This window comes from Sinocyclocheilus rhinocerous, unplaced genomic scaffold (genome assembly GCF_001515625.1).
Source record: "Sinocyclocheilus rhinocerous isolate Xijiao unplaced genomic scaffold, SAMN03320098_v1.1 scaffold1243, whole genome shotgun sequence".
Classification (NCBI taxonomy): domain Eukaryota; kingdom Metazoa; phylum Chordata; class Actinopteri; order Cypriniformes; family Cyprinidae; genus Sinocyclocheilus; species Sinocyclocheilus rhinocerous.
In genome coordinates this window covers 136233-207065 of record NW_015626033.1, presented here as the reverse complement: position 1 = coordinate 207065, position 70833 = coordinate 136233, and the positions used below count along the sequence as shown (strand labels likewise).

General features: G+C 36.9%; 6 protein-coding genes across 15 annotated transcripts in view; 1 reads left to right on the top strand and 5 right to left on the bottom strand.

Moving 5' to 3' along the window:
- Positions 1-19716: 19716 nt before the first annotated feature.
- Positions 19717-21330, bottom strand: LOC107708176 (potassium voltage-gated channel subfamily S member 3-like). Its single transcript, XM_016512349.1, has one exon. It carries the CDS (start codon positions 21255-21257, stop codon positions 19749-19751), a length of 1509 nt encoding a protein of 502 aa, XP_016367835.1. The 5' UTR covers positions 21258-21330; the 3' UTR covers positions 19717-19748.
- A 3761-nt stretch (positions 21331-25091) lies between these two features.
- Positions 25092-42604, bottom strand: wdr35 (WD repeat domain 35). The gene is made up of 28 exons (XM_016512108.1): positions 42359-42604; positions 42014-42131; positions 41798-41869; positions 41608-41700; positions 41363-41491; positions 40287-40420; positions 39948-40113; positions 39703-39851; positions 38518-38643; positions 38255-38440; positions 38098-38130; positions 37704-37760; positions 37538-37598; positions 36589-36733; positions 34892-34961; positions 34534-34587; positions 34343-34452; positions 33978-34194; positions 33421-33501; positions 31446-31720; positions 30076-30222; positions 29706-29838; positions 29471-29581; positions 28337-28501; positions 28046-28186; positions 27620-27776; positions 26532-26772; positions 25092-25390 (listed from the first exon to the last, which is right to left on the bottom strand). Exons 1-28 carry the CDS (start codon positions 42380-42382, stop codon positions 25240-25242), a joined length of 3546 nt encoding a protein of 1181 aa, XP_016367594.1. The 5' UTR covers positions 42383-42604; the 3' UTR covers positions 25092-25239.
- An 810-nt stretch (positions 42605-43414) lies between these two features.
- LOC107706968 (matrilin-3-like) lies at positions 43415-48301 on the bottom strand. 5 transcript variants are annotated; one of them, XM_016510854.1, is made up of 7 exons: positions 48229-48301; positions 47971-48085; positions 46508-46897; positions 44677-45252; positions 44253-44396; positions 43763-43864; positions 43415-43518 (listed from the first exon to the last, which is right to left on the bottom strand). In XM_016510854.1, exons 2-7 carry the CDS (start codon positions 48008-48010, stop codon positions 43469-43471), a joined length of 1302 nt encoding a protein of 433 aa, XP_016366340.1. In that variant the 5' UTR covers positions 48011-48085; positions 48229-48301; the 3' UTR covers positions 43415-43468. The 5 variants fall into 5 exon arrangements, with proteins under 5 accessions (XP_016366340.1, XP_016366309.1, XP_016366316.1 ...); XM_016510823.1 differs by lacking the exon at positions 48229-48301 and having other exon boundaries at positions 47971-48216; XM_016510830.1 differs by lacking the exon at positions 48229-48301 and having other exon boundaries at positions 44253-44384; positions 47971-48216.
- Positions 48302-48561: 260 nt separating this feature from the next.
- On the top strand, positions 48562-50692 carry LOC107706999 (uncharacterized protein C6orf203 homolog). Of its 4 annotated transcripts, none has more exons than XM_016510887.1 (4): positions 48562-48662; positions 49059-49487; positions 49728-49800; positions 49993-50692. In XM_016510887.1, exons 2-4 carry the CDS (start codon positions 49060-49062, stop codon positions 50173-50175), a joined length of 684 nt encoding a protein of 227 aa, XP_016366373.1. In that variant the 5' UTR covers positions 48562-48662; position 49059; the 3' UTR covers positions 50176-50692. The 4 variants fall into 4 exon arrangements, with proteins under 4 accessions (XP_016366373.1, XP_016366366.1, XP_016366351.1 ...); XM_016510880.1 differs by having other exon boundaries at positions 49051-49487; XM_016510865.1 differs by having other exon boundaries at positions 48563-48667.
- On the bottom strand, positions 50396-57410 carry LOC107706947 (BEN domain-containing protein 3-like). 3 transcript variants are annotated; one of them, XM_016510807.1, is made up of 4 exons: positions 57323-57410; positions 55016-55070; positions 53893-54047; positions 50396-53720 (listed from the first exon to the last, which is right to left on the bottom strand). In XM_016510807.1, exons 2-4 carry the CDS (start codon positions 55065-55067, stop codon positions 51468-51470), a joined length of 2460 nt encoding a protein of 819 aa, XP_016366293.1. In that variant the 5' UTR covers positions 55068-55070; positions 57323-57410; the 3' UTR covers positions 50396-51467. The 3 variants fall into 3 exon arrangements, with proteins under 3 accessions (XP_016366293.1, XP_016366287.1, XP_016366300.1); XM_016510801.1 differs by lacking the exon at positions 57323-57410 and adding an exon at positions 55800-56184; XM_016510814.1 differs by lacking the exons at positions 55016-55070; positions 57323-57410 and adding an exon at positions 55800-56184.
- Positions 57411-63408: 5998 nt separating this feature from the next.
- The window catches only part of LOC107706935 (decaprenyl-diphosphate synthase subunit 2-like), a 33755-nt gene continuing 26330 nt past the window's right edge, over positions 63409-70833 (bottom strand). The window contains exons 5-9 of the mRNA XM_016510793.1: positions 68735-68809; positions 67133-67294; positions 66873-67001; positions 66234-66269; positions 63409-63837 (exon numbers count right to left, since the gene is read on the bottom strand). Coding sequence (XP_016366279.1) covers positions 63682-63837; positions 66234-66269; positions 66873-67001; positions 67133-67294; positions 68735-68809 — 558 coding nt within the window. The 3' untranslated portion in view covers positions 63409-63681. The remainder of the gene's footprint in view (positions 63838-66233; positions 66270-66872; positions 67002-67132; positions 67295-68734; positions 68810-70833) is intronic.

The following is a 70833-nucleotide window of genomic DNA, read 5'->3' as shown; positions in this document are numbered from 1 at the left end:
GTAGCCGACTAATCTCTCTTTCTGTCTCTCTCACACATTTTTAACAACTCTAGTAAAAGCTTAATCTCAATTTCAAACAATTGTTCACCGTAGCTCTTCATCAGTGCACACCTGTGTAAGATTAATCATTAGACAACTGCAATCTCTCTTGCTCATCATGATCAGCGAGCCAGAAAAGAGGTTTTTATAGAGGCTTTTTACCCCAAATATCTGTATCTGTAAATCAAACAGTAATTTTTAAAGACCGTGTAGAGAGTGTTTTCATGGTCAAACCTGAATGTGCTCTTTGCAGTCCAGACTTAAAACTGTAATATGTATGGTCTCAGAGAACTTTTCTAAAATCTTCTACAGAGATATATTTAATGTCCATTTTGTACCACATTGTCCATTTTAGGACTACTTCAAGCATTAAAATCTTCAGTAGAAGTTGTACTTGATTGTCAAAGTAATTTAATACAAGATGTGATGAATTATGCTGATGCTGTCACCATATTCATCAGCATCACTGGCAAAGAGAAGCTTCTTCTGAATAATGAATTACAGTCTCTATTCATACTGCTGTTTACACTCTAAGTAATGAGGAAAGCAGGAGGAGATATTAGGACATGACTGCTGAGCTGTATTTCTACTTCACTTACTGACAGAATTTATGATTCATATTTCCAGAAAAAAAGCTAATGCAATCTAATCTCTTGCTCCTGTCCTAATTTAACACAATCAGCCAAGAAGCATTTAAAGTTGACAATGTCTAATTATTTCCATGTTAAAATACTTTAACCCCTTGAACCTGACACGGGAACACTGGATGAACCAGTGGTGTGAGTTTGGGCCTGAACTGTTTGAACAATTTATTCTATGTAGAACATGCTTTTATCTGATTTTGCTTATATGTTTATGCTTTTATCTCTGTGTAATCGTTCAACCCTGGTATTATCAAGTTCTCCAGCATTTATTGTGATCCAGGACCTTTTCATTAATGTCTACAGCAGCCATACTACTGCTGCATTATCATTCATGTACTGTAAAATATGCTTTAAGAATCTCTAGTGCAAATCAATCTGAAACATAAATCTCGTCTCTTCAGTATAAATCTGACAGACAGAACCGTAACGGCCAATTAATCCAACTAATTAGTGTTTGTTTTGGTGATTCACAGATTTTGCTCATAAATTAGATCCATACCTCTGATCAAACAAGCCTTTTTATCAGCCCTCAGGGACAGAATGAATATGTCTTGTATTTCCTAATCTTGCCACTCTGAGGCCCTAAAAGCAAATATGAACCTCTCTTTATCAAAATATGGTGTTTGATTCACTGAACTCCGGATGACTCGGGCCGCAGTGCTCTACAGTTTTACAGGGTTTGTTTACAGCGCATTGTTTCAATATTATGGAGTCTTTCATGCAACCCAGACTACTCTCCATCTGACCAATCCCACCGCCCCAGGCTCTCATTTTCTTTATATGGTCCTGCTGTTCTGCATTACAGCAAGAAGACAGTCACTTTAAATTCACACCAGACACACATCAGGCTTTTAACAGAAACCATGTCACATAAAATGATCTCCTAAATAAGCATAATATGTTAATATGCAAGCATTTACTTTAAGGGTCCAGAAGTCTGGGATTTTTTAATTAAAAATCTGTGAATATATATATAATTATTATTATTATTAATTTATTTTTGAAGTAAATGAAAAACTGAAAATACATTTTATTAAAATGTAGTTATTTTATTATTATTATTTTAAGTTTTAGGATTTAAAAAAAATTGAAGCAAATAAATATAAATATTATGATGTAAGGGAAACAGGTCAATTTAGCTCAAAGGGAATCATTTAGGATTGTATAGGGAATTTGGACAGAATCACTGTTTTACGGCTGATCACTGAGTCGGCCAGCGATTCATTGAACGAGCCGTACAACATCAACTCTGCATGGATATTAATATCCAAAATATAGTGAAAACACGATTTATTAACACAGTAACAAGATCGGCAGTTTAAGACGTTAACTTATAAGCACAAAACACAAGACACTTCTCTTTTCAATATAATGAGTTTCTCAATGAGGCTATTGAGCTTTATATTAAATGCACCAGTTCAGCTAGAATCTGGAGGTACTTGCATTGCTTGTTTAGGGGGTTCCCTTGTTGTCATCCTTGCAGAAAGGGGTTTCCCAAAGTTGCTGATTGGCTGGAAGTTCAGTAGTTGTTGAAGTGATGTCCCCTGCGCTTGCGTCACTTCTGAGCGGCACATCCGCAATGCTGAACTCATACGTCATCCACCCAGATCTGCTTCCGTGTACAACAGTGAGCGCAAGCTACATTATGCGAGTGATTTACTCGCAATGTAGAGGGTTGAGTGGGCTTAAATAGATCACCCTTTACAGCAGATTTAGTTCACAAACAACTGACAGTTTTGACCTACATATGATTTTCAGTTACAATAATTAATCCTAAAATTCGACATTAGTAACTTACTTTTAGCAGCATCAGTCGCGCGCGCGCTCACAAGATCTCCCGGTTCTTACTTGTGAATTCAGTTCACTGGAGACTTGCACTAAACGGTTCATTTGAATCAGTGAGTTGTCGACTTGACAACAGCTGCAATCGGATCGTTCTAATTTGTGAATGAATCGTTTGGTGCAATTTGCAAACAGATTTAAAAGGTTAATTGAAAATAATTAGTTCGTTCTTGAATCAGACACCGCTTCTGCGTGTCGGAGCACGTGATATATTATAAGGAGTAACGATATGTTTTATGAAATGTAGTGAAGTAAAAAGTACGATCTTATGCTTTGGAATGTAGTGAAGTAAAAGTAAAAGTTACTCCAAAATAAAACTACTCCAGTAAAGTACAGATTCTTGATGTACTTAAGTACAGTAACGAAGTAAAACTACTCCGTTACTGTCCACCACTGAGAAAAAGCATAATTTGATGATGTCCTGAGTATTTAAACATGGCTGTTGGACACATCCCAAATGGTGTCTTGACCAATTAGACATTGTCTTAGCTTGGGGTGTTGCTATGTTTCTCCTCCCAATACATAAATCAACATGTTATCTTATCAGAGTATTGATTGATAGAAACGTTTAAAGCATGAATTTTTTAAACTCATACATACCCAACATGAATATAAACCTATAAACTATTCAATGGTTATGCAAAATACATACACAATGAGTGATTAGAACATGATAGTCAAATGTGCGGGTTACATACATGATATGGAGTTAAGCAATGGACTGATATTTATTTATAAGTTATCATTTTGATGCATCTACATCTGTAAAAGACAGTCTCTCTGTCATTCTGTGAACGTGAGGGTGTGCTTTGTGAGGAACAAAACGGTTAAAAGGTCTCATAAGGAATCTCAGTCTGGTTCTTGTCCTGGGTGGGGGAAACCATTTCGAGGAAGTCTTCAGCTAATGATTTTCCTCATGTGATGGTCATGATATGCTGTGTCTTTGACCATTAATCTTGGTTACTTGCCACAAATTTGACAAACTCCTTCCTGAGTCGGGATTATCAATAAGTGTTCTTTTGTGTTAATGCTGCAGCTGTTCAAACTGTGGAGTTGGTTGGTTAGGCTTGCTTCAGACTGGCTGGTGCTAGGATCTGGACAGATTTATGACGTCTTGTTATCCTGGGCCTCTTTAATTTGGCTCTTTGGGTTGTTCAACACCAATCTGATCAAATCTTAAATTGTCTGATTCACTCTGATACCCTACAATGACATCAAATTAATTTAATATTCTACACTATTTAAGGCCATTAATCAAATAATTGTCATATAAACAATACCGTACAGACCACCAATGTTTTTGCTTCCACTGAAGCACAAGATGAATGATTTTGGATGATTTTCAAATCATGCTGGAGAACGCGATCACCAGGTTTAACACAAATTTGTGGAGTTCATGCATTTTAAGTGCTGTTGTCATTAAAGCAAAAGGAGGACACACTGAAAACTAAGAACTAAGATTTTAGCATCATTCCCAAAAAGAAGTCTTACGGCCTGTTGGGACAGGACTTTTTGACTTAAATCCCACCGGAATCCACACATAGAGGTTTACACACATCCTCTATTAATGACTAAGTAAAATAAAAAACATGTCATTTTAGAAAACGAATCCCATCTGAATAGTTCTATGATATTGTTCAGTAGTGTGATACAAGGTCCTGGTTTTTACATTAGTTTTACACATACTCTTGTTCTCAGCTCATTACACAGTCAACCAAGAGCAAACACAATTATAGGACAATACTGGTGAGATTAAAGCAGAGACCAATTTTTGGACGTCCTAATTCAAAATCCACAATCTTAATTTAAGCACTCTATATCAAGTAGAAGGTCACTGATGTTCAATTATGTGCCTGGTGCTTCATGGTTAAGAATTGACTTGGCCATTCTTGGTCAAATGAAGAAGAAATGGGAATAAATTTGGGACTGCAATTGTTTTAAAACATAAGAAGCTTCCTTTAGAGCTGCATTATGATAGCTTACAACATTTATACTTTGCTAAAATGCAATAACATTGCTCTTGATTGAATACAGCAACTCTTAGGACAATACATTATGGATAAATCCAATACACCAATCTATGATGAAACCACTAAACCACATCTAAAAGTTATCTGTGGCTTCAGAATGGATTCTTTCATCATTACAAAGCAGCCAGAGGCTCAGAGACATCTATGAACATAAAAGTGATCACTCTGAGAGAATAGTGAGCGTGCGTGCGTGCATGCGTGCGTGTGTATGTGTGTGTGTGTGTGTGTGTTTGCTGTTACTACTACTGCATTGCAGCAATGCCTGTACCCGAATGACCAATCACGATCTAAAGCTTTTACTGAGAAAGTGCAGCCCATCTGTACAGCTGATACGCTGAGTAACATCATTAAACTTCATGGGAGTACATTATATGAGTAGCTGCTAATTACACTGGGCAGTGTCTCTCTACCACCTCGCTGACTCAGAACCAGGCTCATTCCCCAACGGGCAAATAACCGTATTTCAGCACTGATTGCTGATCCGAGATCAATTTATTCAGCAAACCATTTTCTGCTAACACCATCAAATTAAACATTGTAACTTTTACAGTCTATTCTATTCTGCACTTCTTTGACCCGACCAGTATGGAGCAGAATTTGTGTGATGCTTAAATGATCACTGTAAACCTGTGTGGACATCACAATAAAAAGCAATGCTTTCATAAACGGCATTAAAAAATTATATCTTGTCAGTGACTAACAATGTGCAGGTTTTGCTTTTATACAATCCAATGCTGAATTCATGCCAAATGAAATGCAATGCATCTTGAAACGTAAAGCACTCAGCTATATTGCACTCTACTGTGTGATGCTTTGCACTTGGCATGCTAAATATTAAGTACAAATTATTTTTTTGAGTGATGACCTCCTTTGCATTACATTTCAGTCTAAACAGAAATTGTGCCACAATGAACTGAATTCACTATCCAATCACCAGCCTGTGCAGAACTGGGAGGCATGACAGGCATGAAGTAATCAAATCATTTCCACTGAAAATTTTCAACTTGTACTTTATTGGATGTCACTTGTGACCGACCTGTCAGATATGATAGATCTATTATTCAATCAAAAATATGTTTAAGAAATTATATCAGCAGTTCTTAACTTAAAATCTACTTGGTAATGGCAGATTAGAAATACGTTTTTCAAGACTTTATTCAGCAAGGACATAAAAATGGATTAAAATTGACAGTAAAGACACTGTTTTTTTTACAAAAACAAAACTAAAAATTATGAAAAATAAAATTTAATATTTTTTTAAAATGTATGACAGTTTCCACAAAGGTATTAAGCAGCACAACTGCTTTCAAACTTATAATAAGAAATGTTTCTTGAGCACCAAATCAGAATGATTTCTGAAGGATCATGTGACACTGAAGACTGGAGTAATGGCTGCTGACAATTCAGCTTTGCCATCACAGGAAAAATTATATTTGAAAATTCAAAATGTGGGATAATTATTTACATTTTAAATGTAAATATTTCACAATATTACAGTTTTTAATGTATTATTGATCAATAAAATGCAGCCTTGGTGAATATAAGACACTTAAAGGGTCTTAAACGTCATGCCCCTCACCTCAGAATGTGCTCCGGTTGTATTGTAAACAGTGACGTCGTCAATATTGCTTATTAATTTGAGCCCGAATGAGACCCAGAGAATATTAGTGAAGAGGATCGCACAGAACCTGTGCAAGAACGGCTCTTACAGGATGTTTCAGAATGGTATGTTTTTTTGTTTGTTGTTGTCTCATACTTTTAGATACACTGTTATTTGTAAATGCTACTGCTTATGTTATCTTCTATTATAACTATTATGTTTTATCCTGATTAAAGCTTTAATACAGCAGAATACATGATTGCGTTGTAGCATTTTTGTAACAGTAAGAAGTGTTTGCCAGCAAGTATTGCTCGCTACCATGGCAACAGCATGCGCATCCATGTTTAACGCTTCTCGTAGCTATGTGAAAAATATCTGTCTGTCTATACACATAAAGTGTGGTCTCATCCGCGTCCAGCTATTTTTAGCTGTACAAAACAGTTCGTTTTGCTGCTTGATATTGAAAATTGGTGTGTCATACCATATTATTTTAATGTAATATCTTAATTATGAACACACTGATTTGTAGTGCAAACAGTTTTACAGTTTACTGCACGTTGTTATTCGTTGTTAATAAACCGGAAGTCTCGCCCATAGGCTTACTTCCGCGTTGAAGAAAAAGGTGGATAATGACAGCTGTCAGTGTGAAAACCTTGTCCCAAGATGTTTTTGATCAGTTTTGGACACAGAAGGACCATCGTTCAAGTGGGACTTAAATATACCATGGAGGGATATATAAAATATTTCAAAATAAATATGTAAAAATACAGATCACAATGCAAACAGGAGAAGTCTCATGTTACGGTCGTTACGATCACAATGACAACATCCCGCATCAATACGGTTCATGTACCGCAGGGTAAGATTAAATTAATTTACATTTAATCAGTTTAATATGGAGATGCACTAAAATGTAGACCTTTGTTTATGTGTTTTTGACTTACACTGTACATGATGTGAGAACAGGTCGCTATTTATGCTTGTACGTTAGTATTAACTCACTAACTTTAACATTAGTTTTAGCCAGAGATACCTTGCTGAAGCACAAGATGACATTAATGTTCTGTTTGAGCAGATGAAAATTGTAACTTAATGAGCATGGCAACCAGAAAATGAACGTTTAACACAAACAGTGCAAAAATGCGTTTTAATTTTAGAAACATTTTTTTTGAGTCTCCCCCTCCCTTGCCTCACAGTGCTTTGGTCCAAATGCCTGCTTTCCTATTTTACATCACCTACACACACACAAGTCCGGTGAGAGAGAACAAAACCAAAAAAGAGGAACAAAACCAAAAAAAGAGGAAATTTAAGCCCCTGCCCCAGGCACATAATTTTTCCATTTTTGTAGCATAAACACCATCAAACTGATGAAAGCTTCGGATCTTCCAGTGTTTCTCTATGGCGCTGAAACCTAAAGATGTCCGAGTTCTGGTCCCCATGCAAATCGACTGCCATTGGCTCATTTGCGTTCGAGGGGAGGGGCTTACTGATCGGTCAATTGGAACACAGTTCATTGATGGAGTTGACAAGCTAATGATCTGAATGAGAGAGAGAGAGAGAGAGAGAGAGAGAGAGAGAGAAAGCAAGAGAGAGCAAAGCAGAGCGTGTGCAGAGCAGGGGGACGCAAGGAACAGGATTAAGAACATTGATTTTGAAACTTGTGAATCCATTAGAATCGTTAGAAGACAGAATCGTGATTCAAGTATGAATACATTTTTGGTGCACCCCTAGTTTTGACGGCAAGGCAATAACTCTTCCTCTTCTCTAAAGCAGCGCAACATGGCCTCGCCCCCTTTGTTGTGTCACATGTTCCCGGGGGCGGGGTATATGTAAATTTCAGGGTTTGTGATGTCACCAACCCGGGAAGTAGCTCGTTGGAGTCCCTACAAACTGTTAATAATTTTAAAAGACAATATCTCCGTTTGCATTGCACTTTCAGCATTGTAACTTTGCAGACATTGTTTATGCTCAAACAGCAACATTACACACTAACTACAGTTAAAAAAGTTAAATCACAATCAACCACCCCTTTAAAATATATATTTCTATTATATATAATATGGTATCTAGATAGATCATTTATATGGTATCAGTTATGACACTGATCTACAGCAGTGAGAGGAAGTGACAATAATGTGTGTATAAAGCACTGAGGAGACACTGGCACCTGGCCAATGGCATTATAACAATATACTCTATACTTGGAGAGAGGGAGAGAGGGGGGGTTGAACATGGGCCTTTTTTCCTTTTCAGCAGTACAATTGGTTTAGAAGGAATGAAGCAATCACTTTTGTTTGATTACAGGATACAGCATTTTATTTAATAATTTTCTTGAGGGGCAAATCACCATTTGTATCTCAAGTTTCAGTAATTTGAATTAATAGATTAAAATAAGCATACTTTTTGTGTATAAATGTTTCCAATGAGACAAATTTGCAGCCAAAAGAATAACTGCACCCCCTTGAGGAAGATTCATAGGAAGCTGACAACATTTGCTGTGCAATGATTTGGCAGGGCCTTCATTCAGCTGATAAAGCAGAAATCGATTACTCTGTCCTTATGGTACATATTTGACATCGCTCACTGGCTAACTATCAAAACACTAAATTTTGATAAATTCAGGCATTCATATATCTTCAAACAAACTTAAAACTTAAAACTTAAAAAAAAAAAAAAAGTCCTATTGTATCCAGTGGTAATCCAGTCCCTTAAAGTCCGGTCATGTTTTAGATGGTATGCACAGGCAGGTCTATTTGTCAGGCCGCGAATGCACATGCAGTGTATGTTAATGAGGTTGACAGTTTGACGCTGAGTGTTTCAGAGACAGAATCCTAATGGCACTGAGTGAGTGCTGTGTTAGTGTGTAAGACAGAAAATGCTCATTTCAGAGGGTGTTTTCGGATCTCTTGAGGGTTTAGAATTGAATTCCTGATGACCATCTCACCCGTGCTCATCAGAACAAACACAACAGAACAGCAAATAATTACATCAGTCACCCTCACGTAAGAAAGCGTGCGTGAGAGAGATTCTGCCACAGCTCCTTGAGATGAATCTTGTTATGTTTTATCTGAACATCACACTGGACAGACAACAGATTACAACACACACTAACCATCCAGTACAGCCAACACTACTCTTCCCTAAACACATTCAAAGCAAGCCTCAATTTTAAAAGCACAAAGCAATTTTTTTGGTGATTAAAAAATATTGTACACAAAGAAAATGGACAAATTAAATACGATTATAAAATTTTATTGCCAAAAGTTACAACTGGTACTGCTACTAGTAATAATATTTTACATTATTTTCCAACTACTACTATTTTAGTACAGTATATACTAGTATAAGTAATATAGAATAATATAATATAATGTAAAATATAAGTACTAATAGTAATAATAATAATAATAATTATTATTATTATTATTATTATTATTAATGATACTACTACTACTAATAATAATAATAATAATAATAATACCACTAATAATAATAATACTTGCCTTATAGACTATAGTGCTTCTCCAGAGCACTCTATAAAACATATATACTTAATAATAATAATAATAATGAAAATAATAATAATTATTATTATTATTATTATAACTAAAAAACTACAAAAAAAACCCTAATAAAAATGAAAGAAAAAAAACAAGCAGTTCTTATTGGAGCACTGAAACTACATCAATCAATAAAGAAAGAAAGAAAGAAAGAAAGATTAAGTTGCTACTGTCATAGTGATGGGTGTATCGACTGCTATGTTAACTCAGTAAATTTTTATTGATTGTGTCCTCTGACCCTGAACTATATGGTTATGACTACATTCGACAGCTTCAGCAGCCTCCAATATTCAGAATTATTGATCAGAATAATTCACATCTAATGAAAACAAACTGCCGATAGTGCCATGTCATCCACACAAACAGCAGCAAAACACACATACAGCTAATGCACACCATAGCCATCTAAATAGCACATGTATCTCTATCAGGGCTGCTTTATGCAGATAACATGCAAAGAGCAAGTGCAGAGCAGCTGTTTTGTGTGCCGTCAGCATTTATTTGCTCCTGAAGGTGGAAGACTGATTTATAGAGCTGCTGGACCACCAGAAAGCATCAGTCAGGCAGGAGGTCATTTAACTTCATGTCCAATTTAGTTAGAGACGTACAGTATATCAACTTTTCTTGAGTGTGTTTGTATGCATGCGTAAGACCTAAAGTCCAGCTGGATTTGTGCACAGTGAAAAAACTCTCAACTAACCTTCTCATATCCTCATCATAGTAGTGCAAGATGGAACTCAACGCTGCAAGGAATGCATCTGGATTGACCTGGTCATCATTTGACGGTGACTCCTCCTCACTACCATTGAAGACAGAGACAAAACACGCTGACAAAGTGATGTCACGCTTCTGTGAGATTTAAGTGGCACAGCCTTCGATTCATCCTGCAGTGAGTCGTGCTGAACGCTGTTTCACTCACCTGCCTGCCTAAACAGTTTCTGCAAAGTAATGCAAAGTTTGCCTGCCAAATGCTGTATCCTCATGGGACAAGAGGAAGACGGTGTCCTTCTGCAAATGTGCACCTGAAACATAGAAGTGAAAATTTCAGTTCAGATCAAATTTGTAAAACAGAATTCAATCGGACAGTTTGATATTTCTGTGGAATATGACTACTGACCTAGAGATTTTTTTTCTTGAGGCATCATTTACTCACCTTTATGCTGTTCCAAGAAGATAGTCTGAACTTTTTTTTGTTCATGTAATGTGTTTTTTATGGAAAGAAATTAATGCTTTTATTTAGCAAGGACACATGAAATTGATCAAAAGTGACAGTAAAGACATTTAGAATGTCGTACAAAAGACTTCTATTTTAAATATTTCAAATTATTTTGACCTTTCTGGAAATATATACTTCCAAATATATGTTTATATATATACAGTATATATATATATATATATATATGTTTCCAAGAAAAAAAAACTACTCAAATAAAATATTAAGCAGCACAACTGTTTTAAACATTGATAATAAGAAATGTTTCTTAAACACCAAATCAGCATATTATTATGATTTCTGAAGGATCATTTGACATTGAATAATACAGTAATGGCTGCAGAAAATTGGTCCTTACCATCACAGGAAGACATTACATTTTAAAATATACTAAAATAGAAAATAATAATAAATAGTAATAGTAAAATAGTAATAAATTATATTTCACAAAATGTCTGTTCTTAGTGTTTTTACTTTACTGTTACTTTTTTTCTCCTCAAATAAATGCAGCCTTGGTGAACATAAAACACTTTTTTCAATAACTTTAAAATATCTAACATTTGAACAGTATACTTATTAAATGATTTTGGGAAAACTCCTCTGCATTGAATGAAAGACTGAATGAGAGCTTTTCTGACTAAAACAATTTGTCCATTATCATTGTTACAATTTCATTAGATTTTCCATTTGATTGTGTTGCTGCTGTCCTAAAAACACAATCAAGAGGATAAAACCAAAAGGCCTTCTCTGATTTCTCCATCAAAGCAAGAAACATTCCATTAATGCATCTCTCTCTTTCTCTTTCTCTTTCTCTCTGACTTTGCAGAAAGCAAGCATTTAAATACAGAGCACTCAGAAAGACAAAAAAAAACATTTAAAAATAATGTTTGCGGCATTCATCACTAAAGATTCGAAGCCAGGGTTAAAACCCTGTCAGAAGTCTGTCAAAGAGAAGATCAATACTTACACTGCAAATTTTACTGGATTCAATGCTTAGAAATCTTCAGCAAGGAAACTTCTTAGACCATAAGTGGAGATACTGTTTTTAACTCGTTTGCTATTAGAAAATTGCACCGTCCTTAAGTCTTTTTTCACTGGTAATCTAAATGAAACTCTGGACGATTATTCATGTCCACATTCAGAGTCAAAAACCGCAAGTTAATGCATCACACCACACTTGAAATCACAGCAAAATAATATTGGTTCTTGCTTTTGTTGTAACCAAAAATGGCAGTTTAACATGTGGAATGGAGAATGAGATTTAAGAGCTGCAGTGCAAGGGAAGATTTTCAAAGCTATCTTATATGTCATCCAAAATATATAGGCCTACTACTTTCTAAGGTTCCTGGTATTTTGTTGCTTTTGGAGCTCCACAGTGTGATTTCACACAACAAATAATATTCAATGTTATTACAGAAGGACAAACATCTATCCTGAAACATTCACATGTGTATAAAGCAACACAAGCAAAGATCTTCAAAAGCCATAGAGTGTTTCCCCTCTAGAGACATGATTTGTGCTCTTAATTAGAGTCAAGTCATCCGAGCAGTGTAGCATTATGAAACACCTCGCACACACTGCAGATCACGCAGTCTGCAATAATGCCAGCAGCTGCAGAAGTGACGCGGCCGTAAAGAAAGAGAAAGTGTTAGTCATCAGTAACCATTTCACATATGTGTGCACTTCACAGTGAGCGTTAACAACTTCCAGACCCTAATTAAAAGGGAATTGATCTCAGGAGTGCAGGGGGAAGAGGAAGAGAGCTGCATACTGTATGCGCCAAAATGGGACAGTGTGTGTTTGAGCTTAACATTCACAAGAACCAATGACCTTTTGTCCTAACTCAAATACAGTACATACTCATACACATACTAGTATGATTACATCAAACATGACATTTAATGTTCACCTTTAAAACCATACATAATTTTCAGGCCGTACTGTGAGTGTGTGAAAGACTAAAGGTGAATATCCACCTTTTTCGTACGCCCCATGACGCTGTGCGTGAATTATGGGGGTAACTTTTGTTAAACTGTAAACAATTAGCAAAATGTTTGCATTATGAATGCAATAATAAGCCTTTTCAAAATCTGGGTACAATGAGGTTATACATTATTCTACTCATACCTTCAATCATCAAACATTTAAAGGAAATGTGGAGTAGCATTAACAAATTACTTTCTACATACTATGAATAACCCAAAAGATTGAGTATTTTCATAGCAATATTACGGACATGATATCACTGTCGTAATATATGTCTTTTTTCATATTGTTACAGCTGAATACAAAGGAAAGCTCCTTCAGTCAAACTGACCGATAAGGATTATTTGTAGCGCAATTTTATGATTTGAAATGATTTGACTTTTTGAGTTGAAGTTTCCCAAACCGGAAATGCCTCCTATAGTTTAAATCGCAGTAGGCTCATTAGGAAAATGACAGATAATTAATAATACAGCTCACCTGATCCTTGCCTGGTTTCCTGGATTTATCCCTTTAGTCTCGCCCTTTTGATTCTGTTCGCCGTTCGTTGACCTTCGCTAGCCCTAGGATTATTCTTGTGTCTTGTCCTCCATAATCCTGTTTGCCGTTGTCTGACCCATGCCTGTTTCTGACCACGCCTATGAATAAAGCTTGCACATGGATCCGCACGTCTCACGTCTCGTCAGCCCCGTTACACACGTACACCGACAGATGCAAGAGAAACCAGCAAGCATGCACACTAATTTCCATGTCCATATGTTGAATGAAACTGTCGTCACATTGAAGAAAGATGCTTACTGTGTATGCATTTCACAGCCCATTACCTGTTTGAAATGGAATAAACTGGAGAGCCCTAACCCCCTTTCCCTCCCTCTTTCTCTTTCTGGACAGACCCCGACATCATTCCTGATCATTCTCTGAAGGTTATGAAGGAAACTCCGGGATATTTCTCTGAAGGAGACTGAAAGTTAACGTGTGAGCATGTGCAACCTGGTGTCTCGCAGACACACATTTCCTAATTCTCACTTTGTAAAACAAGGTGCGGATAGCACAGTTACCCAGGTCTCACTTTTCAGAGTGTGAATCTCTTCAGGAACTCCTGTTCTGCACGCCATTGATTTGATACACACACACCTACGCCTGCTTTTGGGTGTTTGTGTCAGTAAGCTCTTTGCTGTGTCCTCTGCCATGTTCTTCTTTTCAGATATTGGCTGACATTGTTGATGTTTGGCTGTGATCGGCCGTTCTCTGATCTTTGACTCAGATAAACAAGCACAAGCTGCTGATAAAGCAAATATTGGATTCTGACGCCATCATCTTCCTCACCTTCACTAAAAAAGCAGCAAAGGCACAGTGTGAGCATTAACCAATGACCCAGAGTTTGTACACTCTTAAAAATAAAGGTGCTTAAAAGGTTCTTCACAGCAATGCCATAGAAGAACCATTTTTGGTTCCACAAAGAACCATTCAGTCAAAGGTTCTTTAAAGAACCACCTTTTTATAATCTGAAGAACCTTCTTTTGCCACAAAGAACCTTTTGAGAAACAGAAAGGTTCTTCAGATGTTAAAGGTTCTTTATGGAACCATTTAGACAAAAAAGGTTCTTCTATGGCATTGTGAAACACCTTTATTATTAAGAGTGTAATTTATTCAGAATTAGGACACTGTTTAAAGTTTTCAAAAGTGGCATTAAAGACATTTTCAAAACAATTATTTGAAATAAATGTTGTTCTGAAGGATCATGTGACACTGAAGACTGGAATCATGGCTAATGAAAATTCAGCTTTGCATCACAGGAATAAATTACATATTAAAGTATATTAAAATGGAAAACAGTTTTGAAGTTGTAATAATATTTTACAATATTATTGTTTTACTGTATATTTATCAAATAAATGCAGCCTTGGTAAGCATAAGAGACTTATGTAAAAAAAAAAAAAAAAAAACATTTCATAAACCTTGCTGTCAACTTTTTAATATTATATAAAACTGGCAAAATCAAACTTTTCTTTGGCTTTTTCCTATTAAAGGAAAACAGTGCCCCAAAATGAATATTTGTATAATCAATTACTTGACTTCAGACTTGCTTGGCAGTACAAACTACCATCCACTTGTGTTATATGGAGAAAAAAAAATCTTTAAAATTTTGCGTAACAAAAGAAAATGATAAAGGTTGGAATGACACTACAGGTTGAGTAAATGATGAATAACTTCTGAGTGAATTATTTTGTTAAGCATTCAAACAAGGAAATAAGATCAATACATATCCATACTATGTGGACAGGTGACCTCCGGTTGATGAGAACATTGTGAAGTGTAGATCCAGTGTAGACCCAGCTGAAGGCCAAAGGGGGAGATGGAACACTGGCCGAGCATGTGACCTCTTCAACATTCCAAATTCAATTCTAGAACTCCAGATGATTGAACATGACATCACACCGGCCTAGCCAGAGATCCATAACATCCATATCAGCCCTGCGGAACAGATGGGTCTGGCTTTAGTAAAGTGGTCTGACGGCTGACAGGCAATCTTCAGATTGTGAGAAACATGACTGTTCTGAGCTGTAAGTACAGCTTCAGCAGAAGTTGGAATGCCGTCACTGGATCAGTTTCACTGATCAACAAAAAGATTGGGAATGTCGCTTTCAAGGTAGCTGTATTGATTTTGTCATGTCACAGATTGTATTGAATCATTCAGTTTAGCTTATCAGTGTAATAGATAGCATGAACCACTTGTTTATAAATCTATTATATATACACGTTTTTTATCAGTATTATTATGCTGGTGTCTAAATACACATGCTGTCTTCTGGTAATCATTGTAAAAGTGACATTACTTTTCCAAATGGTTAGTGAGTCATTGTAGGGTGGTTGTGTCCACACACTGCTAAGACACATTTATATGCAAAGTAAGAAACTTTGCATCCAATGTCTCCTTTAAAATTAAAATATTATAATCTTAATTTATTTCGAAAGTCTGACAGTTATCAGTGTTGAGCACATATTGTAAGTTTAACCCTGCCGGGTTTACATGTTTAAAAATTATTAATAGTTGAAAACATTGGAAATTTAGAAAAGTAATCAAAAAGTAATCAAATGTAATCAGTTACATTACTTTAATAAAGTAATTGAAAAGTTACACTACTTATTATATTTTAAGTAGGGTAACTTGTAATCTGTAACCTATTACATTTCCAAAGTAACCTTCCCAACACTGGAGTCGAGTCACCATGTTGGTTTGTTCACTGTGATACTTATTGTACCTCAAAACTTTTTTAAAAATCACCTCTCTGTTTTCCCCAAAGCTTCAGACACCTCTTTTCACAGCCTTTTTACTCTATTTTCAGCTACTGACAAATGATTCCATCCAATTTTCTATGTGTGAGGTAAGAAAGAAAAGAAGAGAATGCAAGAGACGAGAGAAATGGAGAGAGAGAGAGAGAGAGAGAGCAGGATGTGAACTGACCCATGAAGAGGAGTTGGTAAATTGCTTGAGACAGGACTTTATTTAGCATTGAAGATGTTATGCTTCCAAACTCACCTGTTACACTGTCATTCGGCTGGAGATTTATGCACCAGTTGGATTAATCATATATTAAAAAGCAATTTAACTGGACATTTATAGGTGCTGTTAAGCCGGTTTATCACCCAAACAAACAAATAATAAGTTTTATGACCAGCCATCAACATAAGCAGCTTAAAGGTAAAATGTGTAAATTCTGCGGTCTGTTTGAGCAGAGGCGCTTTGGCGTGTTAATCTTGTCAACTAAATTACTGACAAAAATGTTCATTGACGTAGGGTTTTCTGATGAAATAAAGACGAAAGGAAAAACTTCATGATGATACATAAAATTTTGAATTAAATATGTCAAGGAGAAAATAGCACTGCTAGATTATTGTATTAACAGTACACTAACAACGTTTTTGAAGAAGAAAAGTCTAGAAACAATATTACTGTTTCAAATAATCTAATCATGTCGTTGTCCTGCTTACGACTGTTTTCATCAAACTAAAATTAAATGCAGATTCAAATTGACTAAAATATTGACCAAATGTACATTTACATGTTCAAATGTTTGGGGTCAGTAAGATTTTTAATGTCTCTTATTCTCGTTAAGGCTGCATTACTTTAAAAAAAAAATTATATATATTTTTAAATGTAATATATTCCTGTGATGGTAAAGCAGAATTTTCATCCGTCATGACTCCAGTCTTCAGTTTCACATGATCTTTCAGAAATCATTCTAATATGCTGATTTGGTGCTCAAGAAACATATATTTTTATTATAAATGCTGCTTAATATTTTTGTGCCATTATAATTTTTTTATACAAATTAAAATAAGTTCTGAAGAATATTTGTTTGAAATAGATTTATTTGAAAAAATTTTTGTAACATTATAAATGTCTTTCCTGTCACTTTTAATCAATTAAATTAATTTTTGCTGAATAAAAAATATTAATTAATTTTTAAAAAATCGTACTCATCCCAAACTTTTGAACGGTAGTGTATTTCTGGCACAAGACAAAAAACAAATATCTTTCTCCAAATAACAGAAAATGGGGAGTCTTGAGAATTTGTTTTTGCAATTGTGTTTGGTGCCAGTAGTGATGCAGAAATTGCACAGCTCACTTCTGAAGTAATTCAGGCTTAAGTGCCATATTCATAGAGATGTGGGAACTCGCTGGTTTGTGGGTTTTGCTTCCCCATGGGTGAAAACCCACATCCTAAACCACCAGCTCATATTGTAACAGAACAGAACAAAGATAACGTCAGAGGAACTGCTGTGATTGCATATATATTTTTGCAAACAACATGCTCAGGTTTGTGTGAGTTGTCCAAACCAATGGTTTGAACAAGAAATGTGACTCTTTGCGGTGGCCTCATATTTCTGGCTTGGAGGAGGGAGAGGAGTCACCCTGCCACAGTACACGGCATGTAATCAATCTCTAAAAGGAATTTATTTCTTGAAACCTTTTCCTATATACTAACAAACAATAACCACATTTCACTCTGTATTTTTCAAGCATTTTCAACTGCAAAATCGCTAAGGATACTGCAAAGCCCCAGTATAAATATAAGAGTGTGTATGAGAAGTGTATTGAAGGACATTTTTCTATTTCCAGTAACGTTCCCCTTGAAACTTGACCAAATCTCTGAGTTTGCTGAAGCTGAAAAGGGTCAGTTGCACCATTCGTGTAACTCATGAGACATTCAGGTCTGCCCTTAAACACTTGAGCACACAAGTGTGACATATTGATCAATGGGCACGTCTCAAACAGAGACCGATCTATCCAAGTTAAAGCCACTTGCCAAACGGATGCCGTTTCAGCAGTAATACATCCCCTGTGGCAGACAGCCCTAACATTTGGACCTCTCTTCCTGCTGCTAATACAGCCTACTGACATAAGTCACTCCAAAAAAATGAGAGAGACAGCAAGATGGAGAGAGAATGTGTTCCCTCCGTGCAGAGGACAGAGGATAGCTGAACCTGATGCTCAACAAGGCATTATTGATAATACACTAATGCGATAATGCATAAGGCATTACTCTTGAGACATATGAGAAGGTGGGACAAACTCACTGTAAAGAAACACTTGATTAACAAGATTACAATTTAAAAGATTTAAGCGAAAGTGCACTTAAAAAATTTTTAATCTTTTACTTACTTTTACTCATGTCATTCCAAAGCCGCATTACTTTCATTCTTCTGTGGAACAAAAAAAAAAAAAAAAGATATTTTGAAAAAAATTCATGCAGGTCTTTTCAGAATCGTTGAGTCAGTGAACTGAACTCGAGAGTTGGAGCAATAAACGAATCGTTCCTTTGAGTCAGCTCTTTCCATTGAACTTGTATACAAATCATGCCGATTCTTTCACAAATCAGAATTCAACTTACTGACGTCAATTATGGTACTCAAATTAATAGTCCACTTTCAAAAAATAATAACAAAAATTTTAGTCTGCTGACATTGTACAGCTTCAGAAGATTTAGAGAATAATGCACAACTCCTATGAACTACTCTCACGTTGTTTATTTACTTGTGTTTAAGCCCCTTATGGAGCCAGGCGTTTTTATAGTGGTCACTATAAACTGCATTATACTGAAAAGAGCTGTATCTTTTGTGTTTCACATCAAAATAACAGACTATAAGTTTCAAACGACATGAGGTTTTGTAGATAATAACATAATTTTCATTTTGGGGTCAACCATTTCTTTTAAGACCCTTCATCTCTCTACAGACCCATGCAGTGATTTCAGAACAAAGAGCAGAGACTTAAATCTACTGTACATCAACACTTTATTCAACTGTAACATCTCTTTCCTGCTTTCTTCTCTCCTTTCTCTTGTGGCCTCTCCTCTCTCTTGTTGAAATATGCATGCACTCTTTCCGTCCTTCCCTCTCTGATGGACACATTAGGGAGGATGGTGTACACCAACATGCCATCTGAAGTCCAGCATTTTAGATGCTGTCATTGCCTATAAAACATTTAAGCATAGTTCTTTTCCCACATGCACTGCAGAACGGCTTGTAATTAAATGAACAGCTTGTCCGAAGAATAAAAAAAAAAACAGTTGTCAATCAGTGCTGTTAATTGGGTATAGAGCATCAATGTTACTGCTAGCCTGTTGTATAGTTTCCAATAACAGGTTCTGATCCATAAATAATGGAAAGCTTGAGATATTTTCACCCTGAGAACTAAAGAGAAAAAGTGCTTTTGATTGAAGGTCCAGGAGTAGCTCAGTAAGAAACAAAAGCCTTGAGTCTTAGGGTCCTGTAGTGTTTCCTCAACATGTGCTGCAGATCTAATCAAGGATGTTTATCAGGAACCCTGATTTATGTTGCATTGTCAGCCTGTGGCATCCCAGTAGGGCAAACAATTTCAACATCCTGAATGCTGGAAGCATCAGTGACGTCTCCCTCGCTCCCTGCGCTACTCTTGGAGGACGTGCTGCAAACCAGAGAAGTCATCTTTTGTCCGTAGAGGTCTCCTATGTAAAGAAAAGGCATGCTGAGATTTGGCAGTTTTTCGTCCTCTGGTTGGAGCTGGTCGGACTCCACCAGGGCTTTCTGTCTCTGGTAGTACTTGGAGAACTTGTTGAAGATGATAGTGATGGGAAGGGCGACTACAAGCAGGCCGCAAATGATGCACAAGGTGCCGATGAGTTTCCCAGCCAGCGTGATGGGATACGTGTCGCCGTATCCCACCGTGGTCATGCTGATCGTCGCCCACCACCAGCCCACCGGTATGGTCTGCAGTTCTGACTCATCGTCCTCCCTCTCCACAAAATAGATGAGCACTGAGAAAATGGAGATTCCCACGGAAAGGAAGAGGATGAGGAGTCCGACCTCATGGTAGCTGTGACGGAGCGTCGCCCCAAGCGAACGCAGCCCGACCGAATGCCGCGCCAGTTTGAGGATGCGAAAGATACGCATGAGGCGCAGGATCTGCACGACCCTTCCCACGTTCGCAAGCTCCTCGCTTTCCGCAGCATCCATGGTTTCGAACGCCAACGTGGCGTAAAATGGAACAATAGAGGCGAAATCAATGATGTTTAGCACATTGCTTAGGAATTTGCGCAAACATGGTGTGACAGCTAATCGTAGGATGAACTCGATAGAAAACCAGAGGACGCAAATGTTCTCGAACACAGCCAACACCGGGTTCTCCACTTCTTTGTCATTAACGTCCACCTGCTGGAACTCAGGCATGCTATGAACGCACATGGCCACGATACTCATCAGTACCACACACAGTGAAAGCACCGCTATTATTTTCGCTGAGCACGAATATCCCGGGTTTTCCAGTCGCAGCCAGAGTTCCTTACGCTTCTCGGAGCACCAGGTGCCCTCAAACTTTTCCAGGTCTTTGTCAAACGCCGACAGCTCCTCCATAGATGAATCTAAGCTGTCCTGCAGCTGGTTCTGCAGGTCATCGTCGTATCCCCAGTCGTGATCTCCTGCGTACTCTTTCTGTTCTTGAAATCTGTTGCTGCAGCAAGCGTCCAGGTGAAGCTCCTTGATGCCCCAGTATTCCAACTCCTGGCTGAAGCTAAACACACACAACTCTTCCATCAGGTGGATCTTTCCGGTATGATAGAAATTGAGCACGTAGCGGAAAAAACATGGATTTCGGTCGAAATAATACTCGCATTCGGCTGCTGCATAGTCGTCGCAAAGCTGGAGAATAGCAGCCTCTGAGCTGCAGTAGAGAAGTTGGGCCAGTCGCGTGTGGGGGAAGCGTTGGAGGACCACTCGTTCCACTTGCTGCTTAAAGCCGCCGACGTTGAGGTTGATGAAGCTCTCCTCGGGGCCTTGGCGGTGCAGGACCTGCCCATACACCATGATGGATGCCAGAACATGAAGGAGTAAGTGGGACTGTTGGGCTAAGCAGTTTTGGAGAGACTCAGCTATGACTGCATGCCTATAATGGAGGAAAAGAAAAGCCTGATTAGCACTGACCTGTTGCTATCGAAATAACATAAATTCCTGCTCATCAAAAATATGTAATCTTTTTTTTTTTCAGTACTCCTTGCCATTATTCACTGTACTGTACTCAACTGTATGACAAGACAAAAACTTAATCAGATTTAAATATGCAGACAGAAAGACAGACAGCTAATCTATTATATACTGGGATAAAAGCATTCTGGAGCCCAAATCAGCCTTTATAGCTGCAAATGGATATTGATTTTGTACAGTGTCGTAAACAAAACATCAGTGATCATTATGAGCATTTTAACACTAACTCTGCCTTTCTTTCCCAGCAGTACTGCAGGGCACAAAGTCATGTCAAGATTTCAGGACATTCAGTGAACACTTGACAGTCCTGATGTGCAGTGCTTTTATAAAGTTTGAAAAATTGATATTTTTATTCTGAGATGATGAAACATTTACAATGGGGTCTAAAAGTCTGATACCACTAGTGAAAATAATTGTAGTTTGCTTTTTTTATTAAATAAGTAAAATAAAAAGAAATAAAAACTATCTTCAAAATCAAGTGAGAGGTTGAATTGAAAATGTAGAATTGTTTTGCATTAAAAAATATTAAATATTATAATAAAGTCAGCATATGTGTTTGATTTTCAGAAAGTATTTGGTGTCCCTCTTTTGCCTTAATGGCAGCAGCATGAACTCCACAAGTTTGTGTAAAACCCGATGATCACGTTCTCCAGCATGATTTGAGAAACATCCAAAGAGCATCTTGTAATTTAATGGAAACTGTCTGTACATAGTGACATACTTATTTGACTGGTGACCTATAAGTGGTGCAAAAACTTAAATATTTCTTCTTAAATGTCATATAATTTCCTTTTTCTTTTTTCATGTATTATTTCAAGCTTTGATTAAGATTTTCAACCCCAGATTTTCAATACGGTTCAGACTTTTACACCTGTGTATGTAATAATTCAATTTGCAATACATAAAACGTAAATAAGATTTGATAGCAACAAAAGTAACTATAGAAAAACGACATTCCCACTAGACCTCAAAACGCCAAACTGTTAAATTTGGGTACATCAAATTTCTATATGACATATTTGAGTTTCTGCAAGGTGTGTGTAAGTCCGCGCGTTCTGCCTGATGGAACTCCAGCACCAAGGACAGCACCGAAGTTAAATTCAAAAGCAACACTGCGTAACTCAAACTACACAGAAGCAAAATGTCACAGTTTACCTGTTTTCCTTTCTTTTCTGACGGCATCAGTGCACTACAAAAACGTTCGGTGTGGATATTGCCATCTTCCAGCGCCTTCCTTGGTAGAGTCGAGCCCGGCGTGCGCTCGTTCGCAGTGTTTGCCCCATGTCCCGCAGCAGACTGTGTCGGGTGGGACACTTGGCAGACTGTGTGCCGCTAACGCACTCGCGGTGCCTCGGGGCAGCTGTGCGTCCGTGCGTCACTGGCCCGTGGCAACTGAAACGCGCTTGCGCTTTGCGTTACAGGACGCGCCTCCACATGCTCCACGGAGGAACAATGATTGAGTGAAAAAGAATCGGAGGACAGAGAGGTGAAATCAGGGCTAGACACCGACACTTTGACCACCCGTGAAGGCCAGTTAAAGGATTAGAAAACTAATAAAAGAGTGAGATTACAGATCCCTCGAGTTACGAGGTCGGATGGATTTTGTGAAAAAGAAAAAGAAATGAAAAGAAAAGAAAAGGCATATAAGCCTACTTAAAAGTTTGAGGGAAAAGAATCGTCGCTGCTTTTATGAGCATCAAGTGTGTAATTTTAATAAATTGTTTCAGGACGGGCGTATATCAAGCATCGACGTAGGCTACTGCAGTTACGTTAAGGAGTGTCAAGTTATTATACCAAGTAAACAGCGAGTGGTTTGTCAACACGTTCACTTTCTTGAGTGAAAGTATTTCTCCCTGGCGCAGCACCTGTCGCACGTGCAGAGAGGAATTGACAGATGATGCCCTCTAGAGGCCGTCAAGAGTACGCCGTTTTAATGTTACTCTTTAAAGCAGTGGTCGCCAACCCGTCAATCGCGATAACAGTAAAATAACGAAAATAACAGTAAAATAAGTACAAAAATGCATTACATTTCTGGGGTTATATTAATGTATCACTGAAGGGAACTGTCTTGAGAAAAGTTTCGATGGCAATGGCATTTTCTTCTCTTCCGTATAAAGCGCGGCTCTGCTTTGTTTACAGCGGTAACCAAGGAAACGCTATTGCGGTCGGTTCATAAGCAGTGTTGCCAGGTCCGCGGTTTTCCTGCGGGATTGGGCTAACGTTACTTTTAACGCTGTTGCCGCGGGCTGTTGTTCATGTCCGCGGGTTGAAGCGACCCCAATAACGTGATATTTAGTCCCTTGGAATGCGAATTTTGCTGAAAGATCCTGTCTAGAGAGTGCGTCTCATTCAGACCTGATGTTTTTGTTTCGCGCAGATGTTTTATGTAGCAAATAAATAAATAACACCTAAAGTCAGACCATTCTTTTTTTGTTTTAAATCCTGAAATTAATCTAAATCAAATCAAAAACAACTGCCCGTGCAGATCGTGATTAAAATGCAGTGGTTGCCTCTAATTTCAAATGGCTAGATATTTTTGTTTGAAGCCAGTTTGTTTGTTATAAAGCAAATAGCCAATAAATAAATTTGCTTAAATATCAGTAGAAGAATCAGCCAATTTGCTAGTTAAAAAAAAAAAAAGAAAGAAAGCAAAGAAAATCTAAATTCTGAATCAGCTATGATCGGCGCATCACTAATTAAAATACTATGTAAAAGGCCTCAAATTTGAAGTACAATCTGGGATGTCTTTTTCTATCAATTCTTCAATAGGTAGATCTTGTCTTTCATAAAGGCCGAGGTCAGGGATCTTGGGCCTAAAAAGGTCGGTGACCACTGCTTTAAAGTATGTATTTTTAAATATGTTGTTCACCCTAAAAAAGAAAACCGTAAAGAAAAAACTATTCTACTCTTGTCCAATAAAGAACAATGCTGTCACTTATGCTCAGCGAAAACACTATAAATGTATTTTGAGATAGTGAATTGGTGGGTTTTTGTTAAATATGAGCCAAAATCATCACAATTAAAAGAACCAAAGACTTAAACTACTTCAGTCTGTGTGCATTGAAATTTAATACACAAGTTTCACAATTTGAGTTGAATTACTGAAATAAATGAACTTTTCCACGACATTCTAATTTATTGAGATGCACCTGTATGCAACAAGTAACTAATACATTCTGTCAGAAGCGTCAGTTCTCCAGAGCGACTGTAGAGAGCAGCATTGCGTGACATACGACAGATACTTTCTCTAAAGTTTCACTGGACAGGTGCCTAAAATTAAATATGTAAATTCTCAATTCAAATCAGAACTGACAAAAGTGAACAGCAACGTCTGAGAGATTTGAGACATTTTTTAGTCTTTTTGTGAATATAGGAACATTTATTTTAAAATAACAGAATACACTGAAACCATTTCTTTCTTTTTTTACTAAAAAACGTCACAAATACACACATACAGTTATTAGCCAGATGATTTATTCCTAATTTTGCGAAGAGTTAAACAATGTTTAACTAATTTTTATTTAAATTGTCAAATTGAGTGGAATGTGATGATTCACATAAGAATGTCTTCACTGTTTTGTGCAGAATTTTCTTAGATAAAGTAAAATAATGTAATTATATACATAAGTACATGAAAATGCCATATATATAAAAAATGTATATATATATGATCATTTGTTTGAACATCCAAATTACATATATTTTAAGCCTTCTACTCTTGTGGCAGAGTTTGTGTCCCACAGTACATCGAAAAGACTGACATTTGATGGAGCAAGAGCTGAGCTTGGGAAAGAGATGGGAAAATCTATCCCACTGAGGAGTGACAGAGAGGACAGAAGTTGTGTTGTGTGATCTCCTGCTCCACAGCACAGTGCTTACACACACTGCACATCCAGAACTGGTACTCCGATATCACTCTTCCTGTCACTATACAGGTGGGCAACTTGCCCTCCGGCCTGAGAAAGAAAGGAAATAATAAAAAGAGAGAAAAAAAAGACAAAGAGAAAGAGATTCATTCATCAAGTCAGAATGCATCATCACACATGCTGTTTTACAAACATAATTGGGACAGTTATTTCACTGACTCACATTTAAGTTTTGTGCTGATTACTAATTACCTTATTACTGGTGTAAATATTGTGGTATAATGGTAAATTATCTGGCCCTTAAAATAACTTAACTCTGTTATTAAAATAACTTTACTCTGGAAAATGTTTCCCTGTAAATGTGTGTGATGTGTATATGTCCTTTCTGGGGTTTGCAGAGAATGAATGATAATAGACAGCTTCAATGAGGGAAAAAAAGATAAAATATTGTTCAAAATTTTAGGGTCAGTAAGATTTTTATTTTTTATTTTTTATTCAGCAATGATGCAGCAAGTGACAGTAAAGGCATTTATAATGTTACAATTTTTTTTTTTAAATAAATGCTGTTCTTATGATTTTTCTACTCCTCAAGGAATCCTGAAAAGCTAAAATATCACAGTTTGCACTAAAATACTTTGATAACATAATAAGAAATGTTACTTGAGCACCAAATCAGCATATTAGAATGATTTCTGAAGGATCATGTGACACTGAAGACTGGAGTAATGATTCTGAAAATCAGCTTTGCCATCACAGGAATAAATTACATTTTAAAATAAATTCTAATAGAAAACGGATATTTTAAATTGAAATAATATTTCACAACAATACTGTAATAAATGTAGCCTTGGTAAGCATAAGAAACTTCTTTCAAAAACAAAAAAATCTTACTGTCTCCAAACTTTTCAATGGTAGTGTATTCAATAATCTTCCCACTGTTTTACTACAGTTTACAGGAGGAACTGTGCTGATGTAATATTTTGAATGGTCTGGAAATTTCCAGTCACCCGGCACCCTGCAGTGATACGGGCCTACGTCATGCATGCTGACCCTTACGCCACTCATCTCACACTACTTTACACTTGCGTCAATGTGACCTCACAGCTCTGTCTACCAGCCGTAACGAAGGATCCACCTCAGTTATCGGTTAAACGGGGCCTGAGAATGTTTCCAGTGGTTGTTCACTCAGTGAGCTTGTAAAGTACATCTGGCTATTAGGTTCCTGTCTTACCCATCAGTGAGACTGTCTCGCTGGCTTTGCCGGGTGTCTCGAGGGCTGTGTTTGGTGAAGATCTCCAGGGCCAGGTCTTCATAAAGCTGCCTCTGATCTGGAGTCAGTGTTTCCAGAGACTCCAGCTTAATAAAGGCACGTGAGCAAGTACCAAACGCACAGTTGGCAGATGAGCAGATGGCTAGCAGAGAGTAAATCTCCACAGCAGGGATAATATCCTCATAGTCACGGAGATGGAGAGCTGGAAATAGAGAATAAAGCAATTATTGCATTTCTTCACATTTGAAGAACAAGAGATTTTAATAAGAGACACCTTTGCTGCTCACTGAATGTTGATTTTCATACTGAACAATATAGTTGTGATGCCTAAATTCACTTGTAGCACTTTAAACAACTGTGATATGTGTTTTTACGGTTTTATTTGAACTTACTAAGCCAAAATTATATAGATTTTTAATATTGGCCATTTATTGGTTATCTGTCATGACATGAAAATAATGATCAATTTATTAATATATATTTTCAGAATTTTAATATCAGCGCATCCCTAACTTAAATAGCTTTCATTAGATCGTTTTAAGATTTTAGTATTTTAATATTAGTATGCAATGAAAACACTGCTAACTCAAAGACAGAAACATTAACCCACACACATACATGCATGCACGCCTCTTGTCCAGGTGGTCCTGGATATGATGTAATCTGTGGTTTAAACATCTTGTCTAGACCTTCATGTAAGCAAACGTTTTTTGCGAGTGTGTATGTGTGGACTGAATGCTATAAAGACTTCACTTTGAGTTTGTTTTCTCAGTTCAGGTAAGCGATTTAACACTTTATGTTCGCAGACAAGGCCAGACATACCATGCATGCATTCACACACACACACACACACACACACACAAACACACAGAATCCTCTGAATAATTATTATATTATGGCGATAATTTTGGGTAAACCTCAACAGATTGCACCCGAAAAATACAGACAGGAAATCATTTTAAAATTCAAACCTCTTTGATTGACTAAATAATGTAGTAATATTCCAATAGTAAGTGTGTATATGCTATTGCATGGGTTTTAAGTGTTACCTGTCCTCATGGCTGCGTCCACCTTGCCTTCGTATAGCTGTCTCTGCGCAAGCAGGAAGAAATGATAGGCCTCTGCCCCACGCCAGGCGTCATCCAGGATACGGCTGTCTGAAGACGACTCATCTTCCTCTAACAGCCCTGCTAATGCACTGGTAGCCTGAAATAAATCACACACACAAATTACCCACCACTAGGCTGTAAATGAGCCCTTCATCACAACTGATTTCCTGCCCCTCCGATGCTGTCGGACTCTGAGTCAGGCTGCAGCTGCAGACCACAGCACCGAGAGTTACCAACTACCACAGCTCTGTGCAAAGATCACAAATGATAATAAGCCTGTATTTGGTTAGACCTGTACTAAATCTAAACTACATCCAGCACCTGGAAACAGGTAACAAGAGTTTAGAACATGTACTTTTAGAGTACCTCTGATTTCTTGCCCTTGATTTTGCTTTGCTGTGAACTTTTGATCTGGGTGTGGAAGTTCTCCACCAGCAGGGCAGCAAGCACATACAACTTCTTCACTCGCAATGGCCGTGTTCTCTTTTTTGCCTCTTCTTCTGCGATCTGAGGTGAAATAAAAAATATTTTACAGTTACAAAATATCCTGACTTTAAATGTGAAGAGTGTACATTTTTGCAATTCCATCATCACTGGTTTCATAACTTGAGGATCCCCACTGACAATGTTTTCTTACACAAGCTGATACTAACATACCTTAAACATGAGCTTGGCAGCATCCAGGAAGTGATGGGCTTTTCTGTAGAGCTCTACAGCCTCTAGAGTTTTGTTTTTCTCCAGCAGATGCGAGGCGTATTTGGACAGCAGAGGCCCAATTTCCTTCATACTGTGGTCTTTGGCAAGTTCAACAGCTTTGTTCCACTGAAATGTGCACACAATTAAAATCATCATCAAACATCTAAACATTCATCACAGACAGGTTTCATGAGCAGATGAGAGTGATGACGTTACAGCTGCATCTGGATCTTTGAGTAGAACTGATGATGAGCACTGTGATCTCTCTGAACCTCTCATTTAAACTAATGACAGAAGCATCATTATCTCTAAATGGCCCAAAAAAAAAAGCCAAAGAAAAGGCAGTGAGTCAGAATGTATTCAGTGAAGAAAGGGAGAAAGAGGTCTTTTGAGAAATGCATATTAAATAGGGCTGTCAAAGTCTTTAACGCAGATAACGGATAATAATTATTTAATTCATTGTGTGATTTCTAAAGATTGATCAGAAATGTTGCAAAAGAAACAGCACAAGTGTGTGTCTGTGTGTGTTGTTTTTCAGATCAGTACTTGTTAGAGAAAATACCTTCTTTACTGAATCATTTATTTAGAAATGATATCCAGAGAAGTTTAACAAATGTAAAGCTTTATGCAGACTTTGTACAGTCTAATTAATTTATGAGACTAAAAAATATATATTAAATATCACCTGCAAGTAAAGGACAGCATCATTTGTACAAGCGTGGCTCTTAGATAAACCTCTTAGATGAAATATATGTATGAATTAATTCATAACAGTATCCAGAAAGTTAATATATTATTTAATATTACTTTATTATTTTGCGCTTAGGTGTGAGAAATATATATTCTGAGTTGTCTATCAAATGAGACAAGAAAAGAGTACTGTTGTTCTTTGTCTTTATCTTTGCTCTGTGTGATCCAGATGCTTTAACTACAATGAACAGATTAATCAGAATTACTTTTTTTAAATCAACTGACAGCCCTAATATACTGTAATATTAATATAATTCATACAATTAATATATTATTAACACATGTTATACCTATAACATTCATAACATATCAAAACCATACAACAAGCTGAGTATAAACACTCGCCTGGTTTAGATGCACACAGGCATCCACAGCTGCTTTGGGCTGGTTACATTTCAGAAATGCACTGACGGCCTGCTCACACATTCCCACGGTAACAAACATCTGACCAATGTCCTACATACACAAAGCACAGTTCAAGCCATTAAGACAACCTGAACCAAACAGTACTGCTTGGTCTGTTTCGAAAGAATTGGAAAGAGGGAGAGAGAGAGAGAGAGAAAAAAGAGAAAGCACCCACTGGTAGCAGTTTATGGTTTTCTGGTAGGGAGTTTGCAAGTCTCTCCAGACCATCGTAGTCCTCCAGCATATAATAACATTCAGCCAGACGCTCCTGATTACGACCCTGAAGGTAATACTGCACTGCATTCAACCTGTGGAACACACACACTTCAAGTCTCTGTCAACACGCAAATAATAAAATTTTTCAAGTAAAAGAAAATATTTGGACACACTTAAATTAATTTACTTATCTTAAAGACCTTATTTGGCTTATGCCTAAATAAGTGTATGACACTGAAATTCAGCTGTGTGGCTTTGGACACACACACACACAAATCATATACATATATTTATAAACACATATGCACACCCGCATTTAAACAGCCTACCATTTCTGTCTGTCTGCAAAATAGTCTCCAATGGCGTTGTAGGCCTGCTCCAGAAGAGCATCATCAGCGTCACCTGATCCGGTCTTCAACAACTGCAGAACCCTGAACCAATCACCGAGCTTTATACGCAAACCTATCGCCAAATCCCTAGAGACCAGAGGGAGAAAGATGAAAGATGAGCATTCAAAAAAAAATTTGATTTCTGTTGCTTTTTCAATTTAGTTAATTAAAATGTTGGCCATAACCGCATAAACAAAAATACAGATCCAAACCATCAGAGACACATTTGGAAATTGATTTGAGTGTTTTTTTCAATCTAAAAATCATCCATCCATGTAGTTTATTTAATTTAGTACTCCATTAAATTAAAATATGGTAATTTCTTGTTGTATGCCAGAAGAAATATGAATGGCTTTGTTTGGTAAAAAGCCAAAAAAAACAGAAGGAAAAAACAAGTATATAATGTAGAATAAAGCAATAAGCCCCAAGAAGCCGTGGTTTACAGTGAATTTATAACAGCCAAGCATGACACGAAGCGGAGTGCCTAAAACCCCCTTAGCTGTTATAAATTCAGTGTAAACCATGGCTTCACGGGGCTTATTGCTTTCATAAAACGGTTATTCCATATATGCAGCAAGGTTTCACAAAATAAAACAAAGCAAATAAAATGTAATGATATTAATAAAAACACTATTATTCCGCCAAACAATGTAGTTCCTCAGAAACGGTTGTGGTTGCAAAAAAGTGGTTGCCGAGCAACACACAGACGTAAACAAAGGTGTATGCTTATAGAGTAATTTACAACAGCTTCGAACACGGCTCAACCAATCAGAATCAAGGACATTTGTAACATTTGTAAAACAGTGTTAGAGACTTTTAGACAAAGTAGAGACTTTCACAAGCAAAGCATGTAGTTGTAGTGAGGTGAACACTGTATGTGTTGCACGGTGGTGCATGTGAGTTTGAATCCTGCTCAGTCCTATATTTTCAGTGTTATTATTTATATACTATTATATTTCTGAATATTTTAAATTAGCCTTTCATTTTTATTTTAGTTTTAGCAATGTCGTTATGTGCTTTTTTCATTTTTATTAGTTTTTTTATATTTTATTATTTATCTTCAATTTATTTTTCAGTTTTAGCTTGAGTAATTTTAAAATGAAGCTTTTAATTTTATACTTATGTATTCTTTTTATTTTAGCTTCATTTAAATTCCTGAAACAGTAGTTTTAGTTAACAACACAATTTAATCAAATTAATTTAACAATACTATTTTTTTTAAGTGAAGTGTTCTTGTCCACAGAGATTTCACACAGGATATGAAGCTCTTCTAGGTTTGTGTATGACAGCATGCATATATGTCTGTGTACCTGCGATCCATGTCCAGGTACATCCTCTCTGCCTCCTCAAACCTGCTGAAGTAAGCAGCTACCTCGGCTTGTTTCATGGCTTCACTTTGTAGGTTGCTCAGTCTCTTCACAAATTCAATGCCCTGGTAGTCTCTACAGCGCACAAACGCCTGTTCAGCCATCTTCAAATCCAGCTTCTGCAGCGCTGCTTCTGCCAACAGACGCCTGGAAGTGCATGCACAGATACAACTGACTGAATTTTCAACCGTCAAATACCAGAGGTCTGAAACTTCACACTAAATCCCATATTTGAGATTACATGACACCTAGTATATGATACATTAGTTCTGATGAAATTATTTGTTTGGAGTATTTGTATCATGTTTGATCTTTACAAAGAGCAAACAGCATCATAAATCTGGATATAAACAAAATTACACTGATAATCTTTCAGCTGCATATAGCTAAATCTGTTTGACTGATGACACCCTGGACAGTTTTAGAGAACTAAAAAGTGGCCAAGGATAGTGAAGTGACTGTGTCCGGGATCTTTTCATGCACTCATGGAAAGCTAAGAAAACCTTTGACCTCTGACATGTTGGCATGTTAAGGATGAGTAAAATCAAACAACAGAGCCTTTGAGCTCTCACGCTGGTATTAAAGCAAACACACACAGACTGAAAGAGAGAGCTGACACAGCTCTTGTTTTCTTTACACCATATTCCTGTAGGATTCCTTCTCCAGTTCCCATCTGACAGTATTAACAGCAACTCACTTGATAATGCACTAAAAGGTGAATCTCCATTTCCTGTTTCACCCCAAAATCAAAGAAAGAAAAAAGAAACCTACATTTAAAAATGCAGATTAAAGACAACATAGCAAATACTGATATAAAATACTTAAATATAATTAATATGATTTAGCAAGATATAGTAATTTATAGATATTTTTCTAGATTATGGGGTTAAACGTGATCTGGATGTGGTCTTAACTGGTTTTGAGAGATTCACTTCTAAATTATTCAACAAATGGTGAAACTGTAAAGAGTCCTGTCAATGTATGTTAGATCTCTGGGTTTACCTCCCTGCTTCTGTAGCAAGAGTCCAATCTGAAATTCCTCCTTGTGCTGTGAGAACTGACAGAGTCACTAAAACTCCAGTGGTTCGTTAAATCAATAGAGCCACTCCAAGACTGCCATGCTTTACGACTACAGGTAACATCGTTCTCTCTTTCATCTCTGTCTTAGATGAAGATTTATTTTTTTTAAATGAACACAACCATAAATACTTGCACAGTAAAGTGCCTGTCAACATTACAGTTTATTTTATTCCAGTTTATCCAGGTTTCCCTTTCTTAAATGGTCAGACAGGTACTGAAGGACAAAGCTCTCCAGAAGCCAGAAGTGTGCTGTCTTATTGGTTATCTTGTCCTGCCAGTGCCAGGATCATCATTCAGATCATAAAACTGTAGCTCACACTTCATTCAGACTATAAAACTGGACCTCATACTTTCCACTTCCAGGAAACGCACACATTGCCATGTTGTACACTCTTAAATCTCTAAAATGTATAACAAACACAGTCCTGCTAAACACATACACAAATACACAAACCCACACAGTATGTTTTAACACACTGTTCTGTAATGCCTATGCCTATGCTTTCATTCATGTATTCCTCTTTCCGTGTGCAGGTATGCTTGAATAAATAAATATATATATATATATATATATATATTCAGGGTTCACAAAACTTGACAAATTAAGATAACATTTAAAATAATAATAATAATAATACTTTTACAGAAATTATAACAATTTAGCAGAGCACAGCTAATATATAGGCTTTTTTTTTAGGAATTTGTTCATTTCCATTATACGATTATGTTAATTTTTCAGCCCTGGAAATCTCAATTTTAAAATTCAATGAGATTCACAAGTTAAAAATAAATTCATATTCAACTACGAATTGATTCAATCCAATATATTCCAACCAACCCTCATAATCTCATCCAAAAGAACAGATTTGATCTCCAGATCCTCAAAGTGGCAGATGAAGCCAGACGTTTGAATTGGTTCCTGTGTTCGAAACACAACACAAATAAGAGCTTGTCAGGAGAATACTCACACTAATACTGCTGCAAATGCAACTGAAGTTTTTTTAAATTAAAGTTCAAACTGATTAATTATGAATGTACATATATATATAACATTTGTGTGACTATTGCTTATAAATTATAATGTGTGAACTGGACCTGTAAACTACCTGCTGTCTTTCTGTGCATGAAGAAAAAAGCTCTGCTGAATCTCTACAGTGGGTGGTCTAATCTACAGGCCATGTGCTCTGTGATTTACTGAAGCTGGCATGTGTGTGTGCATGTGTGTTTGTTTGAAAACGGCAGCACTTCCTGAACCCTGTATACTTAAGAGGGGATTAGCTCTGACAAAACTTTCATCCTTTCTTTCCATTTATGTGCTTTTTCAGTCATTTTCTCATGCCACAACACTCAACATATATGTACATATGAATACGTAACTCTTTCTCTATGCCTCACCTCAGGGTCCAGGTTTCTAAAGACATACATTCTGGTTTTCTCCATCATGGAGAACAGATCTGGGTTGTCATTAGCCCATTTCATATCCCAGACATCCTTGCGCTCAAATTTAGATGGGTCTCCAGTTGTGGAACCGCCCTCTGCATCCCCTGACGAAGCCCGTGTCTCTACGTCCAAAAACGTCAACACGCCCGTAATGTCTATAATAGCCAGCCGGCTAGAAAAATACAATTATTTTAAAACAATCTCTCACTATACAAGCAGGAAAAATTTGTGATTAGTCTAACACTGATAGTGCCAAAATGGCATAAAATTACAATTGGACAAGAACAGAGAGAAAAAAAGGAGAGAGAGAAAAATCAGACCTGGAGTTACAATTGAGGGACAACTGATACGGTCTGGAGGTAAGGGAATATTTCTGCAGGAGGGTGATGTTGGGCAGGCTGTATCTCTGTAGGATACCAGACTCACGGCCCTGCGGACATCACAACCACATATCAATAACGCAGAAACTTTGAGATGAAAAAGCATGTGTCCTTGTGTAAATCAGACGTACCACTATAAGCATTCTGTCTGATGCTGTAATGCAGCAGATCTGATCTCTGGTGGCCTGAAAAAAGAAAAAAGAAACATCTCACTGTCATGACCCTTTTCTCAGGGCTGTCATATGAAAAAGTGAACTGCAGCCTTCATACTTCTTGTAAATACAAGTTTAGATGACATTTGGATCACTTTGAAGCATCTTATGTGACCGATGTCACATAAAGATGTGTGGATCAAGGAAAACATACCACAAATATAAAATAATTCATAAACAGACTAGCTGAGCTGTGTTCTATGACAGCTTTTCCCACTAATCCTCTCACGAGAGGCTGAGAGAGCCACAGGTAAGTGTCTGTGCTGAGTGTACTCACTGTGAAGGCTTTGGCAAAGTTCAGTGTCCCATCTGATGTTCCGCTTGGACTGTCATCGATGTGATAAACCCTAGAGAAAATAGTCAGCAAGACAAGAGTGAAAAGAGACAGTGTGCAGGTAAAGTGAGCAAGAATAAGCAAGAGAGGCAATGCCTTAGTGTATTTCTATCATGTGGAAGGCAAACAGAACACTGGGTCCCGTTCCAGTGTGTGGGTCGCAGGATTTCATCACACAGCCATGAACAGAACTTTTCCAAAGTGCTGCCGTCAGCGAGCACACCCTCACACTATCCCGATAGACAGACCGGCAGACAGGCCTGCCCACAGACTGTACGCCTCAATAAGGAACATCACTTCATCTGATGAAAGCTTACATATTACACAGAGCTGCTTCTTTCATTTAGCCACTGAGTCTGAGACATGGGACAAAGCATGTACAACAAATTCAAATGCAGTTAGTTTTTGAAGAAGCTATATTTCCACTCCGAAATAAATCTTAATGTTAATTAATATGTTCTTAAAACAAAAGTACCATTTTATTCATTTTTTTTTTCAAAATTAAAATTATGACATGATCACTATGTCCTCTTTTTATATTTAGCAGAAAATGAAATGATTACTGCATTTAATACTTGTGTATTTGTTAAATTTTAGAAAAAATTTAAAGAAATTAATACATTCATTGAGCAAGCATTTTTTCAAAAGTGAAAAAACATGTATAATTATATGTTTTTATAGAGCCATTATATGTTTATAGCAATATTTACATCTATTCACCAAAAATTCCTAGAAAAAATGAATCACAGTCTCCACAAAAATACTGTATTAAGCAGCACAAGAAACATTTCTTATTATTATCAATGTTAAAAACAATCTAACATTGATAATAATAAGAAATGTTCCGTGAGCACCAATTCCGCACACAAGAATGATTTCTGAAGAATCATGTGAGTCAAGACTAGGGTAATGGTGCAGAAAATTCACAGGAATAAAAAAGATATATTTATATATAAGATATATAAGAGTTATTATAAATTGCAATAATACATCACAATATTACTGTATTTCTGATCAAATAAATGCAGTCTTTGTGAGCATAAGAGATTCAAATGCATGAAAAATCTTACAGACACCAAACTTTTAAATGGTAAAAGATGGTAAAAGAGCTCTCGGATTTCATCAAAAATATCTTAACTTAGGTCTTAAGGATAAAAATATCTTAACTTAAGGTCTTACAGGTTTGGAACGACATGAGGGTGAGTAACAAGAATGATTTCTGAAGAATCATGTGAGTCAAGACTAGGGTAATGGTGCAGAAAATTCACAGGAATAAAAAAGATATATTTATATATAAGATATATAAGAGTTATTATAAATTGCAATAATACATCACAATATTACTGTATTTCTGATCAAATAAATGCAGTCTTTGTGAGCATAAGAGATTCAAATGCATGAAAAATCTTACAGACACCAAACTTTTAAATGGTAAAAGATGGTAAAAGAGCTCTCGGATTTCATCAAAAATATCTTAACTTAGGTCTTAAGGATAAAAATATCTTAACTTAAGGTCTTACAGGTTTGGAACGACATGAGGGTGAGTAATTAATGACAGAATTTTTATTTTTGGGTGAACTATCCCTTTAAATCCCTCTTTAAGCACTGGTGACCCACTACTGGTGACCTTTGACCCTCACCTCTCTCGACCTTCCTTTCTTGTCTTGGCGACCTGGTTGATTTCAAGAGCAGTAAGTTTCTTAGCCACACGATACTGCCAAACATAAAACGCTTCCTTAGATGCAGCAATCACGTGAGTCTTCGTCATAGTGACAAACAGGGGGTCTGTGGCAGCAAACAGAGAGCAAAAAGAGAGCTTTGTGGAAAGTGAAGGATGAGAAATTCCTTTAACCAGTTACATCATTATTTAAAAAAAATCAGGTGGCATTAGCTTATCTATACATCAAAGCTATCTGTTGAAGGTTTGTGTGATTTCAAAGGCTGTTGAAAATCACACAAACCTTTATTCAGAGCAGGATTCAAGGACAGATTTCACCTAAAAATATGTTTTTCTATGAGTAACTACAGATTCTCTTGTGTGTTGCTGTTCCGACTCTGAAATCTGTCCAGAGAGATCAGGCTGAATGTCTGGAACAGATCTGCTCTCCCAACCAGCGGAGGAATTTAGCAGGATGCCTATGGGAGTGACAGGACAGGAGCCGGGATTCCCACCGCAGCTTTCACACTGTGTATGTTGGTGTTACATCATTACAAAAACAAGCAGTCTGCTTGCTTATCATCAAAGAAACTGTTCTAAATTACATATATGTCAAATAAGCCTCAAGCCTAGGGCTAATAAGACCATTCACGCCTAATTTAAACCAAAAATGACAAAATGAGAAATAATCTAAAAAATGTATGGCTCTTGTTACTAATACACATCTCTCTGGAATGCTTGATTCTATAACATACTGTTGTCCCAGGAAACATTAGTTCAAATAATAAAATAATTTCAACAAAAATGTGCATTTATTTATTTATTTGCTTCTGGGTCTTCATAAACCTTGCTTAGAGTTTATTTTGCAATAATGACCTGCTGAATCTGCATGATCCCTTACATATAGAAACAGTGAAAAATGTTTTACCCACCGATGTCAATATATTTAGAGTCCTGTGGGGTTCCAATGGAGTTACACAACACCAGAGCATACTGTGGACAAAGGACAGACAGACATCTCTTTACTGCATGGATACACTTCACAAAACAGCATTACGGAAATATCGGAGAGGCTTTTTTTTCTGATGTTCATAATACCTTTCTCCTCTTAGACCGATCCTTTGAGGTGTTCTGATTGGACAGCTCATTAAATGCCTGTGGTAAAGTGGTTGCATCTGGTGCTTAAGAACAGCTTTCTCAGTTTTAACATAATTAAATTCTACATTACATTGTCTTTCCACTGTCCTCTGTCCTACTGAACGTAGACCTGGTTCAGAGTTGCTATTAGTTGTTTAGTTCTTACTTTGTAAAATGTCATGATACAGTCACATCTGTATGTTTGATCAGGTTTCTCATGGTCAATGAAAACAGCTACAGTCATGTATTATGGTTAAATCTCTCCTGTCTGTAACTTTCTGGTGTCTGTGATCAGAGTGCATATGGAAATATTTCATAGCTTTTTACTACATTGGGATATAAGAGGTGTCTTTACCATAGCTGATCCAGCCTCAGTGTCAGTGTCCTCCTGAAAAAAAAACAGAATTTGATCAAATCACAGATATGACTTTTGATTTGATTTAAAACAATATTCTAACTTACAATATCCCTCTTCATCAGAAAAAAAGCTGAACAGATCCCTGTTTTAGTACCTGTGGATGTGTGTCGTCCGCTTTGGTGGCCAAAATGCAAAAATCTCCACAGGTGGTGATGGACATGAGACTCTTGACGTATTTCACAAACTTCTCATTATTCTTAGTGTCCCAGAACACCACACTGTACTCCAGCCTATCAGGCCGTGTGTAAGCATACACCACTGTGTTACAGCAGTAACCCCACTACAGAGGCAGAGTAAGATGTTATCTCAGAGAGGGAAAAAAATATCTTTTATAGCTATTATTTACAGCTAAATTACCTTGTAATCTGGCCGAATGTTAGCAAAATAAATGTAAGAATCTACAGCTAGGCCAATTCGGAGTCCTCCACCTTCCCATGATACAGCAGTCATCTGCTTGCCCGGAACCTTCAGAGTCCGCAAGTGCTAAGACACGTGATGACATCAGACATAAGTGCATCAACAGTACGTTTACATGGACATCAGTAATCTAATTATTTACCTTATTCTGAATAAGACAATATTACGATTAAGGTGTTTACATGAGTTGCTTTTAGAATATTCCTTTCATGTTCCCGTTTTACATGTTATAGTACATAGTTCGATTAATGGCACACGTCATTACGTCACCACACGACGCCATCCGACGTCCCCTCCAGAATTTCACGTATAAACATATAGTTCGTCTTCGTTATGATGCCATATACAGTTTTGGGTGTTTCATTTTTAATTTACTGAAAGCTTCAAGTGCAGTTCATTATTTGTCATGCTATATGTGCAAACAGATGATGGCGGTGTTGAAGCCATGCTCTTTTGTTTGCCGTCAAACGGTTTACCCCTGATGTGTGTGTATCCTCCTGTCGCAAAATGTGTCAAAAAGTCCTACATGACAGGTAATAATGTGATTAAGGTGTGTACATGTCTATACTGCACTTCAATAATGCGACTAAAATAGGAATACTCCACATGTCTTAATTCGATTTGTGTTTAGTTCGAATATGACTTTAGCTGGATTAAGGTAATCAAAAATCTCTGTTTACATGGTGGATTCTTAATCAGAGTATTGTCTTAATCGTGTTAAAATCAGAATATTGATGTCCATGTAAATGTACTCAGCAAAAATATTGTGGAAATTGTTTTAACATTGCTAATAATAAAAAATGTTTCTTGAGCAACAAATCAGCATATTAAAAAGATTTCTGAAGGATCATGTGACACTGAAGACGGGAGCAACGGCTTCCGAAAATTCAGCTTTGCCACGACAGGAATAAATTTCATTGTAAAATAAATTAAAATAGAAAACAGGTTATTCATATTTGTAATAATCTTTCAAAATATTGCTGTTTTTACTGTACTTTTAAGAGACTTTTTCAAAAATATTACAAAAGTCTTACCAACCCCAAACTTGCGAACAATTGTGTATGACAAGATATATTATCTTTGTAGAACCTGAAATGTGTCTGTATGAAGCATGTGTGTACTCACCTCTCCAAACGGTGTGTAGAATTGAACAACATTTACGTCTTTCTCTGCTCCGCTGTTTCTGAGTGACCCTGCTATAGCTAGAACACTGCCACAGTGATTCCATTGGATACTGGCCACATGCCACATACCCGTCTCGATGATCACAGGACCTGCACACATACGCACACACAATCTTACTCAGATTTGTACTAGAATGTATGTCACTTAGCATGCACAAAGAGAGATAAAGAAATGCATAAACTCACTGTCATCACTCTCGTGCCTCATCACTTGGCAGTGCCCGTTAGTGAAGCAAACAGCTAGGCAGGGGCAATCTGGCTCCAGATACCCCTCTGTTCCGGGGTACCAGTGAATACCTGATATACTGAGGGAACCTGCTGCATTCGCCAAACCACTCATGGTCATCTTCATCTGGGCATAAACACACACAATAAGAGCAAATTTGTGTTTTTAATAGCAGTACTACTCAAACTGACTGGATAAAAGTGAAAAACGTCCTCAGGACCCCAGAGGAAAACTAGTAGAAGTAGCTGACTAAAGACACAATGATGAACAGAGAGTGTTTCCAGCGTCTCAGCACTCACAATGAAGTTTCCCTGGTTGTCGTAGATGTGGACCTCTCCATTGGCCATCCCAAACAGCAGGATCTTACTATCTGGAGACCAGGCCACATGTGCCAACTGGGTCCCCTTAAGTTCTTTACCCCAGATCCTGTTCCCTGCAAGATCACAAAACAAACACACACATTTATATTCACACAAATAAAATGTACAAGATGAAAAGTCAAAACTATATAATAAAAAACCAAACACCTATGTCTTGATGGATTTGTTGCTTTTTAATAAATAATAAAATAATTTAATATTATAACAAAATACTTACAAAAATGTAAAACACACCAGGTGAATAGGGTAAAAAAATGAATAGATATCACCACACTTCACCAGTTGATTGATTACATTAATAATAGCAAATTTTGTATTACAAGTTTTCTTAACTGTTATGTTTATATATGCAAATGATAAATTGTCTATTTAAATATGTTCTAATTTGTATGCATTTCCAGAACAGAAATCTTAGCATTGGACAAGCCAGGTTTAAAATTCTTGTTTGATTTTGTTGACATGTTAGAGTTTAATTTTTTTTTTTTTTTACAGATGGGATTTTGTATATCTCTTTTTATCATTCCTCAATTAAAAAAATACTGTTACAGCCAGAAAAATAATTCAGGAATAAATGTCTTTAGGAATACAATGTTGCATAAAAAAATAAAAATTATATATGAACAAACTTCTCTTTAAAAAACTTCAGAATATAATCTAGTGTATGTGAGTGCTGCTGAAGTGGAGATTTCTGGCTCAGTGCAGGAGAAAAAAAACTCATTTTGAGACAATGGCCTTTAAAGATATGTAGTGTAATTGAAATCTACAGACACAAATGAATAAAGTGCATGTAAATCTAATTTAACTAAAAACTCTTTTATTGTGCTAAGTGTATTTTGGACGTTTTCTTTCCACAAGTCTTAAAACAACGTTATGAAACCCAAAAAACCCAAAATCACAAATTTGTCCAGTGTATAAAAAAAGGGTTTGCCTGTAGTGTTTTAACTTAAAAATAAGAAAATAAATAATAATTATAATAAAAACAGTCCTGTGCACACCATCCACCGAGCCCACAATCACAGCACCGTCCTCGTACACAATACAGATCTTCAGACCATCAGCATTCCAGCTCATGCTCCTCACCACAGATTTATTCCTGTTATTAATCATTTCTTCATACCATGAACCTGTTTGACGACACACAAAATCACAAAAAAAAGTGTCACACATGGTTGCACATGCACACATAAAAACAGTGCATAATCAGTGTATTTTCTATATGGTTTGTTAAGGGATTGTGTACCTTTGTAAAGCATCCAGACAATAATGAGCCCATTCTGGTCACTGGTGGTCAGTTTCTGGTATTGTTCATTCCAAGTCACAACCTGCACTGCACCTGCATAGCAAAATTAAAACTCAGAGAGTCAGAACACACAAACACTAAAACAAAACGCATAGACACTGAGCTGACACATCTCCTCTATCGTTCTTACCACTGTGTCCTTCCAGTGTCTGATTCATAGAGAGGTTGCTGGGAGCTGCCAAGCCTTTCAGTTTGGCATCATCTAAGAAAAATAAATGTACTTAACTATTGGTTGATTGATGGATTTCGTTCAAAGTCCTATGTTGAATATATAGAAGTAAACCATTCACATTGGTGTTCATATTTTGTCTGTCCATATAGAAATACTGGCAGTTCAGGTTCCCACCTGTATAAGTCTCAAGTTTGAGAACTTTTAAAAGCCCATCCTCTCCTCCACAGGCGATGAACCCTTGGTCTTTATTCCAAGACACACACTTTAAAACGGTATTGTTTGGAATCGCAATCTGAGGGCACACAACAAAGCCAACGGCCCTGATAAACAAGTTGTATACGAAGAAACAGCTGTCATTATCATTAAAACGACTTTTTAAGAAAAGCAATTTTAAATTACTAACAGCAAACCTGATAAACAAACCCGCGTTCAATCAGAGAAAAATATTCATATAAGTTAGCAGTAATATTGTTATAATGCTAGCAGTAATACAGTTATAATGCAATATTTCACGATTACCTTCTTACTGAGATAAATAAACATCTTTGCTTTAGCTTAGCTTGCTAGCCTGCCTCAGCGTTATGAACCAATTTTCTCTCGGTTTTTAGAGGGGGGGGTGCTAAACGTTTTTTAGTCCTGATGACTTTTTTGGATTTCAGCGTTGTCTTCTTTTAAATGAAATGTTTAATAAATCCGTTCTTCAAGGCACTTGATTTTTCGGTGTACGTCCCATGCATGTACGCTGCTGTAAAACGGTTTGCTTGGTTTCTAGGTAACCAAAACCCGGAAATGATGTTTGATTAAGGCGTTCATGGTATTTGTAGTTCTAATTCTCTACTCATCACTTTATAGGATACTTTTTTTTTTACTGAATCCTTTGCAATAATTTCATTTCAAATGAATTCCTAATTAATTGTAAAATTATCTGAATGAATTTTTAGGCATAATTATGATTGTGGGTAGCTGACATAAAATAGATTATGGAAAGTTGCTATTTCCTGCACAGTGACATGTTAAACTCCATCTCAAAGTAATTTAAACAGCATTTTGGTATTTATTCAATAGTATTCATTAGCTAGTTACAGAGAGCTGGCTAAGGCAAAAAACCTTTGCAATAGTTTACAGTCACTGTCACACCAAGCACTACTATTATATTGTATAGCCTTTAGCTAACCCATTACATAATACAAAGATAACACAAAACAGAAAATAACATCAAAGAATATTTTTATTTGTTAGAATTTGTTCATATATTTATATGTGTGTGTGTGTGTGTGTACAAGTATTTAAAATAGACAACAACATAAAATGATGTGCGTATTCTTTACATTTTACTATTACATTTACTATTTTTTCCCAAAATAAAAGGAAATGTACTTAAAAACATGTAACACTTTGTGTCAACAAAGTTAATTTGATATATGATGATAACTCAAAGATCATACTCAGAACATAAGGACATCTAAAATAATTATAAGCACAATATGAAGTAGCCTATAAGGTTAAACAAAAACAAAATGAGGAATGCATGGGATATATTGTAGGCAGCTAATGAGAGATTAAATTGTTTTTTTAATTCTTCTTCCTTTTTCTTTTTAGAACAAGCTGTTTAGAGTCCCATCCTCCACTCTAGGCACGACGGAGATCAAACTGCTGCACTCTGTTTGAGATGTCATCCAGTAAGTAACAGTTAAGAAAAACCATCACCCGTCATGATCATCAGGATTGCTATAGGATTGATTTCCTGATTAACACAAGCTTTGGAGAGAAACCAATATGACTATTAAAAGACATCATAAACCCTGTCCGCTATGTGACTGCTGCAAAAAAATCTCTCTCAGGACATGGAAAGTTTATCAGACTGAGAGAGTTATTCAATCAGGATAGGTGACAAACAAATGCTGTATTAATCTGAAAGGATATGTCTGCTGGTGAGAGACTGTATACTGTTGTGAACCTTCCTCTGAAATGCGATCTGAGCTTCACACATGCAGGCATTCTCAGTCAGGTCTCCTCTTGCCTCTTCTGTAAAAGAAACAGACGTGTTTTACTGTGTACTGAAAATGCTACAAATCTTTCCTTCGCTCCTCAATTTATAGCCTACATCATTGACATAAATATTATCACTGCATATATAATGACAATTTTAAAATCAAACTATTAGAGCACATAAACATAAACATTCCAGAGCACACTTTATCTCATTAAACACATACTTATTTAAATGATTTATAATTCAGATAAAATGTCTGATTTCAATGGCATTTTTATATGGCATTTATAGTTTGAGCCAAAAAGCATTTCTGTGCACAAAAGTTACTGGATGCATTTCTTCAGAATGCATCAAAAAAAATATTCTTTACGATATGCATCAAATTTTTCAAATGATTTGATGCATATTTTTATGACAAACCATTGGTCTGCTTAGAGCACGTTTTCTTGTCAGAGTTGATAACATATCCCTCTCTGCACTCGCAGAAATAAGAGGCATTGTTGTTGACACAAATATGTTGGCAGTTGTGCCCAAGCGCACAAGCATCGAAACCTGCAAAATCAGCTGAATGAGCAAAAATCATTTCACTAATGATCAACCAAAACCAAAAAAAATTAATATTATATATGAAATAATAATATTAATTATATGAAACATTATTGATGAGTCAGTGAGGCATTCATTTAATTCCAAATTAAATGTATTTATAGAAATATAATTTATATATTTTTTAATAATTACATTTGAGATATTTATATAATACAATTTTTTTTATTAAATTAAAATATGACCCAATTGATCATAAACTGTTTTCCCCAACACAATAGGATCTTTATTCTCTTACCACAGAGTGTCTCCCTGAACTTAGATGCTAGTTTCTCGATCACTCCGTATGTCTCCACATAGAACACATGGTCATCCAGAGGCTGACTGGCCATCTGTTTGAGAGACCGCATATCTGCTCTGTCCACTCCGACAGCATATATTTCAATTCCAGAAGCCCTTGCTGCTGCTGCCACCTCTTCAACTTTATCTTGCGGCCTTCCATCAGTCACAATGATGGCCACCTTACCGATGTTCTTTTTTAGTGGCCGGGCCCCAGCGCTCTCTGTAAAAACCTGCTCCATGGCGGTTTTGATAGCCAGGCCAGTCATAGTTCCTGTTGAGAGCGGATCAATACGGGAAAAGGCCTGCTTGACCTCGGCCTTACTGAAGTACTTTTTCAGAAGGAACTCAATGTTGACGGTGCTGGCGTAGTTGACCAGGGCGACTCGTGTGGCATCGGATCCGATATCAAGAGAATCAACCATTTCAGAGAGGAAGATTTTGACCTTTTCGAACTCTGCAGGACGGACGCTACGAGAACTGTCAATGATAAAAACCAGGTCTAGAGGACGACTCTTGCAGAGCTCTGCTGGAGCTGTAAGACATAAATAATTCATTGAAAATTAGGGTCACATTATCATTAAAATGATTAAAAAGTGCAAAGTGTGATGCTGAAAGAGATTAATATGTAAAAAAAAGTGTTTATGAAAAAAGAGGCTCCTCAGTTAGCAGTGCAGAGCTGTGACTAAAAAAAAAAGAAAGAAACTTGAGTCAGTTAATCCCATTTGTGCTAAACAATTGCATTTCTGTAGACAATAAGCTTGGCATTAGCAAAAATGGCCTCATTAATGCTATTTGTCCTGCTTGATTAATGCTAAATGACCAGAGGTATAACAATATTTTGTGTCACAATATATCGCAATACAAAAGCGCAACAATATGTATGATGGATAGTGACAATATTGTGTATAATAAAGAAAAATTACGCAATAGAAGACTCACATTCTGATGGCACCCATTCATTGCGGTGGATCCATTGGTGCGCAAGTAATGTAATGATAAATTTCTCCCAATATGTGACCCTGGACCACAAAACCAGTCATAAGGGTCAATTTTTCGAAAATTAGATTAAATAAGCTTTCCATTGATGTGTGGTTTGTTAGGATAGGACAATATTTGGCCGAGATACAACTATTTGAAAATCTGGAATCTGAGGGTGCAAAAAAAAAAAAATATTGAGAAAATCATCTTTAAAGTTGTCCAAATGAAGTTCTTAGCAATGCATATTACTAATCAAAAATAAAGTTTTGATATATATTTACGGTAGGAAATTTACAAAATATCTTCATGGAACATGATCTTTACTTAATATCTTAATGATTTTTGGCATAAAAGAAAAATCAATAATTTTGACCCATACAATGTATTTTTGGCTTCAAAGATACCCCAGCGACTTAAGACTGGTTTTGTGGTCCAGGGTCACATATGTTCTGTTGAAAAAACAAACTCATCTACATCTTGGATGGTCTGAGGATGAGTAATTTTTAGCAATTTTTAGAGTAATGTTTATCATACGTCTTAGAAGTAATAATTAAAAACTGTAAAATTTGATCTGATTGTGATACTACAAGTATTGAGAGAGCATCGTATTGTAAAATCAGTATTGTGTATCAAACCGAATTGTGGCATGAATATATTGTTATACCCCTATAAATGACAATTCAGTTTTTTATGATTTCTCCTTGAAAAGAGAGAGAGAGAGAGAGAAAGAAAAGAAGAGAACGATTATTAAGAGGGACTTAAGAGGACCAGACTGGTCGTCTGCACCCGGTGGGGTGGGATTGGTCTACCTGGGTCAGTGGAAGGTTCGGCAGGGGCAGGTGTGCCATGAGGGGTACTGACCGGCTCTGGAGTGGTTGTCGTGGTTGTTGTGGTTGTTGTGATTGCTGTGGTTGTTGTGGTTGCTGTGGTTGTAGTGGTTGTAGTCTGTGTTGGAGGTGGCGGGGGTAGGGTGGCTACCTTGGTGAGTGGCATGGGCACTGTAGGGACAGGTAGCACCACCGGAATTTTGGGAGGTGTGGGCACAACTGACCAGACAGGATGGACAGGTGAGATGGGCCGGACAGGTAAGGCAGGACGGTGGTAGATAAAGGGAGGCCCTTTCCAGGGCGGCCGCTGGTGATGGTGCTGATGAGGGTTGCGATGATGATAGCTGTAAAACCTGTGATTAAAGCCATGAGCTTTGTTTGGTTATAGAGAGAGAGAGAAAGAGAGGGTAAACAGAAACATAGAAATACAAAGACAGAAAGAGAGGAAAAATGCCAAGAATCCATAGACAGATGAAAAGGAAAAAACAAAGGAGAAAGACAAGGTGGGAGCATGAAAAAGAGATTTAGAACAAGAAAAGGAGGGAGAGAAGCATTAAAGTAAGCCATTACTCGATTGGTTTAAAGCAATATTATATTGATGTGGGTTTAAGGTGACACTTTTTGGTTGTTAGCAAAAGCATGATGAGCTAAAGGTCTCCATTTTCAAGCAGTGAGGCAAAGTCAATTGCCTGTTCAGAGGTTCTCTGTGAATGACTGCAACATTTAACATGTCAACCTGAAGGAAAAACATGTTGTAGCCCCAGATCCACTTCTCATAAAAAAAATTAAATAAAAAAAAAGATCATTTAGGGGACGGAAGTATATAGCATTGCTACATTAATGATTTCAATTAAAAGATATGACACAAATTTCCTTTAAAAAAGGACAAATTTAATGTAGTACAATTTTGAAAGATATGTTTTAAAGCTCACAAATCATGTAGAGCCTTCATTTTGCGAATGTAATATAAATAAGTAACAAAAATAAGATTTTTAATGAACAATAGAAAAAAGATTTTTATGCTTTAATTATTCCTGTAATGTAGAAGCTACTAGAACCACTGCTCCCAAGGTTTTAGAAGTCTAAAGGTCTCTGATCCATCACTAAGCACTTGCTGAGAAAGACAAAAAAACTGCTAATAATAAGCCTACTGTAAAATAGAAAGTCCAGCTGTGTGTAGATTACATAATTTTACGGGACTATAGGCTAGGTTAGTTTTTGTTCCTGAAGAGCACTAATGCCATTTTAAAAACAAACAAAAATAACTTCTGTATTTCACTCAAGTAGTTTAAAAAAATAATAATACTCAGTGTTAGCATATTTTAAATATTCATTTCAATCAAGGCTTGAAAAGAATTACAAGTGTAGATTTCACAGGATTTTAATAATAATAATAATAAAGTTACAAATAACCGTATAAAAAAATAATAATAATAAAGTATTACCTCCAAAGTTGATGGAGTTGCCGTGTCCAGGACCAGGCATATTGGGGGTGAAGTGAGATCTCTGCCGGTCTCCATAGAGCTGGTTATGGTTCTGTAAGTAGGGGCCATACGTACCCTGCGCCTCCATTAAAAATGCAGACAAACAAAAGACAGAAATGCAAATAAAGCATGTCATGTTGATGAAGATGGATGCAGGAATCTCTGTTCTTGTGTTTATTCCGACCCACTGTGAGAGTTTCGACAGGAGGAGGCGCTCACATGCTGTTTTAAAGCCGCTGGCCCCCAGACGTCCAACGCGAGCCACCAATCCACAGAAACAAGTGCGTTTGACTGGGCGGGCGTTTAGTCTTCTATAGATGTAGTGCAGAATACCACTAGAACTGCAATGCATAGATAGTAGCCTACACAGTGCCCAAAGCATTCTGGAAATTCTGGGGAAAATAGTAATGTTTATTAACTTATATATAATCAACTTTATGATATCTCTAAAACCCTAATGATAAAATATAATTAAATATATATTACAACGCAGAAACATAATTCTGCATTGTGTATAATAATTCATCCCGACTCTAGAGGGCGCTGTAAAATTGCACTACTACTACTACAGCAGCAGCAGCGACTGCTGGTTTGTTTTTACTGTGCTCGTTGGTCAGCTCGAGATTAGAGTCAAGGGGAGATCTCTCAACTCAGTTAGGTAACATTATCTTTTTAAGTCGTTGTTAAACAAACAAGTGTTGTTTTTGCATTTGTTGATGGTGAAGCATCCTGACGTTTTATCGTGAGCAGTGGTTTGTGGTACAAACACATTATGAGTTGCTGTCTATGCAAATTCGGATGATATTATCGTCATGAGAATATGTCAGATTTTCACAAATTATATCATGCTTTTCCTTATGTCTGTACTTAAATATCATTTACATTTCCCTCCTCAAATCAGTTATTTGGAAAAGGATACACACTGTTGGTTTAGAAGATTTCCAGAGCATTTAGAGCTGAATCTAGGCACTTTTAAGAATGTAAAGTGTGCATGCATGTTACCTCTTTTCTCTGATCTCTTTCTCTTGTGTCTGTGTTCAGTGTTACAGTATGCAGAGTCTGTCAGTGCAGGCGCTGGCCCTGCGGCAGCTAGGCCGACTGAACTCCCTGCAGCTGCTCACACCGTGCCATGCCTCTGGTCTCAGCATGTGGTGCCCGCGAACATTACACGCGCGTCAGTTGTGGGGTTCAGGCACACCCCAGACACACCGGACAGCTATGTGGCCGAAATCATGGGACACTCGGCAGAGCTGGTTGCGCCATCAGACCCGGCTCAAGAGCACGAGAAAGAAAGGGAAGCAAAAAGCAGTGCAGCAGGAAGAGGAGGAGGAGGAACGGGAAGATGCAGAGGCTAGTGATTATGAGGATGAGCTTCCAGATGACCCAGGCCTGCCAAAAGACTATAAAGACCACGAGAAAACTGTCCAGTCTCTACGTTTCGATCTGGTTTTGAAGACCGGATTGGACATTGCACGAAAGTAAGTCGGAGAAACTGTCCATCATGTTCAGAGATTAATTCTGCCTGCCACACTGGTGAGTTCCAAACTAGTGTTTTCAGTTCCATTTGCAGATGTAACTCCTAGTTTTTACCTAGAATCCGATCAGAGAATGGACTGATGACGTTCATATTTAATCTTTGCTCATATTGCTCTCCTTGTACATTTAGTTTGTGGTGTTTTGGCCAGTGGCAGTTACTAACACATGTATCTCATTTACAGTGGTGTGGAGGATGCTTTCTATAACCTCAAATTGAGACTGAATGGTCAGAAACTCACCAAGAAGAGCAAAATGGTGAGTCAGCACCCTCTAGTGGAATAATCAGAAAGAACTTTCCTCAAAAATATCTAAGACTAGCTGAAAACATTATGGATGTAATAACAAAAAAAAACTACTCTGCTTGTGGTAGTCTTCCCAATACTGAATTAATCTGAGTACTGATTAGTATAAGCACCTTAATTTAACATTCAATTTTGCCTCCTACAGGTTAAAGTGGGGGATACACTGGATCTGATCCTAAATGAGGACAAGGAAATGGACACAGTCTTGCTGAAGAGAGTGATTTTAAAAAAGGTGGTCGGAGAGACAAAAGATGCAGAAAAGCAGAGAGTCATTCTAAGAACCTGGAAACACCTACAACTTCCCAGAAAGGATGTGCACAAGCAGTAAAGACTAATTCTGTGATGTGTTTTGAGAGGTGAAAGATCAGAAAATAGGACAAAACTGCTATTTCTTATTCCACTCCCCAACCATTTGATTCTGAAACTGCAGATTGAGGATTTAATGAGATGTTTTCTATGCCCAACAAAAACTGAAGGTCTTTCTCACATCTATTCACTTAACAGTAGTTCTCATAACTGTTTCTTACTACTTAAAGGTGTGTTTTTTAACTTTACAGGTCACAAATGGAACACAAACGCATCCTATTATTTAGCGGTGGTTTTGGTTGTATGCATTTTTTTTTTTTTTCTAATATTTACTAGATTCACAAAATAACATTGTGGGATGAATCAGATAGTGTTTGGGATATCGGTTGTTTTCTGATCCCTTGTTTCTGATACCTTATTTAGTTTTGACAGATTTTCAGTGAGCAGTTTTCAGAAAGGGTACAGAGGGTACGACTGCACTAAGATTACCAGACAAAAAAAAGGAAATATTAAAAGGTTTTTGCAGAGCATTTATGCAGAATTTTTTTTTTCAAAACCCAAACAAATACAGTTTCCAAACTGTATTTCTTTCTTTTTTCTTCATTATAATGGTCAGTGGTGGATTATACAAAGAACACAAATGTATTCTTGAAAAACATCAAAGATAAAATCTTCCCTTAGGTATTTTTATGATTTTCTCTGACTGTAAAGGCTCCTATTGACCCTCACTTGTGTATCTGAAGTAAAATAAAAAAGGAACATGAAACACATCTTGGCTAGGAAGTGAATTTTTATTTAAAAATATATAACATATAACCTGGTGCTATAGTTAAGTACAGATGAATAAGATTTACTTCCTGGAAGGCAGGACATACTTCAATATGTTGATAATTAGAAAAAGCCAGTGCTGCAACATTGCTACAACTTAAAACAATATATATATATTTATATATCGTCTCTGCCCTCACCTGAAACTAAAGTGACCTATTGTTTTTAAAAACTAAATGTTTACATTTAAATTGATTAAGGCTAACTTTATCTTATCTATTAATTAGACATTAGAGTAACATCAATAATATTTTGGCATATAAATAGTAACACTAATATTTCACTGTCATGTGATAGTGGCTTCAATCACCAACTTTGTCACCTATGAAACCATCCTGTTTAAGGCCATGGATGTGAACTCGACCAGCCGAACTAGACCTTAAACAAGAACAAGTTTCAATATGCTTCAGCTTATAGACTTGTGCAAATAACAGGTATGTTGTGTAAAATATAGGAAAACAGGTCTGCGCTTTGCAGGAACATTGTCTAAGAATAAGTCACAGTGTTGTTTGATCTCTTTGCCTTCTTTAGAATGTCACATTTCTTGCGATTGGGGCGCCTGCAGCGCTCGTCAATGCTTGGCACGCATTCATAGTGCCACACTTCCTCCATTTTGTCAACTGGATAGACAGCCTCCACGTAATGACGAATAAGTCGGAGACGCACAGGGTCCAGCTGTTTCTTGTTGCAGGCCCCAGAGTGGTTGTACTGCAGCCGTAAATTTTCCTGCGTGAAAAGTTCCGGGAAGAGACGGACGAGAAGGCGAGCAGCAAAATTTCCCACAGACAGACTCTGTTGGACAATTTCCCTCACTTCAGCATCCGTGAGCAGGTACTCAGAAGGCACTGGGAAGTCTGGGGTGGACACTGAAAGGTCCTCGAGAGGAATTTTGCAGAAGTCCTTGCTGCTTTTCTCCAGGGGTGAAGACAGGACTTCAAAGTCCTCTTTCAGACGATCCGAACTGAGAACATTGATTTGCCCAGCAGTTAGCAGCGAGTCTTTTGGGTCAGGCTCTTGGTCAGGTGAACAGACCTTCTGTTGTTGCTGGTATGAACGTCGTTGGTCGGTATCCCGTCGCCTACAGCGCTCATCAAGTTTGCCGACAAACTCAAGGGTCCACACACGGTCGTTCTTAGCTTGTGGGTAAAGCAGCTGGACGTAATGCCGGATGAGACTGATTCGTAGGGGATCCAGCTGTTTCTTTCCTAGAGAGCCACTGCAGTTGTAGTATTTTCGAGCATTCTCGTAAGTAAAGAGCTCAGGGAACATGAGAACCAGGAGTCGAGATGCAAAGTTCCCAATTGATAAACTGCTTTCATAGTTATTCTTTAGCTGTTCCTTAGTAAGTAAATACTCCCGAGGAACTTCAAAGTCCGGAGGAGGAATCTCCAGTTTGTCAAAATCCACAGGCTCCAGCCATGATTTTGTAGACCTGCGATTTGGTTTCTCGTAACCACATAGATCACTGATCTTAACAATGGAGATGTTATCAGGCAGACGAGTGGTGTCATACATCTCTCGGTTGTCACGACTGCTGCCATTGACTGAAGCATTCTCCAGTGCTTCCTCCATTCGTTGTACGCACTGCTGCAGCCAGGTTTCTTCTGGGATATCAGGGAAATTGGCCTCCATGTATTTTCGTATAATTTCTAGTCTGTCTGAGTCAATGATCAACTGTCCAATGCTGTTGTGGCCCTCCGGCAACTTGCCCTCCTCAAACACCTCCGGAAATAGTCTGTTCATCAAAAACACAACAAGCTCCTCCGGCGAAGTTAAGTCTTCAGAGTCTGCCTCATGTTGGTCAAACACTACATCTGAACTGACATTGAGATGAACATCATTGTTTTCTCCAGAGTTGAGGGAAAGACTCTCGTCCTGGGCATCTTCACTGATGAAATGACAAGCATGATTGGGTTCCATGTCAAACCCGACAAGCACTGGAGCCTGTTTGTCACACATATGACCACTCTCCATGTCCTTCTGAGCCCAGAAACGATTCAAGAAATCATTGATCTGCAGCAAGCACTCCGTCTGCCAGACATTTTCATTTTTCACCGGCGGGTAGCAGACTTCCACATAGTTACGTATTAGCTGAAGGTGCAATGAATCTAATGTCCGTTTGGTTGTAAGGCTGAATGTGCTGCAGCCATGCGTGCATTCTTTTGCTGTGAAAAGTTCTGGGAACAGTTGAACGAGGAGTCTGCAGCCAAGATCTCCCGCAGTGGACGTTTGCTCCATCAACTGGGTGAGTTCTTTACTGGTCAGCTGGTATTCAGGAGGAGGTTGAAATTCCATGACTATCTCAGAGGGCTTCATCTGCTTTTTGATGCGTGTCACTTCAAGCGAGAGCAAATCCACCTTACTGTGCAGCTGGGTCATGCTGGAATTCAGCGTGTTGAGGAGGAAGAACATCTTCTCGATGAGTGGGTAGAGGTGAGAATCCAAGGCAGCAGGAGACCCTGTGACCCCCACATTAGTGGAGGCCTTAAACATGTGATGCTTTCTAGAGTTGCCCAGTTTTTGTAAGTGAACACCATTATGGCTTGCTCTGACTCCATTGTGGGCTCCGTGCTGGTCCAGATTGGATGCAGCTTTACGCTCAGAAATGCGATGTGTGATGCTGTAGAGTGGTTTCCTGTATGAAGAGATGGGAATCTGCTCCTGTGGAGATAATCTGTGACTGTGAGAACATGACCTGCTTCCATTATCTGAACTGCTGTCAAGGAGATGTTCTCCTGCCTGGAAAGTAAGTGTGAGATGTTGCTGTTAATAGCTTGTACCAAAAGAAAAATCAGACCGGACATAGCCTGCTCTTCAGCAAATTATGTCCCAAATGCAATGTTGAACCAGTAGAAAAATAAAGTTTTGATTGATACAAATGTTCCTTTTCATTATAGGCACTTCATCTTACCTGTGTTGTCACCTTGACCCTCTTCTCGCTAGTAGGCCCTTCCACCTCAGGGACTGCGTGTGTTGCTGATCGTTTTGTAATGCGCTTAAAGAAACTCTCCATCTTTCCCTCTGTGTTTTCAATAACATCCTCTGCATCTTTCTCGACTTTAACTTCTGGAGAAAAGCCAAGCGTTCAAAACTATTCAAGAATGCTGAGAAACACCAAAAGACATCATCACACAAATCTGAATAGCTGTAATGAGGAGACAGAAAACTCTGACCTAATTTTTATCTGGTATCCGTCTCAGTTGATCTGATCACAAATGATCAGCCAAGTCATTTACAACTGGTAGTAACATGCATCTTTAATCAGGCATACCAAACAAGTTCCTTGAGGTGTTGTGAATGTATACAAATGCGCTTTTCACGCTTTTTCACTATTGTCAGCATGAAATGGAAATTGTGATTGCCTTATCTTCCTATCGAGTGAAACAGCTTCTTGAACGCTATATATATATATATATATAGGGCGGTACTTGATTTTGTCCACAGATAATTGTTTGGAACGTTGTCGCTCGTTAATTGCTGTGGATTGATGTGGAGTCGCAGGCTGCTGGAAAGTGCACTGATTAGAAGTGCATCATTATTAAAGAGATGTCATGGCAAGGGAAGAAGTAGTTCATGTTTTCGATGTAAAGATTATGTGGGCACACTATTAAAAAAATTATGTGTGCTGATAAATTATTTACAATAAATATGGCAACATTCCATAAAAATAAGAATGGTTTATTTAATAAAAGTAATTTAAAAAAAACGTAATGAAATGGTTGATTTCTTTCTAATGTAACCAGCAGCAATTCACATTTGTTTTAGGGCAGTGGTTGATTTTACAGGTAGGCATTTACACTAAAAATGCAATGTCATGCCTTTTTGACAAGATCTGAGGTTTTGTCTCTCCTAAATGTTATTTATACCTGTATTTAGTGCTGATTTCAGTTTCATGTGATCCAATCAGTTGATTTGGACTGTGTTTGTTTCGATGTGATGCATGTTACTAGACAAAGATGTTGTGATGTTTAATGAAAGTTCAAAAGGGCAAAGAAAGGTGAGAATGATTTTAGTGTGAATCATTATTTACATACTTTTATCAGGCACTTGTCCGTCTGCATTAACCATGCACACAGAAGAGCTCATGTCCTGGGAAGAGACACACAAGACTGATATTATCTGATAGTCACACATCTAATCTGACCACATATATTTCTTATACACTTCTCTCTTACACTTGTCAGTTATAGCAGCTGTTTGGGTAATGGAAGTTTAGAAATATCTGACTGTCATATTGATAAAATCATAATAATGTTAAAAAATGGAAGCATTTGTCCTCTTAATGACAGTGAAGTCAGTTTCACAAACGACTTGACACAAATGTCATGGCAAGCGTGTGAAAATTGTGATGCGTGTAAAACTTTATTCTCAGGGTTCTCCACGGTAAAGTTCAGTGAGATTGTTTTCCTATTTGTTTTTCATGTCTTGCACCGTGAAGTCTCGCCAGAGCACCGGAGCGGCGCTGCTTCACCGTACCGACCCCCGTTCACCGGCTCCACTTCCTCATTCTTCCAGTGGAAACCCCACGGATCGGTACAACCGCGGAGACAGACGGACAAGCGGCTCCCTACTGCGTTCCTTCTGTGGACTGCATATGTCTTAAGAAAATGTAAAAAAAATTACGTAGGCTACTGTTTATGTTTTTTGCTGTAATACTGAGTGCTGCCCTTCTCTCTCGTATTTCCCCTCCCTCCGTCCCCCGTGCGCAACTCTCCCTCTTGCGTGACGCGGCAAGAAAAACATCCACCGACGAGTTTTCGCTCCGTCTCCCGCACCACGGCGCGCATAAACTACCTGCGCGGCTGAAATCAAACTCACCTTTGCGACTCCGGGCAGCCGTGTGCAGTAGGTTAGGAGGCATTAGCCATGGTCGCGTCTCCAAATCCAGTGGATTTGTCCACGGGTAACTGTTGTCCGTGTTTCTCTCCGCTGCTTTTTTTTTCTCTAGTCAGTGCCCTCTCGCGTGACGTGACGGTACTGTGTCATTTCCGCACAGCTGTGGGTTTGTTGTGGGTTTTTGCCAGCCCACCCCACGTGAATCCCTGAGCAGCTGCGCCGTGGCAGTGAAACACGCGGAGTGCGCTCTGTGGCGTGGGACTTCTCGTGACACACTAGTCATTTCGAGAGGCCCCTCGAGTCGCGCGCCTGAGTTCCACGAGTGTAAAATCACCCGCGTCATAGACGCTTGTGACCATACAAACCTACATCAACCTACAGTTAAATTTGTTTTGAGAAAACTTGTAATAACATGCTTTATGTGGAAATAAAATCAAATAAATAATTATGCATAAATATGAGATTTTAAATGTATTACGCTAATATTGTTTTTATTTTTTAAACGTTTTATTGTGCATTCTATTTTTTTTTTTTTATTCTAAAACGTTATTGATTTGAAGGTGGTACAGTTAAATAAATGACACTCAGCAAATTCTGAGTAATGACATTGGAAATGTAAGCAACACCAAGAAAACCAAACGATAGGCTACCTCGAATTGTTTGGATGTACTTTGTTCTCACAGAAGGTTTTGCATTTGACAATATTTGGTTTTCAGTTTTTTTTATATTTATTTACCAAGTATTCACTGATTAGTGACTCGACTTACAAGTTTTGTGTTTTTTCCCTTCTTTCTTTCTTTCTTTCTGAAACCAAATGTTGTCCAAAAATGAATTTAATTTCATCTGTAACATTTAGGACTAAAATGTATGATTCTCATGATCAAATTGAAACAAACAAGAAAAAGAAAAAGTGATAAATCATATAGCCGTATCGTATAGCCTACATTGTGCATACTAATCACCAAAGCATTATTAAATGCATGGTTCTGTATAGTTTTCCACCAGCTAAAAAGTAATTTGGATTAAGGTTAGCACTTTTCAAGGAAAATTGCGGGTTGTTTGAGTGTGTGCTTACTTTTAATTTAGGCTACGTATAGGTCCAAATAGCTGTCTGTAATCTTTCATAGGCTATACCATCATGTTATCTTATAGCCTAAGCCATTATTAAAATTTATTAGAATATTATCAGCACATAAATAGGCTAAACTGCTTATTCCCTTACATGATATTTACAACCAGGGCTGGAAATAGAATAGAACAGAACAGAACAGATCGTGAAAGCAGACTGCAGTTTGTCATTCATTATAACAAACAAAGTGTGGAGAGGATGTAAATAATAAATTCAGTGTGCAGTGTTGAGAGCTTCATTAATTAAAATGCAAGTTTGTGAAATCCCGATGAACTAAGATGGGTGACCGATTTTTAAAGAGAGTTAGCAAATGTGAAACTGATTTTATACAACACATTTTTGATTTTATACAAAAGTTAATATTAAAGTGACTTACATTTTAGGAATACTGTTGTCTGATTGAGCTCTATTGTCAACAAAACTAGTTCCAAACAAATTCACAGCTGAGCCGCTGGCATCTCCATTCAAACACAGTGGTGTTTCGTTTATTAATGAATCTGCGTTTTTGAACAAATCTAGTGAGTCAATGGATTCAATGACCCATTCATAAAGAGAGTCACTTGCTTCATTCCTAAATGAATCAGCTGTTTGAACGAATCGATTGAATAAATGAATCAGTAACCAAGACTTTGACTTGCTGCCACCTACTGGCGGTTTCAGTTTCACTTTTAAAGTATAAATTGAGTTATTTAAATCTTTAACATTTTTATATTCAAAACGTTAGGCTATATTTAAAACATTAATCTCATAACATTGACATTATGAGATTATGATATTATGCATTAATGCCACCTCTGAGTCTTGTCAAAAAGTATAATATTCCACATTTGTGCTCTTTTGTGTCGTGCAAAGATGAATTGTTGATGTTTAATTTGACTGGTAACTTATTCTTCGTGATTGTATCTTATAATTTTAGTTGAATTTATTGTTTAATTAAAATTTTTGATAAACATTAGTGAATCTATTTTTTTGGCACAATAAAAAAAATAGATGACACATTTAATAAAGTTAGAAAAATGGCATTACAAAGACAAAAAAATAAGGAGTCAAATATCACCTTATAATGGGAAGATGAATTTCTGTCATTGATTTTGTTTATTTTTTTTAAGTAGGAGCACAAGTGCTCCTGAAAAGAAATGTAAGCGTAAGCAAGTCCTTAAGAATGTCATGTTACCTTTTAAAAACTCATTTCAAACGTTCTGGCAAAGTGTAAACTATTAAAAATAATCTACAAATCATGCAGTACTGTACCACTAAATAAGAAGTGTTTTGATGGCTATGCCAAACAGGCCAATTAGAGACAATAATCATTCTCATTTTTTTATTAAATCATTCTTTCATTTTACTAATTAATCCGTTTTTATTTTATTTTTGTATTTTTTATATAAAAACTGGGGGTCATTAATGATGCTTACATTATAACGTGCAAATTCACACACAACGTATCTTAAATTTGGCCATAATTGCAGGTGCAGAATTGCAGTAGCCTATGAAATAAGTTTAATGTTACTATATAATGTTAAGTAAAGCAGAGTGGGATCAGTCACCCGCACAGCGTTGACGAACGTTCGCTGCGCTTCTGCCACGATTTATAAGAGATAAACAGCTCAAGTCGCTTGATCCATACAGTCGTGTGATATGAGAACATTAAAGGTTCTGTAGTGATGCCGGCTGAAAACAGCCACGACAATGGAAACTGCATGACGAGGTATATTGGAAAAAGCCAATAGGCTTGTCATTCAGCACCATAATTTACCTCGCAGTTATTAACACTGTACAAATAGCCTATGTTTTGGTAGAAATGTATATATTGTAAATTATACTGTTATTACATACTGGGGAATATTTACATTTTTATAAAAGGTGTTTTTGTAGTTTCTTCATGTTTAGTTATTTTTTTAACTACAAATTTCATCGTTTATTATTACTTAGGCTATTATTTATTTTAAAAAAACATATAACTATGGTAATGAGGACCATGGTTTTACTTCTTGTGACCACCATCTAACTAATACTAGTCAGTTAAACTCAATAACTTATTTCTCTTTAAATGTTTAGTTCTAATGAATTTAATTGAAGTAAAATGTTGATTCAATAAGAGCCTGATTAAAGATAAATATCAGTGTCTTATATAAATTAGGTGTTAATAATAAAGTGCTTAAAGGGAGATTCACCCAAAAATTTAAATTATCATCATTTACTCATCAACATCATGTCATTCCAAACCTGTAGCCTATAAATTTCTTTCTTCTGTAGAACATAATATCATTTGAGAAATTCAAGAAATTTTTGTCCATACATTAGAAATCAAGGGTAACCAAAATGGTTTGGTAAATTACAAAATATATTATTTTGTGTTCCACAGAAGGGTGAGGAAATTATCACAATTTATAAGCAGTAAATTTCCTGCAGTTCTAGCTCAAAATCAATGCTTTACTGTCAAGTGCACTTCTATGTGACAAAAAATGCATTATTATATTACATTTGTTACATTTGCCTTGAATTCAGTAATATCTATCATTTTTTGGTTCTGTCCTGTTTTATTTATTCGTTTTTTATTCCAATTGAAGGCCCTATAACCCACCAAAACATTCACAGGGGACTTTGTGGGCCGGATGGGCTTGATTTTAACCCACACCCCCCAAGGTGACCGAACGTGATTTTGAGGGGGCCCTATAGCAAATTCAGTGCACAGGGCCCAGAATTCCTAGCGACGGCCCTGACTGCCAATTTACCAATGAACTGCCGTCTAGTGGATATGACAAGTACTGCAGGGCAAAGATGCGTTGTTGTATTGTGACACGTTTTGCTGTGAAATAAATATTTACTTTTATTCAAATTGATATATTGTCATTATTTTTTATTAACATTTTTTTATTAACAACGTATATTTACTGTTTGTTTGTTTATTTATTTTATTGTTGGAAGCAAAACAATCACGCCAATAAAGTACTTTGAAATTGAAAAATAAAATAATTCATATCCATATGCGCATCAAGGTCTAATTCAACTTTATACAGTAGGCTATATAAAAATGTGATGATCTATTTATGGGTGACGTACATTGTTACAAACTCAAACCACAACACAACATACGCAGCATAAAGCAAATAGGTGAAATATATTCACTGCTGCCCTCGATCTCGCGCGCAAACGCACACCTCTGACTAGGTTCTCAGACACTCATCAGCGGCACCCGATGTGGCCAATGTCCGTAACGCGCATTATGTCTGCATTAGTGATGTCTGCATTAAGTCACGGAGCCGTGGCTCTTTGAGATGTGGGTGTGATGAGGCACCGGTCATTATTCAGGTAATGTGGGCTGTTTGATCCATCACGCGCTCATGCGAAGACGCTCGTGCGCAGTGAACTGGGAGTCTCGCGCTGCTCGTTAAAGACTCATTTCAACATGCGCTCATCTCATTTTTTATCTCAGAGAAAGAATTGCATCCGTCAAATCGAGAAAGGATAGCTATTTTAGTGCCAAAATAAAACGGCATTTCAAACGCCTGCAGTACTTCAAAAGACTCTTAAATCCATTTTCATGTATTCTGTCCTCTAAGCTAAAACGCCAATATAGTCATACTTGTTTTAATAATAAATTGTTGGATAAACACACACAGAAAATAAAATAAAACTGACAGCCATAAGTCAACTGTTATCCTGTTGTTTTGTTTTTCATATCAGTTAAAAATGGTAAAAGTCTATAAGCACACGTGACAAAATGCATGAGTCACACCATAAACAAGAGCGCTTCTAATTAATTTTATTATAGCCTAACAAAGACCTAAAACCCCGACATTAAAAATTTAGTTTCAATGCATGCACACCAGATCTAGGTGACTGATCTCGGACCAGCCTCCTCCAGTCCTAAAATAACTCACACAGACCCAAACACATAAAGGAGGCGGAGAGTCGCCTGTCTGTATGGAATAAATGAGTGTTGTAATAGTTTTGAGCTTTGCTGAAGTGGAGCTGCTATCATACACACACTCTCTCGCTTGCTCTACCTGCGCAAATCCAGCCACCATTTCATCAGGGGATCGGATTGCCACGGCCTATGGAAAGTCAGACATACACACAGACTTAAGTTTATGACCGTCAGTATCATCACCCTGTTTTTGCGCATAGAAATGATTTTTGCGATTTGGCGAGTCTGACCCCCATAACATACACACACAAACATACATATACCTGAATATATATTTAGCCTATATATTCTTAATCAATAAACAGATGCAGAGTCTTAAATGGTAAACACTGGAGTTATCAAAACTGTCTGTTTGAGCATTCTGACCAGTAACAGTGGCTGAACCAATGGCGTGAGTTTGGGCCGGGACTATTGGTTTGTGTGACCAATGGCAGATGGGAAGTGTTTGGGGAAACCTGCTTGGAAACAATCCTTATTTGTATGCTCCTGCTCAGCTTTGCAAAGTCCGCGGTTTTCCCGCGGAATTGGGCTACACTGTTACTGTTGGTTAAAGGTTTGACATATTTCATAGATTTTATTTGATGGAAATACTTGTTTGAATTAATTAGCTCTTACTAGTTTATATTTTACTAATGATAAAACTGTGGTATATAACTCTTAGGGAGCCAGTGAGCAAAATTGTATGACAAGGAACAAGAAGAAGAAGGTATGCATCAGAACAAGAACTTAAAACTCTAAATATCTGTCAATCTTAGGGTAAGATGATTTTATTAAAACTGACATCATATGTTTAGATGTGTATGTGTATATATATATCTCACTACTATATGTGTGAAGTTGAAATTTTCGTGTAATGCATAACAGTGGCTGTAAAATATGTGATTTATGTATGGGAGTGGCATATTTTGTGTTTTGATATTGCTCTAGTTTTGGGCTGGTTTTTATGCAGATAGCAGCCCTGCTAGTTGAGTAAAAATTTCACCTCAGCTTTAAAAAAAGAAAGAAAAAAAAACATTTGAGGAATCTGAGGAGTGTCTATCAGTTCAACAAAACAAGGACAGCAGTGTTGCTGAATCTGCTTAAGTGACTTTGGGCTTGTTTTTTCCCCCAGAAGTTGCTTTTAGATTTGAGCAGTCATGGGTTGCGTTCTTGGGCATATTTCTATAATACAATTACTTATTTGGGCATATTAGTGGTTGCCTCTCATAGAACAAAACATATGACGACTTAATCATTATTTTGTGTGTGACAATGTTTCTCTGTCTGTTCCCACATACTGACTGGCACTTCTTTTACCAGTCTATTTTGATATTTAAATAATTTGATTGCAGCGTCTTTATGCCATTACAAGCTGCTTTTGATGAAACAATAAGACTTTTCTTAAATAATACAACCAGGGGTCATCTGTTTTGGGCTTAGTTTTTCAGACTGGGTTGCTTATTTTGGGCTTGTCTTTCAAGCCAGGTCACTGAAAGACAGGTAACAAACTAAGTTGGCAATGATCAACTAACGAAAATTGCCAGAAAATTCAATAATACATTGATTTCTTCCAGTCTGTGAAGTGTTAGCTACGACTGATTAAATGCAGCAAGCTTCCACACAACTAATTAAATAGTGATTCGAACAATCTCAAGAGGTATAGAGACCCCAAACCAACAATCTCCTTAAAACAAAAGATCAAAAGACCTCTCATGACCTTTCATACTGTTCTTCTGTGCTTAGTTTGATATTTGGATCTGTGATAAGGAATTCAGATCACAGTGACACTAATAATAAAGTCTGAACAAAAGTCTGATCAGGGCAAGACAGCACAAAAGTTTGCCTCTGACAGGTGTTGTGTCTTCGTAGGTTTTCATGGGGAGTTTTCTCAGGTCTGCTTGAGGCCAAAATGAATTTTTCATGTATGACCAGAGGGCTGTCCCGCTTCTACCAAGCAAACTTAGTGTAATATCCTGCCTACATATCCGAGGCCAGAGAGAGACATGGGAGGAACTCTGAGCTACTGATGTTCCTGCATGCATGTTCTTCCCTTTCTGTCCTTCAAGCAATTCAAGTGTGTGTGTGTGTGTGTGTGTGTGTGTGTGGCCCGGCGGCTGTCGGCAGTGACCGTCACTCACCTACGTCCCACTTCACACCCTAGTCGCCCCCCCAGTGGTCACCCGGGAAACCGCAGGCTGCCCAGGCGCGCGCCAGTCCTCTCGCTGAGCTGATCAATACTGCAGCATTTCCTGCCCATTCACTCAGGTCACACACTCACCTCATTAATTATTACTGCCAACACTGCTGCTGGAGCACCCCGGGCACCCACAACACACACACACAAACACACTCACAAATTGTCATTGGTTTTCGGACAAATATTTTGGTTAATGCCACCCCCTATAATACCAATACGGTTCTCTATGGTTTCTCTATATTACAGTGATATCAATAATGTTTGTTTGTCTTCTTTAAAGTGGTGTATAGAAATACTGACTTCTGTTAAATACTTCAGGGAATCGTAGAAATTTTAGAATAAAGAGAGACATTGATTTTTTTCAAAAAGACATCTCATTTTATTTTAAAAGATAAAGCTGATTTGTTGGCTAAATGCATAGAGTGTGTATGAGTCCGGTAAACTCGACTGTGTGCGACTCAATCAGTTCCACATAAAAATCATCATCTGTAGAGCAGGTGGGAACCGCAAACACTCCAAAGTAAGTCCTCTTAAAACAGCACCCCAAAAAATCATGATCAACCTCCAGCATTAATCAACTGCATCAAACGAAATTGGATTCATATATACATCCAGATTGAAACCACCTTCAGAACTTGGTGACCGCGCACGCCATGTTTTCCAGTGCTGACCGAGCTTCTGAGGGTGGGAAGCACTTCACGGCCTCTAAGGCCTTGTTGCCGTGGTAACTGCACAGGTCAAGCGCCTGGCTCACGCCTCTTTCCATCTTTATCAGGCCCCGGAGCTGGAGAACACGCAAGAATGAGGAAACATTTTAATATCACTCCATCAAACTGATGAAACTGATGTAGCAAATGTAATATTCTTTTAACCAAATTTAGAGGCAAGGAACCATTTAAAACAGGCAATTTCTACAGATTAACAGGGTTTGCTTGCAAAACAAATGATAGTAACACTATAATAAGGTATAATAATGTGATTGGCATCAATAACAAACAATAAATACTTCTACAGCATCTTGGTTAAATGTTAATTTGTACATACAGTAAAACATTTTTAATATTTCAAAATATATAAATTAAAATGAGTTAATATATGTGTGAACATAAATGAACTGAGCAATAATACATTTATAAATTAAGATTAACTTGGATTAATAAACAGTGTAAAAATGTTGTTCAGTGTTAGTTCATGATACCTTTTGCATAAACTAATGTTAACAAATATAATCTATTATTTAAAAGAATACACTAATATTCAAAAGTTTGGGGTCAGTAAGATATTTTGATGTTTTTAATTCTGCTTAATGTTTTTGTGTAAATTGTGATTTTTTTTAAAGATTCTATTATGAATAGAAAGTTAAAAGAACAGCATTTTTCATGTTTTTTTTAATAATGTAAGTTACTAATGTCTTCAAAGTCACTTTTGATCAATTTAATGCATCCTTATTGACTAAAAGTATTAATTTCTTTCAATAAAATCTTATGGGCCATAAACTTTTGAACAGCAATTGATCTATATTATCAATATATTATTAAAAATATATGATCAATATGTCGTAAGTAACATACCAAAATATCACAATAATAAAAAATATACATAATATATTTTTAAACATATAAATTATTATTAAATGAAAACCCAGAGTATTCCACACTCTTCCTCACTCAAATGGTCTTGTAGTCCTCCACTGTCACAAACAAACATGTTTTGCTGGAGGCCATTTTGCCAAATGAATTCTGGGATGTGTTGTGCTAAGAAGCCCTTGGGGGCCTCGAGTTAAAAACAGCAGAAGAGACCTGCTTTCACTAATGTGCGTGAGAGAAAGCCAAAAACAAGGAGACGGAGAGAGACGTGGATGTGGGAAAGGTAGATGATGACATCAACTGATTTCTCTGATTTCTCTTGTTTCTATAGCCACAGTTTTCTTTGACTTCAATATGCTAAACAGCTTTGCTCTCTCTGTCTCCTCTACAAATAAACCTGCCACTCTATCCCCTAATATCCTGTTTCTACGGCGACCCGAGCTGCTTGTGCCCTCCTCCTCTTCCTGCCCCCTCCCCACCGCCTCTAACTGTCTCCCTTCTTTCTTTCTGTCTTTCTTCTCCTTCTGACTTTGGAAATCAAATTTCTGAACTTGCTATCAGTTACAGAGAACAAACACCTCCTATCGGCTCACTCAGGGCTGATACCACCAATATTCACAGCACTAGTCGATCAACGTGGGTTTTTCAGTGACCGATTCTTAAATTTTTATTTAGTATGCCTCAGATTCACACTTGATTACATTAACTTACGCACATAAATTTAGTAATTTCCTTCTACTGTTTTTATACTGAGCAGAGTTGTTATAGTTAACTAAAACTGAAACTAAAATTAAAACCATTAAAAAACCTTGTTACTTGAAATAAAATAGTTTAATTTTTCATTTCAGCTAATTGTTAAGGCAATATTTCTCATTTTAATTTAGTTTAACTTGATGTATTAAAAAATAATTAAAAACTAAAAAAAAAATATATGGACATATATAAAAAAATTTATACAAATTACAAAAACACAACAAAATTACAAAAACTTTAACTAAAATTAAAATGAAAACAGAAAATATAAACTGAATCAAGATAAATAACACTGATACTAAGCTAATGATATTTTCTATTCCCTAACCCTTTTTGTTTGCCTGTTTTAGACTTTCATCAAGATATTATTTAGTATATTTATTAAGTTATTTTCCTGGAGACTGTTTTTTGTCATATTAATAGGCGATTTAAGGTTTCGCCATCTTATAAAAATATATATTTAAATAAGCATGAACAACTTCAAATTTATTTCTCATACATGAATTAACTTCTATTTCTGTTTGTTTGTAAACATCCACATACACACTGGGATCCTGGGAATGATTTCGTGACTCCTGGGGAATCGATTTGTATCATAAATGTATGAATGTTTCATCAGAAGGATTGTGGCTGAAATCATTGATTAGTGGTTTGACCAGGAGGATTGATTTCTCTTGAATTCGATAGACAATCTCACTTTTTCATTGGCTAAATGAAAATCATCAATTGATTTAGTCACTTTTACAGTGAAACACAAGTTGTCTGAATAAGTAGACACTAAAATGAGGCACTCGTTACTTTGTTTTCCCTCTCCCTTAATCAAAAAACAGGAGTCGCTTACCTTTGTGTAATCAATCTGTCTAGCCATATTCTGAACCTGAAATGAAGAGAGAAAAATGTGAATCCAGAGAACGTCATACTGACACAATGAAATCTGAACCGTAATGGTGTTTTGCTACCAGTCTAGAGGCTAAAATCTTATTGAATCACTTCAATTAATGATAAATACTGAAATGAATATCAAACATAATACAGTAAAACTGGCTTAACTGTCTGCTAGCTGCCTTGAGACATCACATAGCTCACATATATGACTTTTTTGATTATATTAAAATTGGAAAATATTTATGCACCATGGCACTACACACTACAGTTCAAAAGTTTGGGTTGGTTATGTTTTTGAAAGAAGCATATTATGTTTACCAAGGCTGTATTTATTTGATCAAAAATGCCGTAAAAGCAGTAATTTTGTGAAATATTGCTACAATTTAAAATAACTATTTTCTATTTAATATATTCTATTGTATTTTAAATATTTATTATAATGTAATGTATTCTTGAGATGGCAAAGCTGTATTTTCAGCATCAATTTAATTATTTTTTTTTTTTTACATTTTGTAGTGAAATTCAGTAGGTGAGATTCACCAGGTTATTTTACAGATCACACAGCTGCAAGTGTTCTGATATGGATGTCTGGTACCTGTTTTAGCTGGTGCCGCCATCTCTCAGGTCCAACGATCTGTCTGTGGAAGACTACAGGAGCCGAGTCCAAACTAAACACAGACGGTTCTGACCCGCTCTTCACGAACGGCTGTAGATCAGAGTTCAGCTACAAAACACACATATATCACACACATTTTTTTAAATGAGCTTTCTACACAAAAGAATGTAACTTGATAAGACAGCATACAGACAAACAGCTTGTGCCCACAATGCACTTGTGTGACTGTGCGTACACACCTTGTGTCCCAGAGCGAGGTGATTTCCGTACTGAAAAGCCAAATTCTGAGCCTCATTACCATGTCTGGCCAGCTTCATCGCTGCCTGACAACTCTTGGCAAGCAAAGCACCATGGGACAGGAATGTCTGGTCTTCCCAGGATGCAACTGTTAGACTGCCCTCCTTCAGAATACAGAAAAACTCAATTAAATAAGCATTAGTGTATTATAAATACTGGTATGTACATTATTCTTTAAAAGCTTGGGGTCATTAAGTTTTGTTTTTTTGAAAGAAATATTTACTTAATAGACAAAGATGCATTAAATAGATCAAAATTGATCAGTGACAGTCAAGATATTTATAAAAGATTTATATTCCAAATAAATTATTTTGTTTCCACAAATATACTAAGCAGTACAACTGTTTTCAACATTGATAATAAGAAATGTCTTCGGAGTAATGAAAATTCAGCTTTGCCATCAAATAAATTAAAAACATCATAAAATATATTAAACTAGAAAAGAGTTATTTAAAATGCCAATATGTCACAATATTACTGTTTTTGTTGTATTTTTATCAAATAAATGTTGTCTTGTGAGCATAAAAGAATACACTCAAAAACATAAAAAAAAGTCTTACCAACCTCAATTTTTTGAAAGGTGTTGTTTTTCGAGATTATTTGGGGAGATAAAATAGATCATAAACATACCTCAAAAGCACAGAAAATGTATAGAAAACATTGAGACTGTTCAATTCCCAAGCAAGCAGAATGTTTCTAGAAAATTTAAGGATGCCACTTTAAACCAAACAAGAGAATAAAAAAGAAAAATGAAATGGTGGTATGGCGGTAGGGGGTTGGTGAAACTGAAGGAGGGAAGGTGATGCAGACATCTGCTCGGAAACGTCTCCTCTAAAAAGGGTAAAAGAAACTTGAATCTCTCTCTCTCTCTCTCCCTTTTTCTCTCACATAAACGTGGCCTTCTCCATCACTTTTCCTCCTCCTGCTCTCCTCACACAGGAAACTTTGTCATTCATTATTTACTGTGAGCAGTTTGCAGATGTTTTAAGTCAGTCTGTGTTTCGCTTGTTTGGAGATGTTTTGCTTGTCCAGTCTTAGCTCTGTTTTGAAAGCTTAATCTTAGCAATGACACATTTTACGTCTCATAGATGGCACGTGTTTATTAAAGCAATAAACCAGAGAGGTTGTGCTTTACAGTAATTTACATGACTTTGAGCGGTTGCTTTTATAAAATAGGTGACATAATGGGAATATAATAAAAGACAATGTTTCATAAACAGACAATTTACTGTTCTGTAATGTTTTTGAAGGAAGTCTGCAATGCTCTCCAAGGCTGCATTTATTTGAATAAAAATACAGTAAAATATTGTGAAATATTACTACAACTTTTATATATTTTAAAATAGAATTTATTAATGTGATGGCAAAGCTGAATTTTCAGGAGCGTTTGCTCCAGTCTTCAGTGTCACATGATCCTTCAGAAATTGTAAAATGCGGATTTAGTGCTCAAGAAACTTTTTTTTTTTTTGTCAATACAGTTTGTTTCCCACATAATGCCACTGGTGGCTATATGTGGTAAATGCAGTGGGCTGAACGTCTCTTACCTCTGCAGAAGTGGAGCTCTCGTGATAGATTCCTTGCACCACATCTCCAATTGCACTGGAGATCAGCTCCACCACCTAGAACAAACATAACATTATAACACTTAGGCTAGCAAAATATTTTCGGTTACACTTTATTTCGATAGTCCACTTTAGACATTCTATTAACTATAAGTAACTTTGTCACTACACACACATACACACACACACACACACACACACACACACACAGTCTACTAAGTCAGGATCCCACTCAAGGCCGCGATACATAATACAGATCAATCACAATCAGGGGGAAAAATCGCTTTGCTGCTGAGAGGGAACGTCTGATTTCCACAGCTAATGCTCTCACGCTAACTGAACCGCTAATGCAAAGGGGCCTCGCCCTCATTTACATAGACAGAAGCTTTAAGAGGAATATGCGTTCAGGCGGTTCTGGCTGGGTGAATGTCAGTTACATCAAGGGACTATTAAAAACTGAGCACTTAAAATATATTTTTAATCACTTTTGCTAATTGTAAATTCATCTGTGGAAGTTTGACTTGCAGCTAAAGAGTCAGATCTCTGATTGGCTAGACATCCTGTCATTCATTCACTACTTCAGTGGGTCAGAACAGAGCGTGTGTGGCTTTAATCACGCTTCGCTGAACAACAGCTTCAGTTTCACACAAAATAGGATTTTTACTCACACTCTCTTCAGTATGTGTGTGTGTGTGTGTGTGTGTGTGTGTGTGTTCACTAAAAACGAGGCTCAAAATAACCTTCTGTCCACAGCTGCTAATGGCGACTGAATTTTGAAAATTTATCAAGCATATATATATTTCTAATTGCATATTATTTCTTTTTAATTCAATGTATAGAATTTTTACTTAGTATTAGTGTTAGTGCATATATAAATACTGTGTGAAAGTTTAGGGGTTGGTAAGAACACTTTAGTATAGGGAAAATTTCTTACTATTAACTAGTTGCTTATTAGCATGCCTATTAATAACATATTGGCTGTTTATTAGTATTTATAAAGCACATATTCTGCATTACCATTAATAACTATTAACAACTATTAATAAGCAGCAAATGAGTAGTTTGAGGCAAAAGTCATAGTTAATGTTTTGTTAATAGCGAGAATTGGACCTTAAAATAAAGTGACTGATTTTTATTTCATCAAATATAGCAAAAACAGTAATATTACGAAATTTTAAATGTAAAAATTTTAATATTTTTTAAAATGTAATTTATTCCTGTGATGCTAAAGCTGAATTTTCATCCGTCTTCAGTGTCACATGATCCTTTAGAAATCATTCTCATATTGCTGCTCAAGAAACATTTCTTATCATCAATTTTGAAAACAGCTGTGCTGCCTAATATTTTTGTACAAACTGATATTTTTTTGTCAGGTTACTTTGATGAATAGAAAGTTCAAAAGAACAGCATTTATTTGAATTAGAAATATTTTGTTACATTGTAAATATAATCCTTGCAGAATAAAAGTTTTTTCTTTAAAAAACAAACACACACACACACACAATTACTGATCACAAACTTTTGAACTGTAGTGTACATGTCTTCATCTGTCTGTTAAAAAAGTTTACATTAGCTAAGTTCAAACATCTTTGTTACAGTGTACATTTGTGACAATTTGAGCCAAAATTAGACAGAACCAGACAAAAAAGGTAAAGATTAAAATAATAATAATAATAATAATAATAAATACAACTTTCTTAAATCCCTAAACTAGAATTGAGGCGGCCATTGAGGCATCAAAATATAGTAAACAGATGAGAGATTTCCACTGTCATCCAGCAGGAGGTGCTATAGAACACGACAATACTTACTCCTAAACCCACTATATTACACAACACAATCTATCTAAAGAGAGTGTGTATTAAATACTCAGACAAAATCAGGTGTGAGTCCCAACTAAGATGTCTGGCTGTCTGAATGCTGAGCTCCTCTTGAGAAAAAAAAACAAAACAGAATCTGTTATTTATATTAGTCGCCACAATCTGCTGATCATCTAAATGCCCTGCAGTCATTTCCATGTCCGCTCATGCACGCATTAAAGTGGGCTCAAGTGTGCGTGTGTATGTCTGAGGCTATGCAGA

Excerpts from the sequence above, each read along its gene's own strand:
- LOC107706999 (XM_016510887.1), top strand. The coding sequence starts at position 49,060 with ATGCAGAGTCTGTCAGTGCAGGCGCTGGCCCTGCGGCAGCTAGGCCGA. Across the intron at positions 49,488-49,727 it reads GGATTGGACATTGCACGAAA|TGGTGTGGAGGATGCTTTCT; the intron begins GTAAGTCGGAGA and ends TCTCATTTACAG. Across the intron at positions 49,801-49,992 it reads TCACCAAGAAGAGCAAAATG|GTTAAAGTGGGGGATACACT; the intron begins GTGAGTCAGCAC and ends TGCCTCCTACAG.
- LOC107708176 (XM_016512349.1), bottom strand. The coding sequence starts at position 21,257 with ATGGTGTATGGGCAGGTCCTGCACCGCCAAGGCCCCGAGGAGAGCTTC.
- LOC107706968 (XM_016510823.1), bottom strand. The coding sequence starts at position 48,145 with ATGACATGCTTTATTTGCATTTCTGTCTTTTGTTTGTCTGCATTTTTA. Across the intron at positions 45,253-46,507 it reads CGAACCTTCCACTGACCCAG|CTCCAGCAGAGCTCTGCAAG; the intron begins GTAGACCAATCC and ends TATGTCTTACAG. Across the intron at positions 43,865-44,252 it reads GTGCTCTAAGCAGACCAATG|AAGAGGCAAGAGGAGACCTG; the intron begins GTTTGTCATAAA and ends TTTCTTTTACAG.
- wdr35 (XM_016512108.1), bottom strand. The coding sequence starts at position 42,382 with ATGTTTATTTATCTCAGTAAGAAG. Across the intron at positions 39,852-39,947 it reads GAGGCACGAGAGTGATGACA|GTCCTGTGATCATCGAGACG; the intron begins GTGAGTTTATGC and ends GTATGTGTGCAG. Across the intron at positions 37,761-38,097 it reads CTGAGGCTGGATCAGCTATG|GCATTTAATGAGCTGTCCAA; the intron begins GTAAAGACACCT and ends ACTTTACCACAG.
- LOC107706947 (XM_016510807.1), bottom strand. The coding sequence starts at position 55,067 with ATGAGCTCTTCTGTGTGCATGGTTAATGCAGACGGACAAGTGCCTGAT. Across the intron at positions 54,048-55,015 it reads CGGACAAGTGCCTGATAAAA|AAGTTAAAGTCGAGAAAGAT; the intron begins GTATGTAAATAA and ends GCTTTTCTCCAG. Across the intron at positions 53,721-53,892 it reads GGGTCAAGGTGACAACACAG|GCAGGAGAACATCTCCTTGA; the intron begins GTAAGATGAAGT and ends CTTACTTTCCAG.